Genomic DNA, 70,447 nt, shown 5'->3' on the forward strand with positions numbered 1-70,447 from the left:
CTCTCTCTCTCTCTCTCGCTCTCTCTCTCTCTCTCTCTCTCTCTCCTCTCTCTCGCTCGCTCTCTCTCCTCTCTCTCTCTCGCTCTCTCTCTCTCTCTCTCTCTCTCTCTCTCGCTCGCTCTCTCTCTCTCTCTCTCTCTCTCTCGCTCTCTCTCTCTCTCTCTCTCTCTCTCTCCTCTCTCTCTCTCTCTCTCTCTCTCTCTCGCTCTCGCTCTCTCTCTCTCTCTCTCTCTCTCTCGCTCTCTCTCTCTCTCTCTCTCTCTCTCTCTCTCTCTCGCTCTCTCTCTCTCTCTCTCTCTCTCTCTCTCTCGCTCGCTCTCTCTCTCGCTCGCTCTCGCTCTCTCTCTCTCTCTCAGTAACTATCATCACAGTATAATTTATAATTTGGGCTTTTTAAAAATAATTTTTGTTCAATTCATTTTCGCGAGCTTTTTCATAATTTAAAGAAACATTCTGCCAAGGCAAAGGGTATGACGTACTTATTAACTGTCGACAACAAGCATGTTTATAGCTTTTGTATTAATTTTTACAATACATGTACCATCAAAATATACAATGCTCTCAAAAATACCATATTTTCTCAAAGTTTGCAGAACCCTGTAACCTAACACGCCTTCCCCAGATTCACACCCATCCTATCCTCACAGACTGCTCATCCTGCACAGAACAGGGTAACACAGATCCAGCAGGTGAAACTGTCCAGCCAGGCTGATAGGGATACAGATCACATTGCACTTCTGCCTGGTGTACCCATTAGAGCGCTTAATGGGTCTTTAAAAGCTACAAAATAGTAATATTCAGCAGTACGCTTGTAAAAGTGATACTTGTACTACTTAAAAAGATTTATTTTGTAGAACCGGATAATAATTTTAAAATTTAGCAGTCATTGCTATATTTTATGTACCCAGTCCTGAGATATATTATTTACATCTATTTGTTGCTCTACCATTTCCGCAGCTGTTGATGGTAATCAAAGAAACTATTACTGGCCTATTTCTTGCTGACATTTGTTGACATTTTCTGACATATAACATTTCTGAAGCACTGTAGGAAGAGGTAAAAATGCAGACTGATACAAATATACTCACTTCACCACACACACACACACACACACACACACACACACACACGTATACATATATGAAGAGCAGCACTTGTGCATGAATATTATTTTGGTATTAAATGTCTGTCATGATTATTGGCTTTTACACTATCCAAACATACATCAGTTGTTGGGTTTAAAGTGGGCTTGAGTTATATGGTGTAGTTTATGTTCTTATCATCCATAATAAACCCAGACTAAGCGTAACTTAGTCTTAAGTGTAACAGCTTGCTGAACCCAATTTTGTCCATATCAGGCACATCACTTCCTCATATGCATATTTGTTTGTATACTTACATAGCAAAATAATAAAAGATATTATTATAATAAAGGTATTAAATGTTGCATTCATCAAATGTGCACCAAAATGCGCACTATTTTATATTAAAAATTATTTCATTTATATATTATTTCACAAGAATCTTGCAATTTAATCGACTGAAGGCTCGCTGAGTTTCAAGGCTCAACCGCAGAGTAGTTTAGTCTTTAACAGTATTGTAAAAAATATGAGATTAGATTGCCACCTACTGGCCTGAAGTAAAAAGGTTCCTGCAGGAATATATAATGTCACGGGTACCCCTAATGTAGCTAAACTGGCGCCGCAGGGTATTTGTTTTATTTACCTAAGGAGGCAGCTCAACATAAATGTTAATGTCGTATAACAGAGTAATGGTTCACCACAAACATTCTAATACCACAGCATAGTTATTCATGTTGTTTTTTACAAGAAGCAAAAAAAGTAATTTGCCTATTTTATTCCTATGTTGGATATAACAATAAGTATCTATGTTAATAACCTCAGCATACAGTGTAAATGTAAACTGAATGATATCAAAACAAAATAAGGAATTTCTGATAGGTAATTTATTTGTGTGTGTGTGTGTGTGTGTGTGTGTGTGTGTGTGTGTGTGTGTGTGTGTGTGTATGTGTGTGTGTGTGTGTGTGTGAGTGTTTGTTGTGATGGGTAGAAAGCACAGAGATGGATTTGGTAGTGAGAAAATGACAGAGTCTGACAATGTCTCAGATGTTAGTGAACAACTATGAGAGGTCTCCATGGCAACGTGTTACACACTGTTAAATGCATCTGCAGAGAGCTCAAAATGATTTTGTTATTTAACTGCAATATCAAGTTCAAGAGTGGCAAATAAGTGTGTGTGTGTGTGTGTGTGTACATTGGGGGGTCTGAACTCCATTATCTCCATTTACAATGAATGTTCACTGAGGTAGTGCTGATGCATATGATTTTAAATGCACTACTTGATTATACTTAAAAAGTCTGAACAATACTACCTAAACATGAGTTTTGGCCAGATAATCAACAGACAAGGCTGGATTAAACCTAATAATACAATTCAAGAATATTCTTTTTAAATAAATCAAATTCATTACACTGTCCATTTAAATCAAAATTGGACCATCAAATCTTTACTGTTCTATAACCCTCTGTCTGCTTTAAGACAGAAGACATCAAAGACATCCCATAAACCCTCTAAGGTTTGCACTATTATTACAGTACCGCTATTAACATATTCGACGTGATGTCAATGATACGGATCAATTGTAGTAGCCCACTATGTCAGTGCAAAGGAAACATATTGCACAATACCTTGCTCACACATCCAAAGTGTGTGCAAACCGTACAGATGAACACAATGCATGCTGATGCCTGGTGAGCCTTCCTCTGCATGTGCAGCCTGTGCAGCATGACCTCCAGTGTCTCAGCACGCAGGGCCAGACTGTTCCACTGAAGTACCGCTGTACCCTGACTTTTGGAAATGAAGTTCCAAATTGGAAATGAAGTTCCAAATTGGTTCTTAATAAATGTGTGGCATTGTAGATGTCACTCTGGTTTTTTAAATTTGTTTGTTTAAAATCCAGGATTGCAGGCATATAGTGTTGGCATACATATATTTGAATTTTAGAAACTATGTTACTTGGAATAGCAGTGAAGCGCTTGCCATCGATTACTTGATTGCTGGTTGGAAGCCTGCTTCAGCAAACAAATTATGGTTTGACATGCAAATATTGGGATGCTTTCCATAAAACTCAGCAAATAAGGATATATTCTTATCTGTTCAGATTATCAGCCATGGGAAATGAGTGAACAGCAAAGTGAAAAATGGATCCTTATACAAATATTAAAACATCAGTATGCAGAGTGACCATTTGAAATATCTAGTATCTAGTACATTCAGTTCTCTTGGTCCATTTAAAAACTAATGGCAAAGAGGTAGATATCTAACTGAAAACCTAAGATTTCTGCCTGTGCCTGCACTGCATAACCAAAATGTTAGATTATATTAAAAATGCTGTTGTTTTTAGGGGTGCATGTCAGCGTAGTGGTTGTAACACACAGTTTGGTTGACTTTAACTTGTGAAAGGGTCTCAATTTGAAGGAAAATTGAAACTAAAGTTCAAACTGTGTTGCTTGGAGGATTCTGGAATACTGAGAGTGATCTTCCATGTGATGCCATTACCTTGACACCTACCCAGTCCCTAAGCTGTCATTTGAGTCTTTATGAGCAGCAGTGATTCGTTATGTGAAGGAGAGAGGAACACGATTGTCCTTTGTTCCGTGCAGTAAACAACAAGACCACCGTGTTATCGTTGTCTTCCACTGACATTCCAGAGCATGCAGGGGCAGTGTTTAAAGTTGATGGGCAGTAGAGGTGTCCTGTTATGGAAATTGCTCTTGCATATGGACATCTTGCATTAGGAGGCGTTCATATGGAGTTTTTCTTTAAAGGAATTTCAGAACAGCCGATTCCTGGTGCAGAAATCTTTGAAATATTAAAGGACTCTTAAAGGATTCTTCCTGGCTTGTGTTAATTTTCTAAAGTACCTATCCATAAGCCTGAATGTAAGAGTCAAATATTTAAAAGGCATTATATTTTAGAACTATTGATAAAATACCAGCTGTTTGATGTTTAGAAACATGGATTTTCTAATTCCTGATTATGAATTAAACAAATACAAAAGTTTCAGTTTCCATCATCATGCAATTGTTATTTAAATTACCACAAACATTCAAATCATACAGCACAACACAGGAGTTTTTTTTCTTACAAATAGTAAAAAGAGACCTGTTTTTGAAGAAGAAAAAAATTAATTTGCCTGCTATACATAGTCAATATTATAATAGACATTGTAAAGATAAGTATCTATAAGGAATATTTCATGTGTTCAAATCTTTCATAAAAAATGCTTTTAGCTATCTGTTGTTTTTAAATTAAAAAAATTCACATACAAACAAAGCTACCTAAGTGATGTATACTAAACCCATTTGAAGGAAATAAACAATTATTAAAACAAAGCAAATGAAGAAATCAGAACATTTCCATGATGATCAGATTCATAATCTGATCTGGCCAATTTAAGTAAATCCAACATAACACTGGAATATCTCAGAGAAACCATGAAATACCGCACTGAGTACACTTCTTGCCTACTGGCACTGCTGTAATTATAGGTGCTCACAATGTAATGGAAATGCATTAATGTCAGGGGCTCACAATGTGATGAAACTGCTGTAATGTCAGGGGCAGGTAATGTAATGGAACTGCTGTAATGTAGGGGCCCATGATGTAGTAGAACTGCTGTAATGTAGGGGCCCATGATCTAACAGAGCCGCTGTAATGTGAGGGGCCCACAATGTAATGGAGTTACATAATGTCAGGGGCCCACGATGCTTGTGCTGTCTCACATATACACATGCACAGTGCGGGCTCTCCCTCAACACTGTGCAGGGAGGCTTCCGCTGGGCTTGTGGTCAAACAGTGGAGGTTGTAAGCGGCAGCCGCTACACCTCAGCCCTCAGCACAAGATCTGTGTTTGTAACATCCATGTGTGTGTGTTTGTTTGTGTGTGTGTGTGTGTATGTATGTGTGTGTGGTGGGGATGGTGTGTGTGGGTGTGTTGTGGTGGGGATGGTGTGTGTGGGTGTGTGTGTGTGTGTGTGTGAGAATGGGTAGGGTCCCAGAGGAAGCGGGCAGCCATGCGGCTGGCCGGCACCACCTACAGGATGGTGCAGAAGAACTTCTTCTCCCTGAAAGGGTTCTCAGAGGCAGGCACAGGTGATAGCAACGGGTCCTCCTTAGCGTGAGCCTCGCAGTATGACATCAGGTCCGCGGCTGCCTTGGACACCTGTCGGGTCACGCACATACTCAGAGGGGTGAGTGTTGAGCTTATGTGTACCTTTATGACTGACACTTTTAGCTAGCATCATTTTAGGATGAAGTAAAATGTTTGCTCACTTTTATCCGGTCGATGTTGGCCTCCATCTTGAGCTGCTCCACCAGTTTGCGGGCCTGAGCAATGCTGGCGGTGTTGTTGCTGGCCATGAGACTGCTGGACGTGGGCCGCCTGAACACAAACACACCTGGGGACATGAGTCCTTATCATCACATGTGCTCAAGCGTGTATGCATTCCCACCACTGACTATGTCAGCAGGTATCAGTGTTCACGACAAATGCCTGTCCCTCTCCAGCACACATACACCAAATGCACATGCACGACTACATCCCTTGTTTTCTATCACGATAGTCACTGTTTTAAACGGCCTCGTGCAGCCTAGCAACATAATTAGAGAAAAAAGAGGATTTGACTATCTCTGTTCTACCTGTTACCATGATATAAAGACCTATGAGTATATCGGTATGTTTTAGATGTTGTGCAAACTATACCTTAAATCTTCAATCAGCACAGACAATACGTTGTCCTCTTGAGTCTTTAGCTCAAAGACAATACCCTGTTCCTCTGTTTAGACTCCTGGGTGAAGACAGAAAAAATTTATTTTCTTCAAAGGAAAACAAGCCAAAAATGTGCCATCTTTATATTGAGGTTTTAATCCTCAAATGTGCATACAATATAAACCACTTATTTGAAGAGCAACAATGGGCCATGAACTGAGCAGTGAACATACTAATGGGCCAGGTGGGGTGTTAGTGAAACAGACTGATCACTGCATGATACTTATGCAGTGTTATTAAGAGGACAGGATCAGGTGTGTGTGTGTGTGTGAGAATAAAAGAAAGTTTGTGTCATTCTATGTCACAGTGTATGTATTGAGGGCTATTTATCACTTTTTTGCCTATAATAAAGCGAAATGTTTAACTTAGTCAGGACAATGAGGAAAATGGTTTTTAAAAAAAACACCAAAAAAACATACATTAAAAAGCCTAAAAAAGCCAAAATATTTCCATTTGGTTACTGAGGTTAAGTTTGGGGTTAGGATTCGGTGTAGGCATATCATTATGTATTGACTGTAATAATACATATGCATATATAAATGTCAATAAAAGTATCCCACAGGGATAGTAATACAAGACTCTTTCTCTCTCTCTCTCTCTCTCTCTCTCTCTCTCTCTCGCTGTGTGTGTGTGTGTGTGTGGTGTGTGTGTATATGTGTGTGTATGCATTTAGGTCTTGTGTGGTCAATATTGATAGCAAGCTGTGAAGCACCTGTTATGTCTGTAAGCTGAAAGTATCTGTGGTGTATTAGAATTTTAAATCTCAGTGGGTCCACCTGCAGAAAGGTTAACTACAAAGGCCTACTAATGAGAGAGATCAGCAGGGGGCGCCATAGTGTCATCTGTCACAGTGACCTCATTCTTGTTAATCAGTCCAGCTTGGCCTGCTGACTTCGCTACATCCAGGAGGAGCGAGGAGCCAATAATACTGCTCTATTATTTCTTCACCATTAACGAATGCAGTCTTATTTTGCTTCTGCTGTCAATCATCTGGATGCAGCCAAATATAAAGCAGTTTGAAACTCAAAGACATGAAACAGACTGAAAGGGCCTGATTCTGTGAAAAAACAGAATGAGCAACAAATGAGAGGATTTTGCAACTTATGGGTCTGAAGTAACAAGCATTCGGTCATCCCTTTTAAAACAGAACTAATACAAGTGGCTAATGAAGTCAGTCTCCTGATGTCAGAATCCTTAATGATAACGTTCCTATTCTTACTACATTATCTCCAGTCATATTTCCTGCCTTTATTATGTTACTGCTCTGGAGTCACTGCATCACCTACTAACCCATGGATAACAACATTACTGTTATAATCAGGAAACAGCATGCCATTATGTAGAAGGCATGTCACTGGGAATTCCGCACTGAAACAGTACGTTTGCTATTCAGCAGACGCTTGAACCAAGCCAGACCAAATAATGCTGGCCCCATCACTGGCCCAGCTGGAAACAATCTTCAAAACATGATATGTTAATGGCAGGACAATTTTTGCAAATGTTTACATTTAATGATTAAATCTTTTTTTAAAAGAAAAAGGTGCTTCTAAAATCAGTAAACCCTCTTTTGCAATGGACATCTGTTGCTAGGCAACTGAGACATCCAGCAAAGGGTAATGTTCCACACTGAAATCAACAGTGCAGCCAGAGATAGGCCAAGTAATAAGGAACTCTCATTTAAAGAGATAAGAGTGGATATCACAGGCCTCTCAGACCACAGCCTCAGTAAATTAGGACTAAAAAGGCTTTTGGAAGCTCAAAATGCCAGCATGTGCCTGAGACAGTGAAGTGTTTGAGATCCCAGTTCCTGTTTGTCCTCAAACGACATTGCTCACAACCTTACCTTATAGGGGCTCGGGGAGGGGGAGAGAGAGAGCGAGAGAGAGCGAGAAGAGAGAGAGAGAGAGAGAGAGAGAGAGAGAGAGAGAGAGAGAGAGAGAGAGAGAGCAGTGCCTGTTATAGGAATAGGAACAAGGAACTGGGTACTTCAATCCCCGGGTGTTTTAGTTGACTCATTGATTTGCTGCTGTATGTAAGATGTGAGATGTAGTAATATGAACAAGCCTCAGCCACAGAGTAAATCAACCAGTGCCATATATCACAGGCATTCCAGACTACTGGATGGGATGGCCCAGCAAGGTTAAGGTCTAGATTTCTGTGTGGCATTACCAAATATCCCTACTGGGTTTTTTAAATGAAATCTTCTGTCTCAGAAAGTCCTAATCTTCACTAATCATATTCTGAGGTGTGCACTGTGAAAGACTGGGAGAGGGACGCGGATGTTTTTTGTTTAATCTGGACTCCTGGAAAGGGAGCCATATGTCTGCTCTTTACACAGTGCTACTCCTAGTGGTAGGAAGGAAGGCCAGCAGGGGACCCTGAGGGCATCAGGGAACATCTTCCTAGGATTCCTGGGAGACTTATGATTTGAAGACTCTCCGTTTGTACAGAAACCAATCTCATTGTCTGTGGTATGTTTTAATGAGCATACTTAATTCTATTGTCAAAATGTATTGCTGTTAAAAGTGATAGATGGCATCTCTCTTACAGACAAACAAACAAACACACACACACACACACACACACACACACAGTCCACTCTTATCTCTGCCATAATGCATGTGTGAGCCACTCTAAAAGCTGTGAGAGCAGCTGATTAAGCCCTGCCCTGGCCTCCCAGCTATTAAACTTTCACACAACTTTTCATTATGGCCCAGGTGACTACAGACCACAGAGCTTTATAAAGAACAGGGACTGGCTGAATGGCTAAAACGTAACAAGAAGCAGAATCTTTTGGAATGTAGGTTGTGTGTGTCCAGTGACGGGAGAAATCTTCTTACAAAAGATTTGGTTTGGGTGTATGAGGACAATGCACCCCCTTCCCTTTTTCACATCTTGCTCTCTTGTACTCATATCTCAAGCATTTCTTTCTCTTCCCCATTCCTGGAAGCTGACCTATAATGGTAAATGCGCTGTTCTCCGCTCATTCGCTTGGCTTCGCTCATTCAGTGTGGGAGTCAGCTTTGTTCTTCAGATTCTGTAAAGAAATCAAAACACCATTTGGTCAGAGATTATGCAGCAATATATCACATCAAAACACCATTTGGTCGGAGGTTATGCAGTCATATATCAAATCATGTGATCATGTGCATGTCACCACCTTAAACTCACAAGTGGGTGAGAAACCACTTAGCACTCCTGCAGTACAACATATGTAGCATCCTTGTGTTCTGTGCTTTTTGGCCATTTTAATGTAAGGCCAAAGAAAATGTGTATTGAACATATGAAGCAATTATCCATGTCTGATGTTTATTGATATGATACTGTAAAACAGTAAACAAGTATTTGTTCTAGCCGTTACAGAACTAGCAATCTTTATAGCTTAATAACTAATTTCATTGTCACTATGTGCCACAGTCAGCTCCAGCCCTATCTGATTAATATAAGGAGGCATGAGTGATGCAACCCTCACAACACTCAGACCTCCACAGAATGCTCAGAGCTGCAGGAAATGACATAAGATACAGATGTGCTATTTTTACTGTGCTGCGGTTTAAAGGGTATGGGATGAGTAAAATGTTAGGCTGAGAGGAAGCCCATTAATTATCACCCCTTCCTTTTTACTTCACCTTTAAACTTTTTAGGCTCCAAGGGTGCATGCACACCCTTGGGTTTACATGAGCAAAAAGTTTGGATTTGCCTTGATGTTGAAATACAGCAGCATTTGTTGCAATTACCTAATGAAGACATGTGATGTGAATTACAGAGAAATGCCAAACTTCCCTGTGGGACTTCATAAGGCTCATGTCCTCCTAAGGGCTTACAAATAGAGCTCAAGAGAAAGGGAAGCATATGGTTATGGTAATATTCATATTGAGCCAATATTTTTGCAAACTAAATTATAATTATAAAATACAAAAAAGGAAAGTAAACCTATCCTTCAGTTCCAAGCTCACAAGCCTCCCAAACCTGATAAATGACCCAGTTACTCTATTACTCTGCCAGAGCAACTCTTCAGCAGCAAAGAAATCCATCATCATGAATCACTTCCACACAGGGACATTCCAGCAAGAATTCAGCTCTCAAAATCTCTCCTGTGTCAATACATCCTGAAACCAATTAGATGCTAGTGGCTCTGACAACTTAAGGCAAAAAATCTGGTTCATCACTATAACATAACATCCTTAGGTCCAGTGGCTCTGACATAACTCATGGCATGCGAATGCATAACTGCCAGTTTTCCACTGGAAGCAAAAGAGTACTTCAGGAAACATATTGCTTATCCAAGTATCTGAAGCTAAAAACTAACTCATACACGAACACATTTGAGTTTGGGCCTTGTCCAGACAAACTTTTGACCAATTATTGATTAAGTTGATTAAAATGTTTATGAAATGAAATATGTAATTTAAGTGTATTTAAAAGAAAATATTTTACATATACTATATGTAATGTTTATTTATTTATATATATATATATATATATATATATATATATATATATTTATATATATATATTTATATATTTAGTTTTTTGTTTGTTTTTTTTTCTTTTTCAAAATTGTAGTAGAGTTTCCAGATGACTCTAGACTCCAGTCTGGTGAAGTATGCTCAGTTTTCATCAGTACTTTTGAAAGGTTTGTTGCCTCTAGTTTTAGGGTGGTTCAATAAAAAGATGTTACATAAAAGTTGGGATCATAACTGCACCACATCTCAGAGCAGGACTTCTATAGATCCCACTCACTGAGAACCTCAAAAACAGCTGTGCAACAGTTAACAAATCACAAGCAGCCAACTGTGGAAACTAACATGTAAGCGTGTGTGAAAGATTTTTTTTTCCTTGCCGTTTTTCATTTACACCAGAGGTTTCCAAGTAATTCCTTACATCCCTGTCTCAGTTCTTACATTTGTGTCCCTGACAAAGAGTAGACTTTGGAGTTTCACCAGAGCCTCCATGTGCAGTCACACCTCCTGCCTTACTCTATAGCCCTGTCAGCTCCTTGAGCCGCAGTAGAATGCCCTAAATGAACAACACCTGCCTGGCAGCACCTGGAAAAGAGGACATAGCAAGGGGTCTGAGCTACACTTGAAAAGTTTCCACAACCTTTGCCAGAATAATACATCAGTGCATTGTTAGCAGGGGGATGTAAGGAGAGTGAACCCAGGTTAGGCTGCCTGCAAATTTCTCATAAAAATGCTTCCTAAATGGCCTGTGACATGTTTCTTCTCTGTGTATAAAGCGCTTCAAACATGTCACCCCTCTTGACCTGGTTTTAGCTTACAGATGCATGTAATGAGGACACACCTAGCAATCCCATGACTCAACACTTCCTCTCCAGAAAACACCCAGTAAATGCCTTTAGCCATGGATTGCCCTTATGTTCATCCTCTGCTTCAGGCTGAGACTTTAACAGGGCTCAAGAGACTCACTATAAGCAGATGTTGAGTTGTTAATATTACAAACACAGCTTCTTCCATGGTATCTGTGGTTATGTTTGTTCTGCTGGAATATAAGGTTCACTGCCACATGTGAACCTTTTAACAGCATTTATTTCATTTCAATTTTATAGAATTTTTTTTTTTTTTTAGACCTTATATGAAACAATTTAATGTATAACTCAAAACAATATCCGAGAATAACATGCTCAAAGGAAATACCATGCTCTATAATAAACTCCTCATTATTCGTAATGCTATGTCTTTATTTTTATGTTGGTAGCTCTTTCACCTGACTGAGGGGTTGAAAAGAAAAGGCTTTAATGATACCACTTCCATAAAACATTTTGTTTCCAGGGAAACAGGAAACTGTGTGTGCGTGTTTGTGTGTGTGTGTATGCATGTATGTACGCATGTGTGTGTGTAAGAAAGAGAGCGAGAGAGAGAAAGAAAGAAAAAAAGAAAGAAAGAAAGAAAGAAAGAAAGAAAGAAAGAAAGAAAGAAAGAAAGAAAGAAAGAAAGAAAGAGAGAGAGTTGGAGGGAGAAGGGGAAAGTGTGTATGTTTGATGATGTTTGAGTGTAAATTGGTTCACTCCATACATTACAATGTATGGACCATACATTACAATGTATGGACCATACATTACAATGTATGGACCATACATTACTCACACTACTCTGCTAATAACTTTGAAAACTACTAATACTTGTGAACACTGCTAATAACTGTGGAAATTGACATGACTTTGACGTTTGCTCCAGGGCACTCAAAGAACATGTATGCCCATGTGCTTTTTCCACACTCATAATATCAAATTATAATCAATCTTTACCATCTCCTCGAAATAGGTGTTTTTCAAACTACTGACACACCAGTTTTAGATGAGGTTTAATAGTGACTGCACCTTAGTTAGAAACAAATTACATTCTCACTGCAGTATATTTAAAATGGCTTTAAGTGGTTACATGAGATTTTACAGCTAAATTTTAGTGAAACAGTCAACCAGATTAGAACAAACTATTGATTAAATAATATATTTTGTCCATTTAGTAAATGGTAAATGTGACACATTAGAGAACCTCAAACTGAAATCATATACAAATCTTATTCCACAGAGAAATTCTATTCAAAATAATTTGACAACATATGATGGAAAATCAACAGAGTAGGTTTATGTAGACATTTACGTAGCGACATTTGTATCCCTATTAAATACGTGCTCTCTCACTGAACAGAATGGTCAGAACAGACAGACGCAGTATATATTAAGAGAGTTTACATTATGCACCATTCTGAACTCAAAGCATTGTCAGACCAACTTTGCTACAAGTTCATTATGAAACAAATATAACATACTGTGTGTGGTCAGGGGATTAAACAGATGGGAGGCAGTGCCTCATTAATAACTGTGATTTTAAATGAGGTTACTGATCTGACACTTAGGCCTACTGATCTGATACATGGCCTAAACATGGTTCTGTACTGAAGTATAAAGGCCATTGCTCATGTTTATGTCACATTTAATTGTAAATGTTGTCTTTTCTTTCTGTTTTGGCTTTTCTTCCTTTAGCAGAGCTTGTGATGGTTTGATGTTAATGGGCATGTCATGTCATTCCAGCGGTAATGTATCCTGCCTGTTTAAACATAACAAAAGAAAAACATACCAACTGTCTGTCTCTACAGAGAATGTGTGTCTGTGTGTTTAGCTAAAAAACAGTGTATATGCACACACAAACACATACACAAAAGTACACATATTTGATCTCTTTCAAGTGCTCTTCTGTTCTATGGCATATTTATTAATTTACTACACAGTTCCTTTAGAGGTTTCTGAGAACGACACACACACACACACACACAAAATGGGATGTCAAAACGTGAGCTACTGCATAAAGTTATACAGGCGTGCGCGAATGTCACCATGCATGTCTGTAATCAGACTCATACTGTTATATAACGTAGCACAGAGCTGTGATTATCGCAGGCGTCACAGAAATACATACAGCATGGCAGCTCAAAGACTCACGCAAGATGCACTAAAGACCAGAAGACACTGAACTATATCACATCAGTGTTTAGTGCATTGAAGATCAGCTTTGAACCATATCCCATCAGTGTTTAGTGCACTGAAGACCATCTCTGGACCATATAACATCGGTGTTTAGTGCGTTGAAGACCAGCTCTGGACCATATCACATCAGTGATTAGTGCATTGAAGACCAGCTCTGGACCATATCACATCAGTGATTAGTGCATTGCCAGCAGGAGCACAGGCCCCACTCAGGGCTTTTATAAGCTTTGAGTGATGAGCTACATGTTATGTGTATACTAAAGGCACACAGAGCCTTCAGCTTGGATCCACACGGCCAAACATGCCTTCCAGAGAGGAAAACTGCTCCACACGCAGGAGAATTCAATGGGAACTCCTTGGGGATTCCTCTCATATATTCCGTCTTTTTCCCCCACCCTTTCCATCTCTTGTTCTCCAGTGTGTTCTTTATCCCCTTCCTCTCCTTCCTATCACACCTTTCTCAAATGACAAAAAATCTTCCCAAACAGAAACAAACACAAAAAAAGAAAATCCAAAAAATAACCAAAAAATCTGACTAGCTGCATTTTACACATTATGCAAGGTGCAGATATATACTTCCCTCATTCTCTCTTGGATAAAAATGCAATGTGCTTCTAGAGCAGTCTCCAGTCTATTTTCCTCAGCCCTTTTTAAAGCTGATTTTCACTGACATGCATGCCACTGCTATGGGCGAGTGGTGTCTCCACACATCGCTGCCCAGATGGAACATTCTACAAACAATTACACACCCACTCACATGCATAGAGGAAGGCATCATCACAAAGCGTATTAATGAAACACAGATATTGAACAAACACAGGTGTGCCGACTAGTGAAGAGGCATCCTGCAATTTCAGAGAACACGTTTGGAGGGCTTTTGCTGTAAGATGTTCTATCTTGCAGAAAAATCTCCTTTAACGCTTGCATGAACAAGCACACATCCGTGCGTTATCATGATCTTCCTTGCCCACGGTGACACGATGCAAAAGTCTGTGGCTTACCTTCTTCGTGACACTTTGTGCGTTTATGTTTATGTCCTCCTGGAGATCCCAAAACAAAACTAGCCAGGTTTCTGTAACAGCAGCCAAAGGTTCTCACACACTGTTCTGCTTCCTCACGCTTCCTCAGAGCAACACATGCGCACGCGCGCGCGCGCGCGCACACACACACACACACACACACACTGTCTGGTACACCTCTCTAGCTGACAGCCCTTCGCTTGCTCCGCCCATGAGCCAGCAGGAAGCAAACTTAAACCCACTTCCCCCCCCCCCCCCTTTCTTTGAGCACACACACACACCCCCGCAAAAAAACACTTGCACGCGATCCAGTAGGGAATGTAGAGCCTTGTACCTGCTTTTCCTACAGCTGCTTCATTACGCAGTCATGTCCCTTCCCCTCTTTTTGACAAGCACGTTTTATGTCGCTGCACCTGTGACACTAATTCTAGTGTTTCTGATGTTGTGCAGATGCACGTCTGCTCTGTGTAATTTCCTCTCACCCCACTCACTCCGTTTCGCAGCATGCACTGCTCAGCCAGTCCTTTGCTGTGACTCTGGCACAGTGCTGACAAGCAGAGCAGATAAATGTGCCCCTCCTCCAAACAGTGTGCGACTGGTAGAGAAAGAGAGCGAGCGAGGGAGAGAAAGAGAGTGTCATTTTTTTCTTCTTTGCTGTATGTCCAGCACTTGTATGTACATACATAGACACTCACTCTCTCTGTCTCTCTCTCTCTCTTTCTTTCTTTCTCTCTCTGTCTCACACACACACAGCTTGGACCAGCTCAAGGTAGTAATCAAAATTAAAGCAAAAGATTAAAAAAGTAATTCCATACATCCTCCCCACAGATAAACACGCACACACACACACACACACACACACAATGAGGTTTCACATTATAGCCCATATATAGGATTATGGAATATGTATGTTCACATGGAAAGGTGAAAAGCACGAGTATCCAATATATATGCATGTATATGTATGGATGGATGGACAATAATTATAGTTATTAGGAGAGATGTGTGAGGAGGGAGTTGAAGTGAGAAGCTGCGAGAGGTAAAGCACTGGTTAAGTGTGACAGCTTTGAATGACTGTAATGTAACCAGTTAACCAGTGATCTCATTACTGAGATTCATCAGAAAGCAAGTAGAATGATCCTAAAGACCCAGCTGCACTGACTACTCACTAAAGTATAGCTAGAGAAATATACATACAGTACACAGTTACACACCCATTCATAATAGGGCAGATACTACAAAGGACTGCAATTAGACAAACCATGTGTGTGTGTGTGTGTGTGTGTGTGTGTGTGTGTGTGTGTGTGTGTGTGTGTGTGTGTGTGTGTGTGTGCGTGTGTGTGTTTGTATGGATATGTGTGTGCATGGGGTGGGGGGGTGATGGGTGGGTGTAATAAAGCGAGAAAGTGATATAGAGCTTGTGTGGAAAATGTTTGTGTGTGTGTATTTTAATTCTAATTGTTGGCCATCTGGTACCTCCAGCCTGCCTTATTGCCCCGTGGGATAACCACAAGCAGAAGGTCATCATTGAAAGCATTGTCACCCAGACCTTCACGCGTGCTAAAGGAACAAAGGGTCCATCTCTGACACAACCGCATGTTTGCATATAGGCACTCGGTTTGTGTTCTTTCGCACTGTGCAAAGGCCTTTGTATCCAATGCCACAGTTTCAGAAAGAGCTTCTTCCTCAGCTTAGCAATAGATAAGTTAAAAGTATACAAACGCACGCTCAAGTGAGTGTGCCAGTCAATGGACCACAAAAAACAACAGCCGTTCCTGTATGAAAATCTGAAAAGGAAATGCCACGGCTTGAGGAAGGGGTTGTACTGGTGATTAAGGACAAGTTGCTGCTTTTTCAGCCCAGAACTTAAAAGTTTCCATTTATAATTAAAAACCTTCATTCACAGAGGCTCCTGTTTGCAAAAAAATAGGGTTTTTGTGAGTTCATGAAATCTTAAATTATCAACCTACTGGACTGTGCTCAGCTCAGTGGAGCTTTCAGAGGAGTGCTAGGCTTTTCTATACTAAAGCTCAGTGGCATGGTTGCAAATGATAGGAAACCATAATTGAATAAGTCCTGGGTTGAGAAACTGCAAAGCTACCCTTTAAGTCATGAGGCCTTGTCCTCTGTCCCATTTCAAAAGCAAGTGAATCAGAGGGTGACTGAGACAGAGAGTTAAAACGGAGGTGGGAGAATATGAAGAAAAATAAGGATGGAAGGAGGGGAGAGAGTATGACGAAGATCCTGATGAAATGGATTTCCCCCTAGTTGCCATGGCAACAGTAGTGGAGGGTAAATAATTTCCTGTACAAATGGGCGGTTGTGAGAAATAGAATGAGAGCTGTATTGGCTCAGACTATATATGAGATTTAATGCATTAATGTTAGTTCCAGATAGCCACCCATTAACATGTTTGTGTCACTGTAAATTTGATCACAAGGCCATCCTTCACCTGTAACTGTGGGACAGTTAATAACCCTGCCAGTCTCCTTAACTGAGCCACCTGTCCCACCGTTTTGGTCACTGGTCATTGTTAACTTTTATTTTTGTGCAAGTGTATGCTAGTATATACACACACACACACACACACACACACACACACACACTTTGAGTACACTAAGATGCATATTAAATTTTGCTATGACCCCTCCTATGGTATTGAGTATTATTGCCAGTAAAATGTATATAAAGCTGAGAGAACGAGAGCAAGAGAGAGGGCGAGAGAAAAAGAGATTGCTGATTGGCTAGCATCACTTTTGCAGAATATATGAAAAAACAAGCTACACCTACTGTTCCTCAGACAGGAAGACGAACAACAGTTATACAGCAAGTCAGAGAAGCAAACATAAAAAAATATATTGCATCGCATGATTCATATGCCTGTTATGGGCCGTGATAAGCAGATTTGGGGTAGATCTATTTCTATAGCTTCTTGAAACATATCCTTATTGTCGTTTTTTAAATGATTATTTGTTAGACATATTTAAAAGCCATTGAACAAAACTGAACTGAGCATGGCGTTTCTAACATTTATATAACATTATCATGTTTTCTTTGGAACACCTGTTTTAAATGTTTACAGAGTTGCATTTAAGGATTTCTTAAACCTTGCAACGCTACTACTAAATTTGCAGCTACAACATCTTGCCACTGAGTACAACTTCTAAAACGTAATATAAATATAATGAAGAACTAAAAACAGACATGAAAAAATATGTTAGCTTACTTCATGAGTTGCCTTGTCTATTTCCACATTAGCCATATATTATTAAAAGTATCCAAATTTGCAATTCTGAACAGAGGGTTCATAGCATAACAAAGTATAATCTATTATCAGTCTTTTGGTGCAGGTTCAATTAATTTTTTCCACATCCTCATCTCTATACAAGACTCTAAGGTTTCAAGGTAAACACAATATACGAGCTGCCTGAAATCACATACTCAACCACAAATTGTAACAAACACTTGATCATAGGCATGTGATGATGGAGACATATCATTCAATTACTTCATAGTTTTTAAGATATGTGTAGATGTGTAAGGATTAGAAATTGACAGTGAGTGCAGCATTTTACTAACAATCCTTGTATTGTCATAAACCCCCTCCAAACCCATCCAACACCGCCACCTTGTGGCTATATTTGTAAATCGACTCATTCTAAAATCACGTTTATGAACCCTTGAGCACTACCGGGATTTCAGTCTGGGTGATGTAGTAAACAAATACTCATAAGAGCTTTATATGTCAGACTGATAGCAAATAGATGATTTAATTGCAGTAATGAAACATAAAGAAATAAGATGTGAACTATCTTATGCTAGGAAACAATAATAAAATATATCATCTACTCAAGAAGTGACTGTATTTTTCACATATTGTTTAATCTCTAACATCTTATCTTCTGGATGTTTGTCAAAGTTTTCTTTCAAAAAGTTCAAATACTGATTAACAGTAAAAAAAAAAAAAAAAAAAAAAAATTAACTCTAGCCTAGTCATTTCTTGGGGTTTATATTAATGCTGCTGAGTGAAAATATAGCCTAGCCTAGTTCTTTTATGTTTTGATTGTGGGCCTAGATTTGGCCTATACCAAGAATAACCTACTTAATTTTGGTGTTGGAAGGGACACTTTGATGAACTCCTTAACATGAGAAACATTCCTCATGTCCAGGAGGTAGGGCCAGATTCCATCTCCCTGGCTGAAGTCAGTTCAGTTGTTGGAAAGCTCCTTAATGGCAAGACACCAGGCATGGATGAGATCCACCAAGAATTGCTGAGTGCTCTGGATGTTGGGAGTTTGTTTGGGTGGCATGTCTCTACAATATCTTGTGGACCTTTGGATTAGCAAACTGGGGTGAGAGTCAAGAATTTTTTTGTTTAAAGAAAATTGACTGGAGAGTGGTGTGCAACAATAGAGGGCTCATACTTCTCAGCCTATCAGATATAGATGGATCACACTTCTCAGCCTATCAGCTATAGATGGATCACACTTCTCAGCCTATCAAGTATAGACGGATCACACTTCTCTCGACCAGATCACACGCCTATCTGGGAAAGTCCACGCCAGGGTACTGGAAAGGAGATTTCTCCTGGTTGACACCTGATTCTGGCAGGGGGACTGGGAAGTTGCATCAGTGCTATTTGCGGTCGTTTTCTCTCAGCATGTACTTCAGCGGTTTGCAGCTGAGTATGAAGCAGTGGGTACGCAGATCATTTATTTGTTTATTTTTATTTTTTTACGGGGATAGATAGATAAATAGACAGACAGATATGATATAGTAACGGATTATTTATTTTGACTAGATCTAAGACACACTTTACTACATGGGGTGGACAAGTACATTTAACACCTTGATTACTGAAGACATTTTTTTTTTACCTTCGTGTCTTTCAGTGTTTAAATCGCGGGCGCTATTTGGGGGTGGAGCTAAATTTCTGTGTCGTTTTGCCGGGAATGCAAATACCACGTGTCTCCAAGCCGGCTGGAAGTCACTGCAGTTTGATTCACATTTTTACAGAGAGGACTTGTAAGATGGCGGCACGGTGGGGAACGGGCGAGGAGATATTAAACGCCTGTAATATGGAGTATTTTTCAACGTCGAATATTGACGAGGTAAGGCTCACTTAGATTACATCGTTGTTAATTCTGCATAACCTTAGAAATGTTGTCATTCTTTGTTTCACTCATAGTTCAGAGTAAGTAAGTAGATGAAGCTGCATGGGAAACTGACACGTGGGTTATGATGGCAAGATGGTTCTTGCTGTACTCGATTCCAGATGTTCTCAGATGATCATGGTGTTATTTAAAGTAAAGGCTTTTGACTCCGGATTAAAGTTATTTATAAACGACCTCTTTTAGCTGGTTGCCACTAGCCCACTAACGTTATAGAGGGTTATAGCGTTTGGAAACGTTAGCCACATGTAACGTAGCTACCATGCTAGCTACATTCAGTTATTGAAACATCTTTACCAATTACTGTCAAGTTACTTTGTTTGCATGCTTTTTAACTTGCTTATCCTGATGGTATTGTCCAGTGATGTATTCATTTGTTCGATGGTTTACTCTAATAACACGTCAGGCTATAAATTAAGTATTGATTTGGAGTGGGGCAGTGTTTGCTGGATGTTTGCATAAGTAGCATGACTGGCTAGCAAAGCATACGAGATAAGGCCTGTTGGGCTGATGCATTATTACTATGCCTTTATGTTCATTTTGTATTAGTGCGACTAAACGTTCTCCCCCCCCCCCCCCCCCCCCCGTATTAGTAGCTAGCTAGATAACTATTTGTTCATGTTTTTTTAGGGCTGACCTTTAAAGTTTCTTTACGATTTTAAATCACCCACTCCCACGTGGGTTTTAGAATGAAACACACTAGCGTTATGTGGTTTGTTTTTACTGTATATCTGCCTGATCGTTAAAGTTTTGAGTGAGACTTGATGTACAGTGTACCTGATATAATTTTAAGTTATGCATATAATGCATAGGACTGCATATTTTGAATATCATGACCAGTGATGTAGTTGATGCCAAGTGTTGATCTATAACGCGTGACGCCGCAGTGGCACTTACGAGCTTGCCAGTGCAGTACTTTCGTTTTGGTATGGTTACGTATGCTATGTGGAGGAATTATACATTTTGTTTATTTATACCAAGTTTCTTTCAATTCACAAGTCCGTCGCATGGCGCTTGAATTGGTCAGTGCTGCTAGGCTATTTTATTTTTTATTTTATTTTTTTAACGCAGCTATTGATGTAGATGTTGTTTTTGAATTTGGAATTAAAAATAGTATACCTAGATTAAGTGTTCCTGTGCTGCACGAGACGCAGATCGTGTTAGTATCGTTTATAATGGACCCAACAACTCCTCTAGTGAGGGTGTTGTACGGAACACGTGTCTGTGGGTCCGGCCGGCGAGCTCCCCGTACTTTGCCCAGTAATGCAGTGCGGCAGAATGACGCGAGGTAGTGTGCACGTGGATGAAATGGAGGTTCCTCTCCTTTGCTAACGCGCGAGGCCACTTGGCACTTTCACAAGTACCGCCGTGCACAATGCGTGCAGATTCCAAGCTATGAGTCCGGGGCTTATTCCGGTTTGGGGTGTGTCCTTTTTTTTCTTGCCTTAAGAATAAACATTAGAACGTATTCAAGGCTACACATGTTTTAGGGATTGTCATGTAAAGTTCACAAACTATGGCGTTATGGTTTTGATGCTAAGATTAATCATTTAACGATTTGGGTTTGTGGGTTGTTGGGGTTTTTTTTTTATAACGACGCCTGTGGCAGCCATAGAATTGGCATGAATCACAATTGTTCATTCGAGCCAGATGATCAAAGGGTGGTTTAGCACTTGGTTTCAGCAGTGATGGCTTCATATGCAAGTTAAGACTGAGGTGACAAATTTGCAAGTATAGAGAGCGATCAGCTGCTTGCTACCCAGCGATTAGCTGCTACCCAGCTTGCTCATGTCCATCCTTTCAGAGAAAGCACTTGCAATGCCACACCTGAAAATACTGCTGAAATGTAAAATAATAATAATAATAATAGCTAAAATGCTGGCTTGTGACTCAAGTCTCTATTGCTTCTATTATCAATACCTTCATTTATGTTTGTTTTTCTTGTAGATAATCAAGAATACTGCAGACACTAACACATTACAGACTGTTATATATATATAGCATAGTTATAATCAAGTTGTTTTACATATTTTATTTCTTTTTTAAGTAATTGTTTTTGGCTGCAGTTGGTCATCTCCTTTTGAAATGATCCTTGTGTGAGGGCTTGATTATTGGTCTTAAATTAAATTAAACCTGTCTCTCCTCTTCCACCAGGGTGAAATACTCCAGAATGGTCTATGCAACCTGCAGCACCATGGTCTGGACAATGCATTTGAGGCCTGTTTGGATTCATGCATTCTTTCCATTTTTGACTCCCCAAATGAAACGGTAATTACATGTTTCAGGTTGTTTGGGGGTTTTTTTGGGAGGGGGGTGTAAACATGCCACAACTGAATTTATAGTGTGTGTGTAAAGTTTAGTTGTTCATCAAAACAGCCTCTGTTTGAAGATGATATTTGAGCCAAATCCTTTTTTAAAACTTGGTTTTTATTCTCTTTCTCAGGGTAACTGTGATATTGAAGAAAGTGAGGCAACACTACTCATGGCTCTCACTGAAACGCTTGACAGTGTAGATGACGAGAACCTTTCTCCTTTTGACACTCTACCCGACAGTGAGATTTTCCAAAGCCAGAAGGCCCATGAGCACTTCTTGGTATGCAGCTCTACCTGACCTGTCTGAATTCTTTCTGTCCCTTGCTGTTTACGCTTACTTTTCATAGTTAGTCTACTCGTGTGTAAAAACCTTCTAAGCAGCTGAAATGCAAAAAATAAGAAATAATCATAACCCTATACCATATTTATATTATTTTAGATAAATCTTCTCATACCATTTACACCCACTGACAATAAATTGCAAATGCACTTGCCTGCTAGCTTATGTTGTCCACCATCTACAACACAACAAATTGCGGTGTCTGTTATTTTTTTCATGTTAGTCATTAGCCAATGCTTAGCACTTAAGTGGTTGGTGTTTTTGTACCTTGCAGATAAGTGACAGTGCAGAAGATGATGCTACTTTTTCCAAGCACACACAAGATTTGGGTACAACATCTCTGGATGAATTGGACTGGTGCCTTCCAATATCCTTGGAGAAGGATGGGGAGAACATGTCTGTAACTCTCGGTGACTTGGTCAAGCACATGCACCCATACTCCATGACTTTGTGTTTGGAGGGAGAGGATCAGCTTCTGGCCAGGGAAGGAATTGTGCTTGAGGTGGTGGATGGGGGAGAACATGGGGAGCCCATTCTGGCCATCCCTGACCTGAGCTTCCCATTCCCTCTGCTTAGTGGAGACATTGCAGATGGAGAACAAGGGGTCCCAGGGAGCAGTTTGCAAAGTGCTGAGTTTAAACCAGATGACATCCCAGCAGAGGTGGCCTCCTCCAAAGATTCGGTAGTCAAGACTGACAAACCTGAGATTGAGGGAGTTACAAAGCAGGAAAAATCTTTTCAAAAATGTCAGTTGAACAGGAAAAAGAAACTGAAAGCCAAAGAAGCCCAACCTGTTGACAGAAGAGTTTTGAGGAGTGCATCATCTAAAAAGGTAGTAGAGGAACCCATTAAGGCATCTACAGAAGAGCAAAAGAAGAAGAAAAGGGTGACATTTGCACCTGTTCTCACTGAGCTGTGTAAAGCTGAAGGTTCATCAGCGGCGAAAAAACCCGAGGCACATGCTACAGAGGGGAGCCCTTCCTCCACTTCAGTAACCCCCACACCCACGTATATTACCCAAGCCAGTCGCGAATGTGACCTGCTCATTCAGGATGAAATCACAGAATCAAAGAATTTAGATGTAACAAAACCCATACTAGCTGCAGAACCTCTTGAAAAAGAGCAGGGTTGGGCAGAGGTACAGTCAAATGAAGCCAAACCAAAAACGCTAAGTTTAGAGCAGTATCGCCTTCTTCGTCAGCAGAAGAAACTGTGTTCTCTGGAGAAAACTAGGGACCACAGCACTAAATGGCCCACATTGGCAGAAGCACCTAGAGAGCTCCCTCTAATTCCCTGCTTATCTGTCCCAAGCCCCCGAGACCCACGTTGCACTGCTCCCACTCCTGTGAAGAAGGAGCCTGCCCCTGAAATTATGACAACCTGGCAGCCAAGAGGCCCAGCGGTCCCCCCAACTCCTGAGGCTTTACTGATCCCACCAGCTTCAATACTGTCTTCCTCTAGAAAACCAGCACCTCCTAAATCGGCCCCTCAGTCTCCCTCTAAACCTACACACAATTCGGCCCCGAGCCCTTCAATACAGCTTAACCCCCAGAAACTACCTGTTCTAACATGTGTGTCAAACAACACTATTAATAATAAAGTCTCCCAGACTGCTAAGCGGATCCCAGCTGAAAATGCTGTGTGTCTACCAGTGGCCTCTGCAACTGGAGCTCCTCAGAGTATGCATACAGCCAGGCATGCAGAGTGTTTACAAGATGCCACTTCATTTGGTCAGGTCAGCATAGCGACTCCACCGGAAGCTCCATTTAGGATTCAGGATATACCCGGGCCAGAAGCTGAGACTGCAATGACCACTAGAGACACTACAAACATTCATATCTCCAAGGATGCGAGCATTGGGCCAGAAGAAGCTGTCTGCCTAAAGAAAGTAGCGGTGCATGATGTAGAAGCTCCTGTGCCTGAATCAGCGAAGCCCAGCCTGCTGGTCAGATGTGCCAGGCCTGCTGCAGACTCCCAGCACCATGTTGCCCCCGTAGCTGCTCAGTCTTTCATCGCATCAGGTCCTGTTCAGGCCAGAATTGTGAAGCTGGCGGAGCAGATGAGGATGGCCTCTGCTCCAGTTCCCAAAACGCAGAGTCCTGTCGCAAAGCTAGTGAAGTCCTTAGCCCCTGAAATTGGTAGGTGTGACTCCTGCGTGTAGGGAGGGGAGGGATGTTATTCCCTCTGCTGTGATGCTGACTGAGAGATGATCCCTGTCTTCCGCTTTCAGGTATTGAAGCCACTGACCTCGCCAGCCTCTTGGAACAATTTGAGGAGACTCAGCGTAAGTGATATTTGGTGTTTCACTTTTTTCCCCGTTTTTCTCCCAACTTTGGTGGGTCTGCATGCCAGTTTCCACCCACCAGCTAGCAAGATCTCCTGTCATATGACAACTGCCAGTTGTGGAGGGTGTGGCAAGCAGGTGCTGACTGTTGAGCGCAAGTGCACACGGGGTGTAGTTATTTATACATGTATACATGGAGAAGGAGCGACCATTTTCAGGTTTTGTGCCCCTGAGAGAAGGCGTGGTGTGGCTGTGAGATGGGGGATAGGCCTCTTTAAGAGAACCTCCTGAATGGCTGGAACAGCTGTTATGTAATTATGCTCGCTGTGCAGCTGGAATTCTGCCCCGTTAGCAAATCCATTTTAACTCTGCGTGTGCTGCTTTTGTCTGGGTGAGGGTGCCAGCAGAGATTGTGTTTCTGTGTGTGTCCACTTGCGTCCACGTGCATACATGGTTGCTTGTGCTTTTTTTGTTGTTGTTGTTGCCATCAAAGTGTCTGCATCTAGCAGCTCCAAGGAGAATTATGACAGTGCAACATACAGTGCAGCTTGCCTTTTAGTGAAAATCAATAATACCATGTTCTTTAAGAAGCCTCGTTTACACAGGATTGGCAGTGTTCCAGCAGGTTACTGAGTCTGATTACAGCATTCATGGCGAGTCCATTTATTTTACTTAAAAATGACTCTGCTTTAACGTACTGGTGGTGTTAAGTCATCACTCAGAAGGAAGAGAGCAGGTCACCTTGTGTAGATCATCCTGCTCTGATCCTGGTCATTCATCAGCTTCCATTTCCTTTCCAGCCAAAGAGGAGCACACTGTGTCGGAGGTCTGTGGTAGAGTAGCTGCTGTAGGAAACTCCAGGTGAGCACACGAGTTACCCTACAGCCCCAGCGCTGCTCTCACACCAGGCATCCTCTGGGTGACGTTTTTGGTTTTTTTTGTTTTTTTTTTACCAAGACCTACCGAGAAAGGAGTAGCCAAAATGCCTTCGAGCTCCAGAGGTGGACGACACTGACTAATTCAGTCTATCCAACATTTTGCAAGTGGAATCGTTTCATGCCATTGTCAGATAGTTATGTACTGCTTTTTAATACCATATCTGTGGCTTACTTTGCAGTACAGAGGAGCAGGCTGAGTCCAAGGCCCTCAAGAAAGCTTACAGTCCTGACCTGGGCAGCACTGCAGGTATACACAATCAGCATGCACAATCAGCTGGCTGGAACATCTGTGATCAGAAACTCAGATCGAGGTTTTCTGTCCCATTTGTTTTTGCTATGGCAAATTTTAGGTATAGGCATTTTTGTAGAATCATGTTGACCTTTGCTGGAGGTTTACTTGCTTCACTTGCATGATTGTGATCTTTGGCAATTTTGCTATGATACAGAAAATATAAACAAGCAATAGTAGGTGCCAGTGTGATTTTTGAATAGCTCTTCTTCCATCAAGTTTAGCTTAAATAAATATAATAAATACATTAAGAAAATATTATATTTATTTATTAAAGAAACACAACCACATACACGTTTATGCTACATAAACTGTCCCTAAAGCAAACATTTCCCCCCCTTGTACTTAATAGGTCTTACTCCACCAGCCACACCTCCTCATCAGATGTGGAAGCCATTGGCCCCAGTTGCATTATTAGGAAAACCAAAGAAATCTGAAGTGCCCAAATTAACTCCAGGCAAGGTCATTACAATAGAGCCTCGGCCCTTACCTGCAAGCAAGCTGCAGAACAGGGCTCCCACTTCCTCTGTTACCCTGGGGCGAACCCAGCCATTTTCTCTAGACCACGACTACTGCCTCCTTCCTAAGGAATCCCCCAAGAATGAGCTGAGCAGTCGCTGGAGCATCAAACAACAACCTAGCGCCATCATCAAGGCTGTTGTGCTGCCCTCTACCAACAAGACACCTCAGCAGAGTGCCTCCAAGCTCCCTCCAACCCCTGCCACTGCAGGAAGCCTGGAGAAAAACCCCAAGCCCAGTCATCCTCTTGAACCTAGGAGTCAGTGTGAGCAGAAACCCTTGACGACAAGAACAATCACACTGACTCCAGATGCTTCACCAGACCGGCTGGATTCTGAGGGTTCTTTGCAGGATGAGGGCAGCGGCATACACCAGAGATTCCAAAGATACTCCGAACGCTCCCCCAGCCCATGCTGCCACAAGAGAGGCCGCTCCCAGAGAACATACAGGAAACGTGTGTGTAGCAGCTCTGGGTCCAGATCCAGCAGCTCTGGATCCTCCAGGTCCAGGTCACGCTCCCCCTCACCATCCAGGAAAAGGTTGGCTACATTTGAACTGTGTGGCAAATAAGCTGTTTCACTACCAGTTATTTCGAATTGATTATGCTTTTAGCTTTACATGCAAAGTCTTTGAGCTCTTGTCTCTTTTTTGTAGTCAAGAGTTTTTCCTGTTCTCACAGGTGTAGGTCTGGTCACTCAGGCAGCAGTTCCACGTCACCTTCTAGATATCGCTCCTGCTCCCCGTTGCCTTCCCCTCCGCGCCAGCGCAGGTCATCATATTCCAGCTCTGGGTCCTGGAGTCGTAGCCGATCCAGGTCCCGGTCCCGGTCCAGATCCCGGTCTCGATCTCCTGCACACAGACCTCGACAATGGAACATGCATTGCAGGTTAAAAACAAAACAAACCACAACATTATTATACAGCGCATGCATGTATCATTACTCATTGCTTTTAAGCTGCAGAGGGAATAGTTATCAAAATGCCCTTGCAGTCAGCCAAGGAGGAAATGGTACAAAACTTGCACTTATATTTGCACTATGCAAGCTACATTGCTGCATGTCTATTCTGAAGTATAATTGGTTCTATTCAAATAAAGCATGAAGTAGCAGCCCAGTAATCATAAAATGATTTTTTTTTTTTATGCTGAGATTGCAAAGGTGATTTGACCTTCTATAATCTCAGTGAACTGAAATGACACCATAGCACACATTTACTAATTTGCTTTTTCTATAATAGCCCTAGCCATAGGTCGTATTACCACTATGATTCAAGAGATCATAATGAGGATATCAGACGACGCAAGGAGAAGGCTATCGTGAGTAGATGTTCAATTCTAATCATAGCAGGAGGACAATATATACTGTCGTGTCTCGGTTAAAAATATCGGCTATGGCGCAACCTTCGGAGTCTCTAATAAGAACATTGATTTCAGGAGGAGCGAAGAGTCGTTTATGTCGGACGCGTTCACGGAGGCATGACCCGTAAGGAGCTGAGGGAACGCTTCTCCTTCTTCGGAGAGATTGAGGAATGTACTGTGCACTTCAGAGAGCATGGGTAAGGACACTAAGCACTCACTGCCTTCCATCCTGCTTTCTACAACAAATTCATCTGCTTGCCTTTGCTAACACTTGGAAGTTGAACTCGGGTGTCAAACCTTCTGCTGTAGTGACAACTATGGCTTCGTCACGTACTACAACAAAAAGAATGCATTTGACGCCATTGAGAATGGGGGCAAGCTGCGGCAGCCGAACGAGCTCCCGTTCGACCTGTGCTTTGGGGGCAGAAGGCAGTTTTGCAGGACCAGTTATGCTGATCTAGGTGAGTTGGGCTTTATAGTGTGACTGTCAGTGGACAGTTTAGTTTATGAAAAACTTGATAATGGAATAGTGTCAAGTTATGAATTTGTACCTGAGATTGCCCTTTTTTTTTTTTTTTTTGACTGCAAAAGATAGAGCTTGCATTTATTTATTTATAAGCTGATCTTATTTTGTAAACTATACAAGAAGTCCCTTTTAAAAAAATCTTTTTTTTTTTACTTTTTTTTTTACTTTTACCCATTTTTCACTTAAACTATGCCTTTTATATGCGGCTATAGTCTTTGGAAGCAATATCCTCTGTTTTCTTTCAGATTCAAATCGAGATTTTGATCCAGTCACTGCAAAGGGCAGGTTTGATGCACTAGACTTTGACACTTTACTTAAGCAGGCTCAGAGGAGCCTTAAAAGGTAACAATGAGGAACAGGGACATGGAGAATGGATGCGGAACAGGGATACGGAGGACGGATGAATTACCTCAGTGCTACAGGATGACGCACACTCCTTCCGATGCTGCCATTCAATTAATGTCTTTTGGTTGTTTTTTGGGGGGGAGGGGTTTCCATTAGTGGTTTTGTTTCTGCAAGCTTACACCTTCAATTGAATGAAGATTTGTATTAAAAATTAAAAGAGGAAAAAAATAATACAGTAAAGCAATGTATTGAAAAGTAAGTTTTTAAAGGGAGGTTTATTTAAATGTTTAACTTTAAAATGTTGTATACATTTTAAGAACTAAAAAAAGTAAGTTGAACAACCTCAGTGTTCTGAGAATAGATTTACATTACTGCAAATGTATTTCAACCTAAATAAACCTTTAATGTATTTTACTGGTGTTGCTATATTTTCCTATCAGTCTATACTATGTCTATTAATATATGTCTTGTGCCTAGATGTTGGGTAGTTCTCAAGGAACCTACTTGGAGAAATAAGATTAGATTATAACTGACCATAACTCACAGTTTATCATATGCACAAAATATTCAGTGAAGTCATATATTGAAATGCTTTGGTGAGGGGATTTTCTGTAATTTGTCTATGGCTGTGCTACACAAGAATGATGGGCTCTGTACATATTACTATATATACAGAATTTCAGATATATTGCTATATACAATTAAATATGACCACTATAATATGAATAAAAAATAAATGCAGGACCATGGCATCAATAACAATGTGTAAACAAATTCCATAAGGTGATGGGTATTGTAGCACTGACAGTAATGTAGCTACAGTGTAGAAGCGTAAATACTGGGAACAAGACTGAGTAGCTGGCAGTACCAAAGTTACAGTGGGGATTAGGGAACGACCTACAGCTGTTTGAGTGATAGGCTCTAGATAGAAACTTACCAAGTCTGCTAGACCTGGATGCTGTGGTACTGCCTACTAGAATACAGCCTCGTGAACACATCATTAGAAGGTGCATGCAGTCCGATTTTGTGAGGCTTCATAACTGATAACGGGACTTCGCTGCCTTTGAGGTGATCAGTTCTCACTACTCTTTCAAGGTCCAAGAGTCCCATGGTGCCTTACCGCACAGTTATACAGCCAGTCAGGATACTCTCTATGGATACATGTAGCTATAAGCTGATGAGGGTGTGCTAACCGGCGAATTCTGCAGTGATATAACACCAGCTTTAAGGCAAATGTCCACCGGTTTGCGGTGTGTATCGGGGTGATTGTAATCTTCATATTTATTTATGGTACACCGTGGACCATGATTGTCGAGGTGAATTTTGGAAACCCAGGGTACGTTTAAAAAAAGCACAACATATTTTTTATAAGTAGGACTTACAAATAAGGCCACTGTACCATGTTTTCTATAATTATGAGCTTTGCCAATTTTATCCAAATATCCTGATGGAGACCTTTAAATAAACGTAATAGCGCAGAGATATTAAATAGGGAAGACATCATTCACACGTGATATCCGGTGTGAGAAAATGATCAACTCTATGAGTATATTATGTAATTAAAAATAAAGCAATTTCTTTAGAAAACAATTTCTGTCTAAAAATGTAATATAAACAACAGTGCAGATTTAATGAAATCGTACATTCTCGGACTTCTTAGCATATGCACTGAGCGTGAATTCCCGCAGCTTTTAAGTAGTCTTTACTAAAGATTTGTTTTTTTTACGCTTTCAAACCGGTCGAGACTGGTTTAAACCGGTTCTGTGAGTCTGCGCAGTAAGTGTAAACAGGAAGAGAAAAATTAGTAGCTATATGTTCATGAACGCGACGTGAAACGTTATAGCTAGGTTGCAGCAGTCATTTGTGATTAACGCGTGATATTCTGTAAACGAGTTGGGTTCCGCACAGGAATGTGTTAGTGCAACCAAATTTGCTGCTTTCAAAGGAAAACCGACAAGTGCATCTGCTGGAGAAAAGAGCCCAGTTAATGCTAATTTCGTTTGGCTAGCTAGCCGCTTTGACAGGCTTGACGTTATAGAATAGTTTAGTTGGGTTATCTAACACTAGTTGCATAAAATATTCGGGTGACTCGAGTCATTGTCCTTGACATTATAGGTATTAAAATAATTTTATGTCGCATTATTAAAACGGCCCTCTTTAAAGGAGGCCAGTTTGCCATAGCTGGCTAGCTAAATAGCTACAACCGATATCCAGCTAAGGTTTAAAACCGTTGCCTGCAATTCGTGATGGCCTGTTAAACTAACTGGCTAATGCAATAGCTAGCTGTCGAGCTAGTCAAGTTAGCTTTTTCGCGCGACACAGAAATATTTAACATTGGGTTAATTGCCTTAATTAAAGTACAATTGGAAAGTTTTGAAAATAACGTCTAAAAATGGTTCAGAAAGACAAAATAGTCGAATCGTCTCAGCCAGAAAGTGACCTTAGCCCCGAAGGAACGGACGCTGGTGGTGTGGATGTGCAGGGTTCTGTTGACCAGCACAATATTGTGGTTGAGAGAACAGGCCGAAGAAAATTCATCAGCGGTGTTGTTGAGGGTGAGTTTTTTGTGACAATTGCACACATCGTTTATATTGTGATATTTATTGTGTTTCCAGTATCTTCCACAATTTTCAAATTAGCTATTTTGTGAATGTAGGTTAGACAATTTTCTCACATGAAGAATACAAGTAGGTATTATTTTTAAAGGTTACAGTATTCACCGCCCCACCTGAAGTGCACAGTAATCATTCGGGTTGTACATCCACAATGCTGTTATTCTTCTGGAATTCATCTCGTGGGACCAATTTCTGCTGACTCTAAACTATTTTTTAAGATTACACTGATATTTCAGTGTTCGGGTCCCAGTGTCTTCACAGATATCAAAAAATGGCTTGAAATATCCCTATTATATCTGAGTCCCAATTATCCTGGGCACAGATTGCACAATATTATAGTAAGTAGCACAGTTATAAAATGATAGGCTGGAGCATTTTACATTAACTTTACTCAGTTGGAAGTTGTGGGCTTGCATAATTCACAAAGTTCAAGGAGGAACATTAAAAACAAGAGGTCCTGTCTTTCATGTAGCCAAGCACAAAGTGACTGGCATACATGACTTTGTCATTTCAGCTTTCTTCAAGAATCTATCTACTTAATTTCAGTCCAAAAGCTATAAATATTGACATCATAGTAGCAGAAGAAAGGGCATGGCTGCAACAACAGAATCCAGTATCAGTGAATACTTAAAAGCTCACTACTTCACATTCAGGTGTGGTACAATTATTGTGTGCCAGTGCTAAAGCACTTGGCACAACCCCTATATCCACGTCTCTGTTGTAGGTCTCACGTTAACATGGTTGCATAACAGCGATTTCAGTCTTTTGTAAATTCTGTTTCCTGCCTGTGAAGAGGTAGTACTGCAACTATCTTCAAGAAAATCACCCATAAAAGATCATTTCACAGAGAAGCTCACCAAAGTGCTACAACATTACAAACCTCAATGCCCGAAATCATCACTGTTAATAGTCATGTCATTAGCAATTGAAAATCATTTTTTGGGGCGTGCTTTCACCAGGTCTATATCACTTATGTCTTGATTGCACAAGAGTGTACATTGCCACTTTAACAAGTTTTATCGAATGGCCCTTTCTTCCTTTAGTGTTTTAGTTTATCATTTGTATTGAGCATTTATATTAATTTATATTGAGCGTTATATTCTGGTCTGTTTAATTTATTTGTTTGTTTATTACAGGCTTTTACGGCCGACCATGGACAATGGAACAAAGGAAAGAGCTTTTTCGGAGGTACCTTATTGAATATTATTTTGCTTACTACACTAGAATTTTATGTTAATGACATTGATGTACCTGATCATGTTTGTATTTTTCTTATTCTTGATTTGTGATTTTCTAGGCAACACAAATGGGGACTGAACACATATCTGTATGCACCAAAAGATGACTACAAACATAGAATGTTTTGGAGAGAGATGTACTCAGTTGAAGAAGCAGGTGAAAAACTATTGTCAGGCTATAAAGTGTAAACCAGTTATGTGTCTTAAAGGATAGGTTTCATGCTGCTGAATATAATTATAAGGTGGTTGTAATTTTACTTTCTTTCCTTTTAAAGAACAACTTATGACATTGATAAGTGCTGCAAAAGAGCAAGGAATTGAGTTCATTTATGCTATCTCCCCTGGACTGGATATAACATTCTCAAATCAGAAGGAGGTCTCTACACTGAAAAGGAAGCTAGATCAAGTAAAAATGCAACTCTGCTACATGTCTGAAATCTTCCCATAATTGTTATAGTGCAGAATTACTTTTATATGTCTGTGACATGTTATTTTCAATTGCAGGTGTCTCATTTTGGGTGCAAGTCCTTTGCTTTACTATTTGATGACATTGATCACAACATGTGTCCAGCTGACAAAGAGGTTTTCAGCTCATTTGCACATGCTCAAGTGTCTATTACTAATGAGATCTTCCAGTATTTGGGTGAACCTGAAACCTTTTTGTTTTGCCCCACAGGTAACACGAAGGAGTTATTATATTCTTATTCTGTAAATGAGGCTCTGTTGTAATGTGTTGTTTGATGAACATTAACCCGCTCTTTTCAGAGTACTGTGGAACATTTTGTTACCCCAGCGTGGCCCAGTCACCTTACCTTCGTACCATTGGCGAAAAGCTACTTCCTGGTATTGAAATTCTGTGGACAGGTAAGGTTCCTTCAGTGAGCACTGTGTCTATGTCCGAATACTTCGACATAATGTTTCCTTATGGTCTGTATTGTGAGTGTGATTTTTTTTTTTTTTTTTTTTCCCTTTAGGTCCAAAAGTAGTTTCTAAAGATATTACAGTAGAATCTATTGAAGAGGTAACAAAGATTCTCAGGAGGCCTCCAGTTATCTGGGATAATATTCATGCTAATGACTATGATCAGAAGCGACTGTTCCTGGGTCCCTACAAAGGCAGGTCCACGGAACTCATCCCTCGTCTAAAAGGAGTCCTCACAAACCCCAACTGTGAATTTGAGTCAAACTTTGTGGCCATTCACACACTAGCTACATGGTACAAATCAAACATGAATGGAGTGAGAAAAGACGTTGTCATGAGTAAGAAGATATATAATTTTATCTCTTTTATCCTTTTTATTTTCGGCCCATTATTTTTTGTCATAATTTAATAAATTGTTACTTTAAATTTTCATATTTGCATATGCACTGATTTTGCTGCTAAATGGGGGAAAAATGCTTCTGTTTTTAACATGTTTTTCTCAGCGGATAGTGAAGACAGCACAGTGTCCATTCAGATAAAGCTAGAGAATGAGGGTAGCGATGAGGAACTGGAGACAGACATCCTCTACAGTCCACAGATCGCCCTCAAGTTGGCTCTTACTGAGTGGCTCACTGAGTTTGGAGTCCCTCATCAATACAACAGTAATCGCTTTTTTGTCCAAGAAGTTGTCAATACAGTATCTACTATGTGTAGTAGCTATTATTTATCATATGCAACCAGATTGTTACTCAAGTGTTCTTATTTTGGCAGGTCGTCAGATAGCTCATAGTGGAGTGAAGAGTTCCTCTGTTGATGTTCCCTTACTGTCTGCTCCATCTCTGGGCTCCTCCACCACGGTTACCACAGTCTTCCAGCAGCCCATCATGAGCCCAGCTGCTCCTCTTAGCGAGGAGACGCATGCACTTCCCAAAGAGGAGGACGAGGAGGTGGTGGAGGTGGAGAAGAAGGACTCAGATGAGGAGCCCATGGAGATGGTGCTGGAAAAACAAGATGAGGTGGAGGATGCGAAGAATGTCAACCAGATCCTCACAAAAATCGTAAAAGCAACAATGACTGAGGACCTCAAACCCATGGACACAGATAAGGAAAGCTTAACAGAGTCAAAGTCTCCAGAGATGTCCCTTCAGGAAGATTCAGGCAGTGATGTGGCACCCATGCAGACTGATGAGCTAAATAAAGAGGTGTATGTTCCAGGACCCAATGAAAAGCCACTGTACATAGCTGAAGCGCTCACTCTGGAGGACTTGACTCTGCTGGCGGAGCTCTTCTACTTGCCGTATGAACACGGCCCCAAGGCAGTTCAAATGCTCAAAGAGTTCAACTGGCTCAGGGCCAACAGCAGCATCGTCAGTGTAAACTCCAAATGCAAAGACCCAGAGAAGGTCAGTGGTATAGTCCAAGCCACTCTGTTAATGTCAAAGCCTTTGTTCATTGGTTTATTTAACATAATACAATACTTCTAATATATTAGCACTTTATAATATATAGACATGTATTGGCATATTCAGGGATACAGTGCATATCATTATACAGCTTTACGACAGATAATCTTGCAATACATTTTCACCCATTTTTTTTGGAATATTATGGAAAGGATGTCTCCTTTGCTGTAAAACATTTTATTCATTGACCATAAACAAACTATAACTGAAATACAAGTAAGCATATAAATAAAACATGTGTTAATATGAATAGACTAAATAAAAGGTGTGATATGCAATGTCATTTATTAACTGTCACTTATGAACTGTTGCTGATCATATTGATGTTATGTCTGTGTTACTAAATTGCACTACTCTGTAGTGCGAACGGGGACATTTTTAACGGAACTTATTTGACGTAAACAAAATGTAGCAGAATCAACTTAATTTATTTTTATTAAAACAGTAATTTCAGCTAGTATTAAAACAATTCTAATTTTCTGCCATTTTGGCCAAACAAATTGCAAATTGTCATAGTTCATTCTGAAAAATGTATTTCTAAGGTCAATAGTTTAAGTTGTTTGTCACGTGGGCACATCTCACAGCATTAATTTTAGCTAAAGTATCAAACTGGACTAATGTAACGGCTTTTATAAATGCGTTATAGAAGTGTGAGGGATCATCAAGGAGGGCATGTGAAATTAAATGAAACTGCCAAAGGAAAAAAGTGGCTGTGGTGCAACAAAATGGAGGAAATGCAGTTTCTCTCAGCACCACTTGGTGGTGCTTATAAAGCAAGAAATGGGGATTATCTACTCGCTGCTTCGTTTGCTATTTCTGCTGCCATATAAGAAACGTTTTATTTGTATTGATTTGAGGGTTTTGTGTGTCTGTCAGGTGGCTGAATGGCACTCCAGAGCTGAGAATTTTGAGGAGATGTGTTGCTCCGTCATGCAGATGTTCACCAGGCTCTCCAATTCGGCCAACAGGACCATTCTGTATGACCTGTATCCCTATATCTGGGATATAAAGAGTATCATCTCTATGGTGAAATCATTTGTCCTGTGGTTAGGTACGTATGCCTTTGGTACTCAGTGTTGCTTTTCAGAATTTTTGTTGTTTTTTGTTTGTTTGTTTGTTTTGTTTTGCTTTTTGTTTTTTCCATTTTTGTCTGTACCACCCATTAAATATTAAATGCACACTTAGGTAAATCCTAAAATAGCATGGTATAATGCCCATAGTGAAGCAGTCCTTTCCCAACAAGATAAAATACACTTACAGCCGTTTATTCAGAGCGTTATGTCAAGCATCTCATGTATCTTACCAAGTGTTATAGCAACATCTGTAGGAATTCTGCCCCTACCCTGCGTTCTTCAAACAGATGGCAACGCATATTTTTAGACTTGATAATTTACCCCATCACTTCTTGCTTTACGCCTTTTCATAGGACAGGAATATATTCATTCTGTTTTCTCACATTATGCAAGTTTGCGCATCTCTTTGTTGTGGGAGGCTGTTTACAAAGACTATGACAGGTTTATGCAGTCACGTACTTCTTTATTTGTTTTACTATTGTTTGCATAAATACTATTCTCCTCCTGAATGCTAAATGACTGAATGCTGTCTCCATTGCTCGACTGTTCACCACCTCTTTGCCAGTATGATAAAGTAGTGACAAACAGGTGAACCTCAATGGGAGTACCTGAATAAACGCAAGGAATATGTTATGATTGTAAGACCTTGGTTTAAGTTGCCAGTGTGGTTCCTGCTGCTTGCTGTGTGTCCAGTATCATTGTGCGTTAACTCAGCAACACCTGCTGCCATCTCTCTCGATCAAGGGCCTGATCGTGATGGAAAGTTGATCCCTTACGCTCTAGCGCGCCGCGCATGCGAGCTTGGAAAGCGAGGCGGCTGTATAAGGCTATTCTGGTGCGTTATGAAAGACTTTACCTAATTATACCTGCAATCCATTGCAAACTGTTACCAGTCGCTGGTGGGATTATTTTGACTCTAAATGGTCCTTCTAGTGTATCTGCAATTGAACACAATATGTTACTCCACACAAAACCTGAATGGATGCGTTACTCTAACTGTACTGGTTTGGGCTGGGACAGTACCCCTCACTGAATGTGTACTATATCAGAGTGTCCCCATACACATAAGTAATGCTTTGTGTAGAGATTTTCATGGGAGTTTGAACAACGCTTACACTATATGAACAAAGCTTACATTCTATTAGAAAATAAATGAAGCCTCATCCAGTATTGCTTTATCTAGTCATCCAATTTATTAAATGTCTTCACTTTTAAAGTACTTAAGATTCTGTGCAGAAACATATTGCTTAGTAGGAATTATCATATGCATTTTTATCAATATGACATCTGGGGATTATTGTTGTATGGTTAGAGTACTGTATTCTGTTCTTAAATGGGTATGTGTTGGAAGTTGATTGAGTAATTATAGCACCAGCATGGCCTGGGTTACCTTAGTAACCACATTTCATTCACAGGTTTCTGTCCAGCTATATGAAAAAGCAACACAGCAGGCAGCAACCTAAGCTGGTCAAGCCATCTCAGTTTTGGCATACAATTAAGTGGTGGTGGTGAGGGGGTAATACAGGTTAGAATAAAACACACTTTTGACATATTTACTACAAAATAACATTGTCTTTCTGAATAAAAGCAGCCTCTTGCAAAGAAGAAGCTGTGTTTCTCTGAGATATCTAGGAGACCTCTTGAGAGTGTGCCCCTTTTAGTTGCCTGTAAGCCTCTGTGTCAGCACAGCCAGGCAAAGGTGGCACAGCTAAATTTGTCCAGTTCCTCTGGTCCTTGGTCCAAAGCATTGCAGATGGCAGTCAGTCAGCGCCTCACTGCTGTTGTGCTGCAACCACTTACTAACGAGCTCTTCTATTGTCTTCTCCCTTCATTATGTACAGATGGAAGAATCCTCAGCACAAGTTTCTGCTGCTATTGGATCGACAGTGGCCGATGTATGCACAGTGCTGGCGTTATCAGTTTTCTTTTGGGGGTTTAGTTTTCAGGGTTGTTGTTTTTTTTGTTTTTTTGTTTTTTTGGTTTTTTTCCCCCATCTTTCTTTTTTCTGAATAGTTACATTTTTCAAGATTAAGTAATATGTTTGGAAAGGAAGGATTTTGGATGAAGTCACATTTGCGCAGCGATAGTTGAAGGAATAAGTGTTAACCCACAGATTTTTTTCTCTGGCAGCTCTAACGTGGTTTTTGTTTCTATCAGTAGGCCTAACTGAGATGGTTCCGACCAGCCATGAAGCACCACCTTATGGGAGTCATATTGAGTCTTTGCTTTCACTGGCCTTATCTCTTTTTAAAGTAGTATTCCAAAGATGCTGTTTTCTAGTTATGATGTGCATAATGAAGAGCAGTTTGTGAATTCCCCTCAGATGGTGCACATGTGTGCTGTGTCTTGCCATTTCATCACAGGATGTTCGCTTAGGTATCCCATATGAAATCCAGTGTAAATGAGAGTACTTTGACTCCTGTCTCTGCGCTGCATTTGTCTTGTTACATGACTTTGAGTTCCTTCCGGCGTTGTTTAAGATCGAGATATTTTTTTTTAAATACAATTTTATGTTTGTTTATCTCTGCAACATGCGTGGTTACTGAACATTCTCATTTTGGCTAACTATACAAGTGTTGAGTGAAAGTTAAATCTAATGCAAAATACTCACCTGAAAAGGGGGTTTACTCCACCAGTAGGCGTTTCTTGCTCAAAGAAGGGCTCTCATCTGCCCTGTATAATATCCTGGGCTCGCTATCTAAATCTCTTGGGCTGATGAACTGTGCTCATTAGTCATGTGACAAGGCAGATAGATGTAAATGTGACTTCAGATGAGGTGTTGAACTCAAAGGGGCTTCAACAGCTGAAGCTTAATTACCAGCAAGTCGGTGATGTCGAACCAACAAAATTTCTAAATAGACTGCCATTAATTCAAGAGGAACAGTTTATTAGAAACTGCATAATTTTCAACATTTATTCTAGCATTATGTAAATAAGCAATGTTTGCCAAATGGTGAAAGATTAGTATTAGATCTTAAATCAAAGACTTCTGTAATTCTGCAAAAGCCAGTAATTTTAGGGACTGTCCTAGAGCCCAGGCCCTGATCCCTTTGATCCCAGTAATTTGGTCTTGCATGTTCTGTTCACATCCAAGATTGCCCTGTGTAAATCTAAGCTTTAGCTGATTAAGCCCAGACGACCTAGCTTTAAAGCATTTTTCTTTTGTTCTAATTGAGATATTCTATAACTTTAGTGTATAGAAGCATTTATTTTTTCAATCGATTGAATTGGAAATGGACACCACTACCCTATACCCCCTTCTTCCTCATTTTGGCTGAAAGCCCCTCACATAACATTCTCCGCTTGGATCTGATCTCAACAGGGTGTCGTAGTCAGTCCTCAGCACAGTTCTTAAGTGGAGACCAAGAGCCCTGGGCCTTTAGGGGCGGTCTAGCAGGAGAGTTCCAGGTATCCAATATTGAATTCACAGCAAAATGTTAAAATGAAGTTTCTGCTTTTAAAATGTTGCCTCTGGTGTGGTTGCATAATGCTAAGGGTTGGTCTGTTTAAGGTGAGCTGATTGCTTCAGCAAATAGTTAATGGGTTTGACAACTTATACTTTATCAGCTGATGTTCATGCAGAAGTGCACGATGAAATGGGTCACATGACATGTCAAAACCAGTGTTTGGAAGATGGTGCATACTGACTCAGCCTAAATTAGAGTTTCTTTCAGCAACTGCCCAAAAGAGATGCTGCTTTTCCCCAGGCGCATGCGACTGCGCAGCTTGGATAGGGTTTATTTTCATGACACCTTATTCCTTTGCAGGAAGCGCAAAATTATCCCCTGCGCACGCCTTTGCACTGCAGCGCTCACGTGTGCGCCTGCGAGCTCGCCTGCTGAAAGCTCCATGAACAAATGAGTTCTTTCAGTTCAGATTAAATTGCATATGTTATACATAAGCATAATTAAATGCCAAGAATAAATGATCATTCAACTTTTGTTATTTGGTCATGGAGTTTTGCTCACTGTGTGCCAGCATCACTCCTTTTCTCTACAGGAAGTGCGCAGCGAAAACTTGCGATGCCTTACAGTGGGAAAGGGGCATCTCCTTTAGCCAGTTAAGCCTTTCTCAGACCAAGCCTGCAGCCATATATTTGCCTCTTCTGTATGGTTTCTTTTGAAAACAAAAGAGGAAAAAAGCACAAAAAAAGGGTTTTAACTTTTATGCTGTTTACCTGCTCTTGCTGAATGCTGCCAGCCAGAAGAGCCATTAAAACCCCTTTTGTTAAGGTTTTCCTATAATGCCAGCATTTGGTTGAGTGTAGAGCTCTTGGGTGTCAGGTTGGTTCAGCAAGGGCAGAGGAACTCATAAGTGTCAGTGTGTATGAAGAGCTGCTCAGTCATGAATCCCCACATTGGGCGACTGCTGAACGTTTCTGTGTTGGTCTCCACAGCGACTGTTGCCAATAGATGGGGCAAACGATCTTTTCTACCAGCCACCACCCTCAATGCCGACCTCCAAGATCTATTCGATAAGGCCCTACTTTCCTAAAGATGAGGTAATTATTGAGCAGATGTTATTCTTTTTCTCTCACCTTTTTTAAAAGCACATTTTAAATGGAAACCTCTGCAAAATCTGAGTTTAGGTACTTTACTATGAAACTTTGATGTTTTCAGCTCTTTGTTACTTGATTCAATGCCAGTAACATAGTGCTGCTTTGTAAGTGACTGTTTATGTAGCAGTCAGAGTGCTTTTGTTGTAAGAGCAGATTCGTGTTGAATGATCACACAGAATTAAACATTACTAAAGCACCATGTTTCAGTTTCTCTTAAGGTCTTAAATTGGTGAGTCATGCCTACAGAAAACTTTTAACATACTCTGTGGACAGATTACCTCTGAAGGTGTTAAAGTTGTTAAAGTTGCTAGTATTCCCAGCTGAAGTGTCCCAGTTTAATCAGTGCTTTTGAGTTTGCAGCTCTACTGCGCAATTCTGCTGAACAAGCAGTCTAGTCCACCTGTTGGCCTTCAGAGGGCTGCAAATGGTCTAGAGTTAGAACCATCGGGACCTCTCATACACTCCCTTTTTTCTCCCTCTCTTACTCTGTGGTTTATTTGTGTGTGTGCAAATGCATGCATGAATTCCCAGTCTGCTGTCTATAAGATCTGCAAGGAAATATACACAGAGGGATGTGATGGAATTCCTGTCTCTGAGCAGGAGCCAGACCTAATTGGAGACAGGTACAACCAATTATTTATTTATTGCTCCTGTTGATATTTGGATTTGGTATTGTATAAAGCATAAGGTTGACATTTAACATGTTACAAAATACAGGACTGACCGTCTGTACAGTTATTTACTATGTATAGATTTTGTTATATACTTTGTGTAGGTTGTTTGGTGGCTTGCATACAGTTGCTGTGTCTCGTGCAGGTTGGTAGGAGGATTTCTGACCCTCAGCCCAGACTACGGCTTTGTCCTGGAGGACGAGGAGGGGATCTGTGGCTATGCCTTGGGCACTGTGGATGTTAAGCCTTTTGTGAAGAAATGCAAGATGAGCTGGATTCCATTCATGCAGGAAAAGTATAGCAAACCTGACTCAGAGAAGGACCTCTCTGAGGCCGAGGCAAGACCTGCTTTTCTCTCATTTAACCAGCTTTCCTTAATGCAGAACACTTGAACCAGATTTGTTTTATTTCTTCTTTTTTTTTTTTTGCCTACAGAAAATGATGCTAAGCTTCCATGAGGAGGAGGAAGGTTTACCAGAGTCATTCCTCAGTAATTTCCCCTCCCTCATAAAGGTGGACATTCATGCTAAAGTCACTGACCCAAGCGTAGCTAAAAGCATGATGGGCTGTCTCCTGTCATCGTTGAAAGCCAATGGTAAACATTTAATATCTTTGTCTCAGTTGTACATTTAAGAAGGGTTTGGATGTTGTTTCTCGGGGTGTTGTCTGTAGTCACCATGAACTTGGATGCAGCCTCACTCTGAAAATAATGTTCCTTTGTTGAAAAGGGTGGGGTTGAACATTGAACTAGTAAAATAATGCTGAGGTTCGGTTCTTCTTTAGATCTATCTGTGTGTTTGTATCTGGCTTAGGGAAGAAAGTGTTTGAGGTTCTTGCATTTCAAATGTAACTGTAAGGAAAGGGAGACGGCCTCACAACTGTTAGTTATAGAAAGTTAAAAGCTGTAGTGACCTATTTCACTGCTTTCATTTTACTGATGGTACCTTCTCTACACTTCCCTCTGTCAGGCTCCCTTGGTGCCTTCTGTGAGGTCCGGCAGATGGACAAACGGATGTTGGACTTTTATAGCAAACTTGGCTGCTTTGAAGTGGCCAAAATGGAGGGCTTTCCAAAAGATGTCATCATCATGGGAAGGACCTTGTGAAAAGGAACCATTTAACCATTTAAACTGTTAACCTTGGAAGGTCTTGTACAAATCTACAGTGGTCTGCATAGAAGGTTCAGAGTGGCTCACTTCCTGTTATTGTAAAATTTAGTGGCACATTTGTAATTGTTCCACCCATTGCAGGCTGTCATTGTAGCTTTTCTTCAAACAGTGCACTTGCTTAATTTAAGGTACTTCTCATAGTTACTATACTTTGCAATTCAGAGGTGGTGCGAGGTTTTGAGAGTATGTGTGACTGCATGTGTTGCCTTGTTGACTCTCGTCTGGTCTGACGAGACTGCTTGAGGTGGCCAGGTGTCATTTAGTCTTTTACACCAGTCAGGTGTGGCTCGTCGGCAGCTGGCATGCATTCAGTACAGTGCAGGTTCTGGTGAGAGTACACCAGGCCCACCACAAAAGATCAGAGTGAGAGAAGAGGAAATTAGTTTCCAAACATTCGCTATCATCTGCCATAATTTACTCTCTCCTCAGCAATAATCTAAAGCAGATTTAGTTGCTGCTTTACAGTGTCTTACATATTGCAGTTGTCCATCACAAACTGAAGCGTTAAAGTGAACAAAGCAACTAACTTTAGATATGGTGAAGCAGTGTTTATAAAGGAAGTGACTCTGAATTTATTCATCTAAAAAAATTCATACTGGTGGGACCGGGGGGGAGATAATGGAACCAACAGTGGAGCCTCTCTCTCTCTCTAATATATACATTTTTTTAATTCCTTCTTTCTTTCTTTTTTTTTCTTTCTTTTTTTTTTTTACTACACACAAACTTGTAGCATAGCATGTGTATCTTGATGATACATTCGTGTTTTGTACAGCAATGACTTTTGGGCTGTTGCCTTCCACAGTGGTGTATTGCAGAAGTCCTGTCCCATGAAGCTGCACCCCTCCCTCCCACAAGGACGATCTGTTCCCACATATTGAATGGTCTAAGGTTGTGCCTATTCAACCTTATATCAACATTTTGAAAGAAGCATTTGATTAAATAAATCTCTACATTTGTGTGTTAAGTTACATTAATTATATGATTAATAATCACCAGTTTTGAGTTCAGCTAACAGTTCAGTCATTCAGTGAAATTTATTGGGAAAAGGCTTCACTAACAACAAATTGGCTAGAGGAAATGTCTTCACGCAGTTGTATTTGACACGTGTTAGTTGTTCCCTGAAATGAGATGGGTGGTTTCATTTTGTTGGTACATGTCCAGGCAATAGCATTGCATAGAAATGCAAGTGAGGTGGTGAAAGTCAAAGCTTAAGGTATCAGTCAAGCAACATTTTGGCTAGAAAATGGTCTCAGTCTTCGTTTAGATAGACGAGAATTTTTATTTTTATTTTTATTTTTTAAATGGGTTACCTAATGCATATTTGCTTTTGTTTGTTTTAAAGATCTAAGTAGTGATTACTCCATATATCTAGTAACTCATAAGTACATAGCCTGTCTAAATGCAGTTCCAGTAGAAAAGAAAAGAAAAGAAAAAAGAAAAACTTTGATTTGAGCCTTTCAGCCTAATGCCTAAACCTAGCTTTTGGCACTGAATCTAGGCACTCACTGGCATATCCAAGTTTAGTAAATGGGCACAAAAGATGTCTCAGGTAACCACTAGAATGAGGAGAAAGGCTTCTGAGTTTGGCCAATACTGTTTTGTTTGTTGGTTCTGAAAGTCAAGTTCACATACAAGTTATAAAGGAAAAAAAAAAAAAAAAGTTTAAATTTTTAGGGTATAAACATTCACAAAGTTGGGTTGGCAACATTTCAATATTTTGGGTTGTATATTATGATTATGTATGTAATGTTACATTTTCTGTAAGGTTTGTATCTAAGATGGTTAATTACAATAAAGTATGCTAAATAGAGACTTTTGTTTGTATGATTATAAATACTGAGTCATTTACCAATGGAGTGTTTTAAGAATTTTCAGTTGAAGTTCAAAGATCATTTTACCATCAAGCAGTTGCCAGCAAGCGCTAGTAGTCGAGTAACAACTTATCAGGGCAGGTAAGCCGCTACCTCACCATTGCCTGCTTCTGTACTGATGCCACCTTAGATCTGCTTGTGATCATTCACACATTTAGATATGAAAATATATGTATTGGTGTAGGATGAATTCCACTATAGTAAGCCTGTCCCTGAATGTTGCACATTATACTCTTTTATGTTGCACTTTTATAAAACGGCACTCTGGTGTGTGGTTTAGGTATAACCTAAACTATTCTGACAATGGCCAATGGTTTCAGATCTAAATAGGAGGTTGCTAATATCTCTGTTTCAGATAATAAGTAGGCCATTTTAAGGATTAGAACTATGTTGGATCAAGGTTCAGTTCCAGACCCAGATTAAATCTAAAATTAGACTAGAATTAATTTCCAGTGGTGATTCACCATGGATACTGTAATTTAGTCCAGACTAATTCATCCATATCTGGGAAACGGGCCCATATTTCTCCACTTGGGCAATAAACCTTTTTTTGACATGAATCATGCATACCATGTCTAAGAAAAAATATATAGATCTTAAAATTGTGAATGCATAAAACCGAAGCATTGAAAATTTGATCAATTTATAACAGTATCTTTTTCTGCAGTAGGGAAAGGCAGAATTGTCAAACGTAGATAGATGGATTGTTTGCTTATTTTGTAGGAACTCCCTTTGGATGTTGTCAACATCTTCCCCGTTAGAAATATTAGGGCATTGTATGTATTTTTATGGAAACAGGTAAAGGGGATAAAAGCAATATTTTTTCTGTTGTGGTGTGTACACACATCTAGCCACCATTGGCCTGGGTGCTGATTAAAAATGATAGATTAATTAGGTCTAAGCACTGAAAAACATTTCCAGCTAACAAATGAGTTATCCTTGACACTTAAGTCTGTAGATCTAACAACTACAATAATAAAAAAAAAAAAGGGGTTCAGAATCATACAAAGGACATGACCAAAAAAGAAAAAAAACATTTTTTAATGATTTCAGTGGGACATGTAAATTATACACATGACCAATACCAGAACAAGCCAAATGTATGAACAAAAAATAACTATAGCTAACTTTAAAATCAAGTTTCGTGTTGATGATGTCATGACTCCTGCGACGAGATGAGTGTACTCGTCATGTTTGGAAGACCTTGTCTGTATTGTGCATAATTAAGGCTCAATTCAACAATTTTATTTTAGATTTTGACAATTATGTCGTTTTTAGAAGACGAAACTTCAGAGGGCGAAACAGGTGCTTGTTCACGACTGGAAAGCTACGTTTTTAGTAAGCCGAGTTTTCATATATGCATTTCTTAAATGTTAGCTTGGTAGCTAACACACGTGTACTGCTGCGGCACTTATAAACGCAGCTGGGGCTAAATTACATTCGTTAGAACTAACAAAAAATAAACTCGTATATAAAATGTTTGCAAATATCTTTATTAGCAATGGCTAGTTAGCAACAGTTGGTTAAAGTTAAGTTGCCTGTAATCTATCGCTATAGTTCACTAATCGAAGGAGCTGTAAGAATACACAGATGCATTTCCTCTAGCTACAATACAATGATAGCGTATTCTTTTCTTGAAATCCTAAAGGCTGTGAGTTGTCCTCCGAAGTGCCCTTCTTTACCTTTCAAGGGGATGAAGAAGAGGATTTGGAGCATTTTCTTGAACTCCGAACAGTGCGTAGAACTTGGCTTGTGTTTTTGATCTCAGAATAAGAGGAAGACTGCTATATCCAAATTTAAAAAGTAGATTTGTACTTAAGTGTCACCCCCACCTAACCTGTAGATCTGCCTCGGCAATGGAGCTAAGGAGGAGAACAATGTGGTGGAGGTGACCGCTATGAACCACCAAGGAAAGAAAATATCCGTGCCTGTAGCGAATCTTCACATATCCTGTCTTCCTATGGTAATGTTACATTTAATATTTATATTTATTTACACAAGATTACTCGATAGCTAGGTGCAAATCCAAGGTTGTCTCCAAGGTAACCTTCAGGACATTATTGTTTTGCCTACTGCTTGGTTAATTGTTATCTTACTTTTGCTTATTGTAACACAATTCCACAAAAGCCTGCAGAGTAAGGCAGTAAATGTTTAAGTATGAGTAAATTAATAATTTTGTAATTCATAAGGATTTCTCCAATGTATTGTGGGCACTTGGTATATCGGTCAGCTTTGCAAGTTACGAGCAGTACACAAATACGGTTCAAACTAAACCTTTGGTCAGGAATTGTTAATCCAGCAGTGTGGCTTCTTCACAAGCTCAATGTAGTTAAAAGAGATTAACTTAAAAACTGAACATTTTCACAGATTCTTTCCCTGTTATTATGGTACCAAAGTCCTTAAACATATGGAATACTGGTGGAGTTTCATGGTCTTGTTTTCTGTTTCAGGTAAGCCTGGGGGAATTTGAGTTGATGGCACCTGTGACACTTCGCCTGAAATCTGGAAGTGGACCAGTGACTGTTAGCGGATTGCATTTAGTTGGTGAGAGGAACGAAAAAGAAACACTACCTCTTTTCTTTTTGACATCTTTAAACAACATGATTGAAATGCTGCTTGCTTTAAACCATTGTCGTTGTTTAGTAAATGTGCTTTAAACCAGTGCCAATTATTATAAAATAGACAAGCATTATTTTTGCATGAACAAATAACAATGTAATTTCTCAAATTTTTCACAGCTTCAGAAAATGATGAGTCTGAAATGTCTGATGAAGAAGACTCAGAGGAGGAAATGCCCTCAATTAAGCCAGCCAAAAAGAAGCAAAAACTGTAATCAACCTTTTGTGAAGATTTCAATGGGTTTTATAGAACTGAACTGAAATTTGAATCTTGGATATTTTTGACAACTTTGACAAGTACTGGGTGGAGGGTCATGACTCATGTCAAGCTCCAGGTACTTTTGACTTTTGTGGTTTCTCGTGGGGGGGAAAGTATTTTTTAACAGTTAAGTAAATTCCAAAATGTTAAATAACCAGTTGTACATCCTTTGTTTTTGTTTTTAAATCAAAAAGTGAAAATTATTGTAAACCTTCAGTATACAAAAGGCATTTCTTGGTTGTCCTTTGTGGAAAGTTGCTTTGGATAAAAGTGTCACTCCAGTATGTTGCATTTTGATGAATGGATTTCTTTACTTCACTGTGTAGTTGGAATGTGTTGTTTAAATAAATTAATAAAAACATTCTGAGGGACTGCTAAGTTAAAGGTTCAGTAATACTGGATATATTACTGGATCACTACTAGTCATCAGTGGAGATGGGAAATGACCACCCTTGTACATTCTAGACATGTGGCCATTTTTGTAATTATTGATATTACTCTGAGGATTATAAAGGAAAGTTGTACTTACTGTACTTTCGCAGATAGCCACTCTGTGTTTACCTGAAGGTAGGTTACCAGCAGTGGTACATGCATGGCTTTTAAAAAAGAGTCCTTTTAAATGTATTGGGGAGGGGGGTCTGTAATAGGCCATTTCAGTGGTAGGGTTGATACTTAAAACTAAAATATTTGTTTTGTACATGTATAGATTTTATTAATAAATCATGTCTTGGTTAAAAAATCTGTAGCGAAATATTACTTTTGCCATGCTTTGCTCAACCACTGGACAGAGTTTACAAGTTCTCACTATAGTGAAACTTGGGTTCCTTAATGAGAATTGTGAGTATTCTCTGTATTCATCACATAAATGTCACAAATGTTACAGCTGTCTTTGGATTTTAGGTGGTACCTTTTTATGTTTTGGTGATTAACAGTAAATGTATAAATAATATAGTTTAAAAGGACAAACATTTTGACAGACTTTCTTATGTCAGTACATCATTTATATTCAGCAAGCATTCAAGCACTATCATAATTTGGAAATGAGGACTGCTTATATACCTACAGATAGAAATTAAAAACCAAAGCAACCTATGCGTGACATTCTGTTGTTAATGAAAAAAAGTAACTAAAAATATTTTTCAGTCAACACTGGTGCCCATTCCATCAGTACATTTGTTGCAGTGGTAGTTCACCGGCAAAACTGAGAAGGGGAAAAACTATATATACGTTGTCTCGCCTATTGCGACCTTTTGCCAGGTCGTGACGTCACTTGCCTCCCCTAGAAACCTTCCTCGGCGTCTCCGTAGGAGAAAGAATATCAAACATGGTTTGTAGTTCACCTGGTGATTGATTTATTTTTAAGCAGAATAGAGACAGTCTGTATTGGTCATATCGGTATTTACTGCCAGATACTTTATAGGAAAGTAAGGAATGATATTTTTGTCTTTTAGAGCCAACACGAAAATTGATGTCGCTAGCTAGCTAACGGATTAGCTAGCTAGCTATAGCTGGGAAGATAAGATTGTATGCATCCTCGAAATAAGACAAATCTCTAAATAAGACTATCTATACCCAACTAATATTTGTTGTTAACTGTGCATTGTCCCGTTACTTGTTGGATACTCGCTAGCTATAGCTATATGAGTATTTGAATATGTTTTCAAGTCTCTTCACGCTATCCTAAATCAGGTTTGAAAATAAGTGAATATTTTTTTTTAGCTCGTACAGCTGTTTCTAACTACAAGTTAGGAACTGATCAGACTTTAACTAGTGAACTAGCTATCGCTTAGGATCCGATTAAACAAGCAAACAAAAACACGTAGCTAGCTAGCCATTTGAGTCTATTAACTCATTATATTATATTATAATCACGTGTTTGTTACGGCATAATGTTACACCTGGTACAGCTCATCAGCAAATGATGAAGGCTTTCATATTCTCAGTTTTATTTGATGTTTGTAAAACGATAGTCTATTGTGAAAAACACCTCATTTCTAATTATGAAATATTGTATCCTTCAGTAGTTTTTGAAAACCATACTGTAGCCATTTCACTCAGCTGGAATGAAGTCAAATGTGTTTTATGTGATCTGAAAACCAATTCTGGTTCAGTCCAGGAGAATGTTAAACTTATAATTGAGATTCTGATTATTCTCCCTCATCTGTTTTTCCCCTACTTAATGCTCATTTATTCATTTTCCCAATCACATCTTAATCTGTCAAAACCTGTAATGCCCTAGAGTACCCCCTTGTTCTCAGCTGTTTAATGGCTGTAGGTCAGATGCACATGCAAGCAGATGCAGGCAAAAAAAATCTGGCTATGGAAATCAGCCTTGGGGTCTTGACTGAAAGAGAGAACAGCTTTCAGTCAAGGAAAACTTTACAGCTTTCAGCCAGTGTTTACATGTCCAAAGTTAGGTCAGCCCCTTAGAGGTTTAAGTACTTTTGATAATTTTAAGTTGTTTTGTCATTTATTTCCCATAATGATATTTTCCCTTGTTCACCTTGTTATGAGAGAGTGCTTTGATTAAGTCTTTGGGTTCCAGGGTTTGTTATCAATCCTTCGAAAACTGAAGAGTGCCCCTGACCAAGAGGTGCGCATCCTGCTTTTGGGTCTTGACAATGGAGGAAAGACAACACTACTCAAGCAACTAGCTTCTGAGGACATTAGTCATATCACTCCCACACAGGTACCCATGCACACATCCCCGAGGACATAATTTGTATCACTCCTACACAGTTACACATGCACACGCCTCTGTGGATATCAGTCCTATCACTCCTACACAGGTACACACGCACAACCTTTAAGAAGGGTACTACTGCAAGGTCGTGCATGTGCAAATTAAAACAAGCTTTATCAATACCGTGCATATATTTGTGGTTTCTCTGACTCTCTTGACTTTACTAATTAGGTAATTAAAAAACATTTATGAGCTAAGTCAGATGTATTTGAGAAGAGAAAGTACAGAACTGTGCAGTGCACAGAAGTGCAGTAGTGAAACTGAGAATCAGTCAATGCATTACCTAAATACGTGTATTAATATCAAAATGAATTTCTGTTATCAAATTGATGTAACATTGAGTTCCTTAGATACCAGTTCATTTCTAGAGTTTACAAGGTATATGTTAAAAGTTGTAATTTTTTGTTTAAAAGAAAATCCAGGGAAAGTGACATGTGCTTTACTGGTACCAGTTTCCTTATATACTGCATGTAATAAATGCGGTCAGATTTGTCCCTTCTACTGCTATATGGGTGTAAATTTTACCCCTGCAATTATGCTTCTTTCATTTTTGGCAGGGCTTCAATATTAAGAGTGTCCAGTCACAGGGATTCAAGCTGAATGTGTGGGATATAGGTGGGCAGAGGAAGATCAGACCATACTGGAGAAACTACTTTGAAAACACTGATATACTTGTAAGTGTTTCCAGACATCTGCTTTTGATGTTCTTGTAGTCAATGGAGGTAGGGAGCAGTAAAACCTGAGTAGTTTTTATTTCAGTTTGCCCTTGTGCTAGTATCTATAATGAAGATGAGCATTTTAATCAGTTCTCTATGATGTGCTGACCTGCTTAGAAAGTTCATTGTGATATTTGCATTTGCCCTTGTTTTGTATTTCTGACCAATTTCTTAAAAGAAAAGTTTCCTTTCCCCAGATTTACGTCATAGACAGTGCAGATCGAAAGAGGTTTGAAGAAACAGGGCAGGTAAGTTTGTGACCCTACCCATGACACTACCCATTTGCAGAAAATCCTTTAAGCCCTTTCATATCTATACGATGACTTTACTTTTAGTAGTCCTTTTACCAGAATGGAAAAATCACAGTGTATATACAGTGTAGGTTTGGGGGAAAAAATTATAAAATTAGTAAATCTAGCACTGGCACTCTTGCTAGTGAAAGTTCTCCCAGTTTGTAGAAAGACAATGGGTACTTGGGTACTAGAAAACATTAATAATGCAGTGTACAAACCAGTAAAAACAAGATTCACAAATCCTGCTAGAAGGAAGTGATTGTGTGGTTTTCTTCACAGGAGCTGGCTGAGTTGCTGGATGAAGAGAAACTTAGTGGCGTCCCTGTTCTCGTCTTTGCCAACAAGCAGGACCTGCTCACTGCAGCTCCTGCCTCGGAGATCGCCGAGGGCCTAAACCTGCACACCATCCGAGACCGCATATGGCAGATCCAGTCCTGCTCTGCTCTTACGGGAGAGGGAGTCCAGGTGAGCTTTACCATACAGACCCTCTGGACTTTGTGTAAGACTAGGTGTTCTTTTCTTTATATAGACAGCAGTACTTCTTTGGCAGTTTGAGCAGTTTGTTTTCCATCAGTATGCTGTTTTCTTGTGTTGACCACTTGGACTCCTTTTTATTTCTCTAGAAATACTGACTTGCATTTTTTCTGCCCATTTAGGATGGCATGAACTGGGTTTGCAAGAATGTCACAGCAAAGAAGAAGTAGGAGCATTAGTACATTAAAGCTTCTCCGGGCATTGTGTGGAAAAACAAAACGCTGTGCACTATGTGGATTGTTCACCAGCTGGTCCAGGTTACAGGGGAATGACCTCTTCTGACAGCAGCTGGGGAGGCCTAGGACAAGTCATCCATGATACTCCCCAGTTGTCCACTGCAACTGCACTGCAAGTCCCCTGCAACATTCCTCTGGGACCCACCATGTGATGTCATGAGTTCCCCTCTCACTTTACTATTCCTTTGTAAAACTTGCTCTGAAAATTCAATGCTACATCTAGTCAAGTACCACAGCCGTTAACCCCTAACACTAGGCTTACCTTACCAGTGCTAGCCATGCTTGGGTCTTACGGATGCTTACTATATTTACTATATGTATTTCAAGACTAAACTTCTCTTCTTGGCCAAGTCTGTTTGTCATCTGTCTGCAAAGGCTTGTTACTTCATGAGTAGCAGTTTTACAGTGTGTGGTCATCCATGGAAAACATTTTTGAGAGTGCTGCTTTTATGAGTGGAAACTGAAGGTTTTGTGTCATTTCTGGATGTGTGTGTGTGTGTGTGAGAGAGAGAGAGTGTCTCAGATTAGTGTACCAATTTTAGAAAGATGTGGTTTGACATTACACACTTATTGGAGGTGTCGGTATATGCAGATGCAATGCTGAGTGTTTTTCTCTGTGTATATTATTGAACACTTCTTTTACATCTGAGAGTTTAGTTCTTGAAGGGACCTTTGTGTAACTTGCTTCAAAAGAGCATTCTGCTGGCTGAGACTGGAATTGTTGACGGGTGTGCTGGTGACTGGTTTAGCAGGCTTAAGCATCTGGTTGTAGCAGTGGAAATGTGTTGTGTGTTTTTTTTGTGAGACAGTATGTGTGCTACAGGTTGGCCTGGGTCACCACTAACTAGAGCAGGTGTGTGTGTGTTTTGGGGAGGTAACTTTAATTTCTGCATTGGGTTTCATTCATTGGGTTCCAGTGCACCACAATACAATAGGGATTTATGTTGGTACCTCTAGTCTTACCACCCACTTTATTTATTTTTATTTTTTTTAAGAAACTTATTTATTTGGCATACCTTGTAAGTGTACATTCAGAGGATATAGCCCATCTGTTCATATGCATACTTTAGGCTAGTCATCACTGGTCAGTTTCTGACTACATGACCCCCTTTTGGGCTCTGCCGGATGCTCCTAGTAGCATAGCGGTCTCCTCACTGATGCCACTCCAACATCACAGTCAAATTGCATAGAGAATTGTTCACTGTCATAATATCCGCTCAGCAATGGTCCTCTGGTCTGGAACTATCTAGTGATGAATGGGGTGGAGGGTGGCAGAAAAATATGTGCATGACAACAAATTATAATTATACCCAGATTACAGTTTGTAATTATACACCTATAAAATGTACCTGTAAGATTTGTGTACCTAATAAAGTAACCAGTAGGTATAGATGCAAGGTGTTTCTGATATAGAGGGTGGTGAGTGTATATGCTGTTGTTTTACTATTTTATTGTTGTTTTTCTTGTTTGTTTGTTTTTTGTTTCTTTGTTTAGTTTTTCCCTCATTCATTTGATTGTCTGAGTAAAACATTTGAAATGAATATTACAATGACTGATGTTCAGCATTTTGAAAGATACAAAAAAAATGTTTGAATTTATACAAAAATCATCTTCCATCTAACTGTTTCTATGGAATCTCCAACATCATATATGAGAAGGAGATGCTGCTGGCACAGTAACAGACCAAGAAATATTGGTGTCCTACATACTGGGTTCTTTTGGTGTCTTCCTGTAGGCAGCCGGGTTTTTTGTTGAATGCAGGAAATTATTGTAAAGTAGAATGTCTGCTGTCCTATTTGGTCATAGTTCAGCGTGACTTAATGTATGACTCTCTTTTGTAGATTGTTTTCTTTTTTGTGTCTTGTTTGCTTATATTTTTCATATTTAGTGATTAAAACACCATGCTGTCTGTAACATTTCACATTGTTTTTATGACTGATTCTTTCGTATGATACCCACCATGCTCAAACTAAGATGAGAATGTAGCTCTCATGTCTTATGACTTGTTACGTTTTGAGTTATCTCAAACTCGGGCGTGCGTTTTAGGAAGGTGGGGGAGGCTGTTAAAATGGAATGCAACCCACATGCTGCATATATGGCATGCCTGTCATGATAAAGCAGCTTCATGATGTTGAAGGAACTATTCTGAACAAAAGACACCAAGTTGAAATTACAGTAAACTATTGTAGTCATTGGTTCAATCAGGCTGATTTATCTTTTCTTTTTATTTAATTCCTCAGAAATGTACGTCTCATTCATTGCTTTAAAACATTTTCTAGTCTGTCTTCTTTAAAACTGGAAGCTGTGTTTTTCTTTGTTTTAAATCTTAAAGGAGTTCTTTTTTCCAGTACGTTCTCTAAGGTGATATGTGAATAAAGAGGCCTTTTCCCTCTCTATACCCTGGGTGAATGTGCCAGTGTGACAAGTCAGGCAGCACTCACTATGTTCAGCCAAAGTTCCCCTCCCCCTACAGAGGGCAGGCCTAATTTCATGATGCCATCAGGCCTTATGTTACTATGGAAACCTCCCCAGCTGCTGCAATGCTCAGGTGGGAGGATAGAGACCTGCTGCTCCTTAAGGCTCTGTATGCCCTCCTCAGGTTTTCCTAGTGTGTCTTACCTTGTGTTGGTGAATTTATTTATTTATTTAGAAAATGGACCAAAGAATCTTGAAAGAAATGATCAATTGTGCCAAAAGTGAAAATAAATTAAAGTTTTCTTTTGTATTTTACAATCCCCCTGTTTAATACCACGTTTTGTTCAACTGCTGAAAGGGTTTGATTCTCAAGCCGAGCAGTCTGCATTGTTCGATCTCTCTACAACAAAGTGTCATTTTCAGTTTACAGTGTACTTCCTTCATTCATTCACTCTCCCCTCCCCCCTGATGTCAGCTTCTAACTGTCTCCCAGCCCTCACTGGACATTATAGACAGCTTCAGGCCTGTCAGCACCATTAATGTTCTGCTGCGTTGTCCAAGCGCAGGTCAGAGAATCTTTGAGTTTGAGTTTTGGGCCAGACCTCCGGAGGAATCCCGTGGGTCAGGGAGGGCATGGCGAGGAGGTATTACTTCCTAAGAGAAGGCCCTTCAGAAGAGTTGCTGGGCTGTAACTGGATCTTCACACACAGGAAGGGTGATGATGGAAAAACTCCCTGTCTCATTTAGACTGAGCCAACGTGGGTGCCTCTGCTAACAACATTTTGCTGTGTGAACTGATTAATCATTTGACTTCATCAATTCATTCATTCATCTATTCATTTAATTTTTGTTTGTCAATGGTCTAGCATTATAATTCCAAACAAAATATTTTCAAAAAGAAACTAAAGAGAAACAAATCAAATTAAATTTGAAAGAGTTTGGAAATTACCAGTAAAACCATTTCAGAAATTAGCATAGGCTTTCCCCCCACCAGGTAAAGGAAAAAAGCCACAGATTTAAGTACTTTTCCACACATAGCCTTAGTCTGAATAATGAGTCTCATATGGTGGTCAGTATGGCACCTGCTGGCTGCCACTTCATTCCAAGCTCTGTATCATGGGCATGGCTTGCTTTTATGTATCCAAGGAAACCTATGCTCACTTTCCAGAGTTGGGAATGGGAAAGGTAATTAACCTATGGAGGCACTTTGGCATGAAATCCTGCTCCAGATTCAGCCTATGACTTCAGTACCTTTATCGCTGTAACAAATACTTTGAATAAAACAAAGGGAGAAATCTCTCTCTCTCTCTCTCTCTCTCTCTCTCTCTCTCTATATATATATATATATATATATATATATATATTACATTTGATCAGTTCAATATTTCTCTTACATCTTTATCACATGGTAATTTGTGATGTTAATTGGTTTTGGTGTGAGGTATACTAATCAGTATGTGTAGTCATGTGTAATGTTAACTCACTGGGCTGAGTCATGATGACACATACCCAGGAAACACAGTTTTATATATATATATATATATATATTATATATATATATATATATATATATATATATATATAATATTTTTGCCCCGTGCCACACTCACACACACACACACACACACACACATATATATATTATATATATTATATATATATATATATATATTTGACATTTTGAGTCTTTTGACTTATTTCCAACTGGGAATTTACTGCAAGTGCAATTATGTCCTGTATACTCTGTGAATTCACTCTGAAGTCAACCTGTGCACACGTAGCAACACTGGTGTGTGTTTGCTTTTGTTCATGGGCGCGGCCACATGCACTTGACAGCTGTGTGTTTCTATGACAGCCGTATGTGTGCACATGCCCCAGCTGAGGGGCCTCGGTGAAGGTGCGTGTTTTACTGCCACCGCTGTGCTCAGAGGCCGACTCTCAGCTGTTGTGCAGCTGCTGTTTGCAATAACTGCCCCCGAGCCTTACTCATTTACCCGCTTCACCCGATGACACATCACACTTCTGTTTCTAAAAGCCCCCTGCCTAATCAAAGACATCCACACACAGTGTGGGATGAGTCAGGCCCACAAGTACTGCAGAGAGCCACTGGTTTCATATTTCTGTAATGAGTAACCAGAGACTGGGGAAATCTGCTGCTCTGGCTGCCATCTTTGTTACCTGAGTGCCCCCCAAATTATTAACCTATGGGCCAGGGAATTCAGGCCATAATGCTCCTGCTTCAGCACAGTCATGCGATGCTTCCTGCAAGCCTTGCCACCCCTGTAGATGCAAAACAGAGCCCATATTTTTGTGTGCAGTAATATCACTCTATTTAACCAATGTATTACCAGCACAACTAAAACTACCATTACATTTTTCATCAGTGTCTTTATGTGCCAAATTTATTTCAAAGCCCACAAAACAGAGATTATAATACATTATGTTGGCCGTTAGTTTCAGGTATCTGGTATGGTATATTTTACAATGGACTTGAAACCATCAGGCGGGTTGTTTCAGGACTGTATTTGAACACTGCCTACTAATAGATTGTGCTCTTAGAACAGAGAATAGCTCTCATGTTGAAAATTACCCACAATGCCCCTGCAGCTGCCCTGGCTGTGTGGCTCTAGGCTCTAAAGAGGGATTTCAGATTATCCTCATGGATTTAGGGATTGGAGTCACAATGTGCTGGATGGCAGAAATCTTAATTCTGCATGGTAAATAGATTATTGGGCATGCGAAGGACCGAAAACACTCTCAGGCTGGGATGGGAGGGTGTGGTCTTCACACAACTGAGTGTCGCATTTTTTAACCCTCCCCCCAACGAGGCCAAGAGGAGGAAGGAGAGAAGACAGAACGTCATTAGCCTGTGTGCTGGCTTTATTGCACTGTAACGTTTGGCTGCTGTGAGAGGCCAGTGGCTTTGGCCTCCTGCACTTCAAACTGGTCCCTGCTGCGGTTTCCTAGGGTTCATACTCTCCTGCAGAGCACATTTGCTCTCATTCCTGTTAGCATGAAATCTGCGGACAGCACAATGTCCTTTTGGTACCAAAAGAAAGGGCTTTTTGTTGTTGTTTTTTTACCTGGAGCATGCAGAGTACGGGCAATAACAGGTATTTTTAAGGGCCTTAGGAAAAATTGTTTGCATTATGAATCTTGGGTATGTTATGTGTTTGCTTGCATTAATCAACAAAATTAATCAACAAAGATGAACCTCAGTAATCGTCCCTGAGCTGTGGCTATTAAGGATATGTCATGGTATGCATGAGCTGCCCGTGGTGAAATATGTATGCAATGACATCGGCCCTTCTGGAACGCTGATCTGTGGTGAGGACTGCAGAATCATCAGAACTGTCACTGAGCCATCACTACAAAGGGAATTAAAACGAGACCAATGCTACAGAGGAAGGTTCTATAGAGCAGCACACGTGGTTTAATAATGCATGTTAAAAGAAAATAGAGCTCATAGCAAATTCTCTTTAATCTGATTAGCTGTCACATGTGACACTTCAACCAATGCATAGTAAGACTTGCCGACCGTGTAATTGGGAGCCGCAACGCCCTGGACACCAAAGAACCAGCCCCGGCCTGCAATAGCCTCAAAGGCAGAAAGCACTGTGAAGGATTCTGCAGCTTTTGCACCATGTCTACACCCTTATCTTGCTCTCCCTCTCTTCCCCTCTCTCACGCTCTCTCGCAACCACCTACACCCTGAACTCAGCAAGAGGAGAAAAAAAAAAAGGAACAAATCATTGTCTGATGTGGACTCGGTCCAGGGGAGGTTTTAGGAGTCCTAGTTGGTGTTATCTGTCCTCTCGGGGCCTTGTGAAATATGACCAAGGCAGTCATGATCAAGGGCGGAGAGGGGGCCGAGGCTGAGCGGCGGCTGTGCGTTGCGCAATCGCCGCTTCCGGCAGGCCTGAGTCCTCCCCCGGGCTGCAGCAGTCTGCATGAGCAGCCAGCATGACCAGCATCATGGGACAGCACAGCTCTGAAAAACAAACCCATTGTGGAGTGCTCCGAGCATATGGTGCGTCCACCCACGGCGAGACGGGGGGGGGTTCGGAGCAGAAGAAGAAGATGGATTCTATTCAAGTCTCTAATTGGTCACAAAGTGTTGATGGCGCCCTGTGTGGGTGTGTGTGTGTGTGTGTGTGTGTGTGTGTGTGTGTGTGTGTGTGTGGATGCGAGGGGCTTTGGGAGGAGAGGGGCAGGAATGTTACACTCCATAAATAAATGATGAGCTTCTCTTGGAGACTGATGACTTTCCCCTTCTCCTCCTTTGCCCATCCCCCGCCTGCAGCTGCCCCCCCCCCCCACCCGCCCCATCCTGCTCCTGAATTCCACTGCGCTTTAATGGGGCTGCGTGTGACGTAGCGCAGGGTGACCCCCAAGAGTCGCCACTACCTCTGCCATTCACCATTTCTCTCCAAGTCTGCAATGCGGGGGAACTTTATCAGATCTTCTGGGATTATGATGACTCGCTGCTGTTATTCCGGTGCCTGCCTTGCCACTGAGGCATGCCTTCCAGCCTGCCGTAGGTGATGAGTCAGGCAAGAACTGTGTAGTTTTTACAGGAAGGCCAGATATTCAAGTCACGCCACATAAAGCTCAGTAAACAGTAACAACATATTCCTAGAGCCATAAACCAATGATTAAACTGCCTGACAAATGATTAACTTTCTCTTAAGCAAAATCCCCCAGACCTGTCACGATAAACAGAGACAGCAGTGAGAAGAGTGATCAAAAGACAACATCCTGTAATCATCTATTGACCGAGTGCAGGTTATGATTTGTCCTTTTTTGTTGTTTCGGTGATGTGAAATACCGAAAACCTGCTCACCTTAAAATGTAACATGCAGGCATTTTGCCAGACATTACAGTGGATGCCTCCTCTTGTGATCAATCCAGGCTTCATCATCAATCAGTTCAAAGAGGATTTATATGATTAGGAACACAAACTAACTGGCACTGGTGATTCTTGGGCTGTGCTCTGCTAGGAAAACAAGAGGTTTCATCTCAAGGGCAAATTGTCAAGGAGATAGCTGAAGACTGAGGCCCAAGAATAAGTCTGAAGTGCAGCTAAGGATTTACATGTGTGCAGTCACATTATTCCTGGAAAAGACATATCTGAGTGAGACAATGACTATGTGATGGGCAGTTTTGTGGAATTAAAAAATGTAACTGTACACAGGGACCTATACATGGAGTTCAAATGATGACCCCTGGTAACCTTTAAATAATATAAATAATAATATAAAAAGAAGTTGTAGAATAACATCTGTGTTTAGAATTTGATTCATTCAAGTGTCAAGACCAGACGTCAGACCCATGAACAGCACCACACAGGTCTGGCTCCAGTAACTGCTGTTTATTTTTTAGGTTAGGGGCACACCTTTGTGTTGCACAAAATATGTACAAAAAGACTGTACTGTATACACTTGTTTTTCAACCGACATTTAATACTCTTTTGAAGCACAATGAACTGATTTTCAGAACTTCAGAGGTTCATTCTGTCTTCTTGTATAAAATACATGAAAAAATGTCAACTGCCATTTTCTACTGAGACCCAGTTTAGCCTCTTGGAGTTCTGGGTGCGTGGAAAAGCTTTTTGGATTGCTTAAAGTCACAAACAGGAAGTCAACAGATTTTCAGCATGTTCCTGACAATCAGCGTTGCACAGTGACACACAGACCCAGCAGACTCTATTGCCCAAAAGGTTTTACAGAGGAAGGATACCGTATCTACGCAATTTTATGATCACAGAGTGAGTGCACTGGCTGATCCTCTGGAACATGCCTTGCATGTGCTTGGATGCAGGAAGTAACCATACCCAACCGGAAGAAGAGTCCAGACATAATGTTTCAGGTGCAGTGGTTTCAGAAACGTCTATGGAAAGCTTGTGCCCTCTGTGAGTGGTCTATCAAGAGCCTTCCAGGATTAGAAACTGTATTTGAGTGTCAAACTGTGCAATTTGATTCCTTCTGGGTGTTCTCTCCTGAACAGAATTAAGATCAAACCTTTTTTCCTACTTCCTGTCAAATCATAAAAATATTAATGTCATTGTAAACATGTGAGAAAAAGAGAGCCTCTTGCCTTTTAGGTGTTTTTGTAAGAGGACAATCCCAACTCAGCCCCCCGTGAACGGAGTTAAGTTACATATGGTTTGGGCCTGGAGCAGCCAGCTACACATTAACCCAAGCTGCTGTAGGAGTGAGTAAGTTAGGAAAACAACTGTATCCCTCACCTTTTTATCTCTCGTCTCTCCCACAACTAACAACTTGTCACGAGGTGGGCATTCTCGCTAACAGAAATAAAGAGGTTTGAAACCATGTAAAAATAGTAAATGAGGTGTGTTTCCCACAGTTACATCTTGAATTACAGACCGAATTTATGACAAAAAGAAGCTTCCTCCTCCCCTGGCACCCTAAAGGCAGGAAGAGGGGGTGGAGAGAAGACTCCAGACTGGCCCCATTTACAGGCTAACATTATCTGCTCTGGGTCAGCTGCATCTACAATTATCCAAGATCTGTTCGTAATTTTAAAAGCACAACTGCCATAAGTCCTTACAAAGACTTAAAAAAAAAAAAACGCACAGGGGCAGGCAGGGATTTGAGAAGCTTTTTGAGGCTTAAGATGGAAGCTAATGAGATACATGTTCAGGGAGGAAAAAAGACAAAGTGCCAAAATTCAAGCTGAAATATTCTGTATTTCTCGTTTCCTTTAAATAATCGGAGATAAAGCAAGGGTGAAAATATCGGTGAAAGAAAGTTAGAATAAAAGAAACGGAAAGTCAAAGAAACCCAAAGCACACTCCTGATGCTCGCAGAAGGTTAACTGGTGACGTAGTGTTTAGCTGAAGACTGGCCGTATAGCCCATAGAAGTCAGGATGCCTGTGGCTCTGGGAGGCGTCGATCCAGTCACGCATTGAGAGACCCTGCAGGGGCTGGGATATGGAGGGCGTGGAGGGCAGGGGGTGCGAGTACTCCTGCGTCCAAGGAAAAGAGCCTGAACGTGGGTTAGGCCTGGTGACCGCGGGTGGCTGGACACAGAGGGCACACTCGAGCAGTAGCAATTGTCCACCGTGCACATGAGGATCTTGCGGCCACTGTACTGCGGCAGCACAGCCTGCTGGGAGGAGCCGGCGTTGGGGTAGTGGGCAGGGCCGAACACCGAGCTGGAGTGATGGACGGGCTGAGCGCCGGCACCGCTGCTGCCGAGGCCCACAACGTGCTGGGTGGAGCTGCAAGGGGCCAGGGGTGGCTGGGCAGATGTTCCGTCAGCCGAGCTCGAGCTCGGACCCAAGAACTGCTGCTTGGCCACGGGACCCGAGGAGGAGGACTCCAGGAAGCTGGTGGCACTCTCAGGGAAGGCAGCAGAGTGCTTGCGCTTCTCAGGGGTTGAGCCGCTCATGCTGCAGGGGTAGACAGGAACGCTCTGGAGGAAGTGCGCAGGTGCAGCCAAGGGCACTGGACACACAGGAGCAGAGACACAGAACAACAGCGACATGAGAGGAGAACAATAGCCAAAGATCAAAGTGGTTTCTATAGAACCAAATTCCAGGCTTGATGTACCTTCAAGCATTTTCCGGAGGCTCTTTTCCTTTTTGGAAATCTCGGAGAGAAAGACTTTGGAGTTAAGGTGGCCTACTTGTAAGGAGGTAGCACCACTGCCTGTACATGTCTGTGATCTGCAAGAAAATAGAAAGATGTTTTGATATTATATAATAACAAATTATATCTGGAAATAAACATAAATAAATAAAAATACCTTTTAGCATTCTGTAATCATTATTATTAAGTGAATAACTTACCTATCCATGAGTATCTTCACAGATTTTGTGTTCTGGAAAATAAATGAAACAGGAAGAGGAATTACAAGAAAGTAGACTACAAGCTACTGCATGACTGCCTCTTTGTCTGTGGGCATGGAAAATTCTGGAAGCTCTGATCTTGTGACAAACACACGCTGTGTTGAAGTATTTCTCACAGGTATGGCCACATTCACACTGCGCATTTGTGCGAGTGAATGCGAGCATGTGGGTGTTGGCGTGTGTGGGGGAGATTTACAGCAGAAGGCAGTATGAGGGAGAGAAAAAGGAAGAAGGGGAACGAAAGGGGGGAGGGACATCTCACCTTCATGAAGTTGATATCATCGGCTTTGTCGAACAGCACCTGGACAGAGCTTAGCATTTTTTTGGCCTCTTGGCGTCTCTCGTTGAGCTGCAGGGCCTGGCTTTGAGTTCTCCTGGCAAAACTTTGAGCGAGCCTCTCCAGCACCTCCAGAGTCTTCCCCAGGTCCTCCTCGAGGAGCTGCTGCATCTTCTGATACTGCATGCGAACCTCCTCCTTCAACTGCTCTACCTTATCCTTCGCACAGGCACACACACAGACACGAAATGTAGACATGCACATATGGACACAACGACCAAACTGTACAAACATCAACATACAAAACGTTGAAGTAATTTGCTCAAGATCTGTTTTGGACGACAATATGCCATTTATAGTGAGTGTCCAAGTACTTTTAAAATTAGTCCATGACTAAGCTTAAGATGCTGCCTAAAATAAGCCCACAATGTTTTACACAAATATACCCACAATCCCATATTATTCGCAGACCCAAATTGAAAATAAAGAGTCAAGTAGTTATAAAGTGTCAAGTAGGCCTAAATTAATAATCTCTAAAAGAGCAATAGTGCAAAAAAGCAATTAAACTGCTATTTTCATGAAAATGAAATCAGTAGATTTAATACACTATAGACAGATGACAAACAATGATGTGCTTTTGACAGCAGAAAAACGTATTTATTGGGCTGGCAACTGAACAAAGCTTTGATGGTTCAAAGGATTTGTCTAAGCCCAGTGTACAACAGAATTTCAGGAGATCTCTGCTTGATGCATCTGTACTTTGTATTATAACTTGTTTAATTTAAAACAAGAAAAAATAAATACAGAGATTTAGTATTTTCCAAGATAAGTGCAAGTAAATATGACAACAGTGGATTGGGAAAAAGCCCAAACGGGGCTTTACCAATATGGAGTCTAAGTGTGTGTGTGTGTGTGTGTGTGTGTGTGTGTGTGTGTGTGTACGTAGTGCACGCACTTTGCACTTTGCTTACACAGTGGATGAAAGACCTCAGTTCAAAATGTCCTGTTTCTCTGCAAACCTTGTGCATGCACTCACATACGTATGCACACGCGCACGCGCGCACACACACACACACACACACACACACACACACACACTCTCACACACTCTCACACACACACACACACACACACACACACACTCACAAACACTCACTGGCCAGAATTAGGTACACCTGTTCAACTGCGTGTTAATGCAAATATCTAACCAGCCAGTCACTTGGCATGAAGTCACAGCCAACAAGAGCTGTTGAGTTCAAACTGAGCATCAAAATGGGGAAGAAAGCAATTTAATGTGAGCCGTGAACATGGTGTAGTTGCTGGTGCTAGACGGACTGGTCTCAGTATTTCAGAAACTGCTGATCTACTGAGATTTTCATGCACAACCATCTTTAAGGTTTTATAGAGAATGGTCAGAAAAAAAGAAAATGTCCAGTGAGTGGCAGTTCTCTGGGCGAAAATGCCTTGGTGATGCCAGAGGACAGAAGAGAAAGGCTTGCACTGGTTTGAGCTGATGGAATGGCAACAGTAACTCAAATAGCTCTAGTATCTCTGAGCATGCAACATGTCAAACCTTGAAGCAGATGGGCTACAGCAGCGGAAAACCACACTGGGTGCCACTCCTACCAACTAAGAACAGGCAACTGAATCTAGAATTCTCGTGGGCTCCCCAAAATTGAAGATCTGAAAAATGTTGCCTGGTCAGATGAGTCTTCTGGTGTGACATTCAGATGATAAGATCAGAATTTGACATAAACAACATGAAAGCATGGATACATGCAGCCTTGCAACAACAGTTCAGGCTAGTGGTGGTGGTGGTGTAATGATGTGAGGGATATTTTCTTGGCATACTCTGGAACCCTTAATACCAACTGAGAATCGTTTAAATGCCAGAGCCTACTTGAGTATTGTTGCACACCTCGTAAATACCTTTATGACCACAGTGTACCTATGTTCTGATGGTTACCTCCAGAAGGATAACACGCTAAGTCACAAAACTCAAATCACCTGAAACTGGTTTCTTGGACATGACAATGAGTTTGTTGTACTTAAATGGCCTCTACAGTCTCCAGATCTCATCATGTCCAGATCGCATCATGTACAGCCTATGAATATGCAGCACCAGCATGATGCCATCGTCAGTATCTACCAAACCTCTGAAGAATGTTTCCAGCACCTTGTTGAATCTATGCCACAAAGAATTAAGTTCTGAAGGCAAAAGAGGGTCTGGTACTAGCAAACTGGTACTATATATATTTCATATATATATGAAATAGACTTACTATATATAATAGACTGTATATATACCCAAAAAGATTCCAGGTGAGTAACTGCAGCGTACAGTGAAAGATGCAGAGATAGCCAAAACTGTAGTGACGTACACAAGGTGTCCAGAGAAACAGGACATTTTGGACAAAGGTCCTTCATCAGCTGTGCAACGTGCTTCTGTATTTACAGGAGGAACCAGTTTATATGAGAAAAACTAGATGTTTAAATCATAACATTCATTCCATGCGGTTGTAATGTTCTAACAGTGTAGATCAGTTATTTTTCTTTGCGTTTTCCTCATTTTATTGGTGCTCTAGCATTAACTGGCCATGCAAACAGATATCTCATTAATGCAGTGTCCATTAGTATTAAAATGCCTTGCCACTGTAAATGATAAATTCTTAATTCTGACTGTCTGAAGGTGTTCAACAAAATGATCAGCAAGCCCTCTCTTGGTTTCTCCCATGTAAAAGTGGCTACCCCTTCATATGTGTGTGTGTGTGTGTGTGTGTGTGTGTGTGTGTGTGTGTGTGTAGAATGTACAGACAAAAAATGTAAAAAAAGGAAAGAAAGAATCAGGCTAAAAGAATTCTGGGATTCTGGGATTTTGGCAGATTCCCCACACCCCCCACTGCACTCCGTACTTAGTGGAGTGTAGGAGTAATGGAGAACAGGTACGAGACAGGAAGGTGGTGGGCTGTAAAACTCATCACAGAGCAGTACAGGCCAGTTAGGAATATATTAACTTGGAGGGAGGAGATTAGGGCTGGTCTTTCTGCCAAACTTCAGTTATGGTCTAACTCCATATGTAATATTAATGAGCTGCATACAGCAGACATGAGAGAATAGAAGGGTGTGTGTGTGTGTGTGTGTGTGTGTTTTACCTCCACCTGCCGTTTATCTGATTTCCAGCTTGTACAGTTGCTCTTCTATGTCTTGCACTCGATCATCAATACGATCTTGCTGTTTCATCAACATTTGCTGAGAAACAGACACAAAAGGTGAAAGACAATATAACTATGTTAGCAATTCTGTATTTCTGAATCACTGTTAGTGAGCTTTCAGTACAAACATACAAACAATACATATAAAGCCAAATTGCCCATAGCATACAGTATATGATAAATTGCATATTTGGCATGAACAATACAGATGAAATAAATACATTTGAAAAAATACAGATGAAATAAATACATTTTGATTTTTTTTTTGTTGGGGGGGGGGGGCATTTTGCACTTATATAATAATAGCTTCTTTGGAAATCAGGGTTGCATAGCAAACAAGAGGTTAAAAAAAGAGGACCAAAGTGACCCTATGTAAACACAGTATTTTTCATTCACCTCTGCATAAAAACCTCTAATATCCTGCTCTGTGTTACAGCATCTCTATGGACAACCAATTCCAGCAACCGTATTACAACCAATGAGGAAAACAAAAGCTGCCAACAATGAGACTAATTAATCTGAATCACCCTCCATTTTTGAGCACACATGCACATTTGCCATCTGATTCTGCCCCCTATTAAGTGTCTGGACGGTTTTTTAAATTGGATTCGGAAGAAGGCACTAACCCCCAGCATCTCCCATCCCCCAGCTGAATCAAAGGCTGCCAAAGCCCAGCTTTTACAATCCCTTCCATTCTCTGTCTCTTCTTCGCATGGCTGAGGGGAAAACACTGTATCTAAAAGCCAAGAAAACTCTACATGCTGCTAGATAACAAGCCTATTCAGTTGTAATCTGATAAATGTTTATGCCATACATGCAAGAGTGCAATAAGCAGCCTCAGTTGGGAAAAGGGACGCCAGCTGTCATGACAACAAACCTTGTGTGCACGTATGTGTTTGCATTAATAAGCATGAACAGAGAAAAAGACGACCGAGAGAGAAAGAGAGAGAGAGAGAGAGAGAGAGAGAGAGAGAGAGAGAGAGAGAGAATGTGTGAGAACAAGGCCTGGCTATCTTGAATTCTCTCAGACCCCTTGGTTTCTCTCCATTTGACTGCACTGGTTTCAGTGTCAATGACAGATTGTCATGATTGTTGTGCACAGCGGCAGCAACTGCCCTGCAGTGCATGTGTCATGGCTGCTGGGTCACCAGGCAGCCCAAGGGAAGAGACATTCTTGAGGGCTCTAGCAGCTGTGATTCTGAAAACCTCATCATAGGTCTCCAGAAAAACTAAATTTTACCTCAAACTTGTCACAAAACAATCCAAGAATAACACAACTCCCTGTATTGTATAATGGAAAAAAGTCGTTTTGAAAATAAGCATTTTGAGGACCCATTTTGCTACAAATGACTGGGACATAAATAATGTCCATTATTTTAAAACATGTTTAATGTTGAACTATGTTTATGTTCAAGTTCTTTTGTGAAAGCCATGAACGTCTGTCTCCTTTTTTCTCACTTGCAGAGAGAGAGCCTGGTGCCAGCAGAGGTATCGGAATCAGAATTAGTCAACGGTTGCTCAACAACCGTAAACTGAGCACAGGAAATTGTATATCATGAGCTCAACAATAGCCTAGCCAAAGAACATGACAAATATGCTCTGATTGTGACAGGAAGTTACAGCAAATTACTGCTCGTCAGCTACCACGCATAGCAGCAGTTAAATGAGGTGCTTTTCTAAAAGGAGGGTGAACTTTATTCTACGATTAGAATAGACTGTGAGTGTTAGTGTTAACATGAGTGTACCCATATACCATATTCCCATCTGTGCCAGTTCTTCCCATTTCAAAACCTCACAGATGTGCAGACATGCTCTGTATATTCGTTTTTCCTACAGATTTGAAGGTAATATCTAAGGAGTATTTAACCAACCAATAGTAAATGCCTGTCTTTATGATAAATATAAGCATTTTAATTGCAGTGACGCAAATCCCCATGAAAGGCTATTGGCACCATTTTGTAGTTTTTTTTTTTTTTTTTTGTTGCTGAAGTATATGGAAGTTCAGACACAGACCAGAATAATCAGGTTTCCATGAGGCAGCGTGAGGGGTGTCTGTGAATTTCACAGTTAAATGTTGGATAGAGTTGATTTATTTCTGCAATTTGTCAGTGAGTGCCCTGTGACTCAAAACAACCCACGTATAGCCAGAGCAAAGACAAAAGGTCATGTATCACTGCAATGCAATGCTCTCAAGAACTGTGCAATGTCCTCAAGGGTGTAATCCAAACAGAGATTACAAAGGGAACAGCCACTTGTACCGTAATTATATTTGATAATATTTTCATTCTTAACGAGAAAGATAATCACCGATTTCTGAAAGCAAACGAGAGTGACTTGCTCACGTTTTTATAATGTGTCATAACCATGATTCCCTGTTCAAAACACGTCCAAAGCGCGGCACAGTACTAAAGGAAAGGTCGACACATTTCAGATGCTTCCTCCTCTCCAGCTTCTTATGGGAAGAAACGAATCCGCGAGTTCAATCTCCTGTATTCCATGACATGTGTACATGCTGCTCGCCGAAAGCTTTCAGATTCTAAATGGAAAGACCAGCTACAAAGTAAAGACATGCCCCACCTTATGAGGACAACTCAATCAGCAATGCAAAGTGGAGCAACATGCTGATAATGAGATGACGGTTGTGTGACGGTTAAGTGACACCAAGCAAGGGAGCTACCTACCATGAGAATTATAGAAAACTATAGGCCAGATTCAAAAGAAATAAAAGTTCTCCTGACATGTACAGAAAGTACTTATTCCCTCCACCACAAAAGAGTCTATTTAACAAATGTCACTATAAAGAAATTAATGTGACTGGGAACACCTGAGGACTATTCACCATTCTGTTAGGGACACACACAGAGAGTTGGACATGGCGAATGGTGCTGGTATGATATGCATGTGTGACATGCAGCCATGTGACCCGGATATAAAGCCCGGCCTGTGTCCATACGAGCCAGCCCTGCTCCCACACACTTGTGTCCAGTGCACCAGCAGCTTTGTCTGCTTTAATCCCTGCAGCACAGGCCGCAGTTTGCATGGCTGATGAGCTTCGCACGCTCAGATCTGTGTGTGTGTGTGTGTGTGTGTGCGGTTTTTTGAGATTTCCTTTGCATCTTCTTTCTTACCCCGGTCCCTGTTTTGCTGTTTAATTTTGACCTAAACAAAGACAAAACTTCCATTTTCTAGCTTTGAAAACCAGATAGAAAAGACAAGAATAGAGTAAGGAATAAGGCTTTTTTAACGCTACTTTTTAAATTCAAGATCTTCATGCCCTGAGGCAGGTTTAGGAACATAGGCAAACGGTACCACTGTCATAGACTCGATTCCAGATAGTCACGTTAGAATCTGGCAGATTTCATTGTGGCACTGAGCAAATTGAATCTGATGGATGGCATGAACCACAGGTGATGCAAGAAGACTTGACTTACAGCAGCACAGCCCGACTCATCACACTCTGTGGTGGGTATTTCACTGAAGTGAAGACACTCATCAGCTCACATTATAAAATATGCTCCACCTTCTCCAACATGCAGGGAGGTGGGGGGCTAATGGGTTACATGTTTAGGCTGTATTTTCACCTTAAAATCAACGGAGTTTCTTTCATGAATATGATTCTGAAGTTCCAAGATGGTCCAACTGTATTCAAAACTGCTTGATGCTTACTATTACAAGCCTAACACAATCTGGACTAAACACTGGACTTTATCTTAAGAAACACTGTCTGTTTTTAGATACAATTCTGTGAAATGGAGATCAATTTCTACAAAAAAGAGGTAAAACCTTTTGGAAATCTTATCCAAAAATATAATAACATTATATAATATGTATTATAATATGTGTTATATATTATATAATATGTAATAACATTATTACATTTCCTCTTCAACAATATAACACTATCCTGTACTCCAAAACATGCCTATGAAATGTACTTCATGTTGAAATGAGTAAACAGCCAACACTGTAGACAATCACAAAATGAGATTACAAAATTGAAATCCTCCTCCTAACTCGTTATGACGTCCTTCCTACCAATAACTATGCGGAACAGGTAGACTGGTGAGATGGGAGGGGTTGGGGAGGGCGGAGGGGACGGACAGAGTGGGTGAAGGCAATGGTTCAGCAACATAAACGCCACTTCCTCCAGAGGCTCTCTTATGATGTCATCCCTACCAAGGCGAGAGAAAGCACTTGTGTTTGGGGGAGGAGGAGAGAGAGGAATGGGGTCACACCCTTCCTGCCTCTGCCTGGAACTCACATCCTTTCCCCACACAAGGGGCAGATATTACTGTAGGACTGCTTGAGTCACTCTATATATATGTACTTGAAAAAGAAAGAACAGAGGGATGTGTGTGTCTTTCAACAGCAGCTGTGGCCAGAGCAAATTCACCCGCCACCCCACCCTATTTGCGGAGTCTTGGCTGCCTGAGGAGCCATGACACATCAGCCATCTGAAAAGCATTCCTCCACGCATCCAAGAGTTGGCACTGCCAAGTCCAGTAGCATCAGCTCACCTCACAACAGCTCATTATTGTTTGGGAGGCAGCTGCAGAAACACTATGCAGTCTTCCTAATACACTCCCAATGTCTTAGATACTTTTCTCATCTACATTTCTGTCATTATCACATGGCTGGATAAAAGCACGTGACTCTTACGTTTGTTGGGGATTTTCTGTGTAGCTATCTAGATACACAAGTGCAGAAAAGAGGTCTATAATAGTGTTACACATTTTTGACATTTTAGTTTAGATCATTTTCCACTGGCTCATCAGACTTAAAAAACATTGTTGGAGACGTCCGTAGCATCATATTCTGTGTTCAAAACATGTATTTTTCTTTCGTTTGTAATTTAAAGGTCATTTAGATGTTTAGATTGATTAGTTTGTTTTACCAATTAGGAATGGTTGGCCAGAGCTGCTGCGCACTACCAATTTAATTTTGCTCGGTATGCTAACTTGGTGTATCTTTTTCACTTTTTTATGAAAATAAGGTCTGTCAGTTTCAAATGCCAATTTATTTATGTAAATGTTATAGTTTAACTGCTTTTTGATTCTCTGAATTTCATCCATACGCTAAGTGAGTCGTTTACTTATTACCTAGCTAGGTTAGCTAGCCAAATGGGCCGTCACGTCATTACTAGTTAGCTAGGCTATGTACCTCGACGCAGTAGGCCAAATTTATGCAAAATAATAGTTCAGTAAACGTCAGTAAAATATAAACTTAAGCTTTTA

General features: G+C 40.6%; 6 protein-coding genes across 10 annotated transcripts in view; 4 read left to right on the forward strand and 2 right to left on the reverse strand.

Moving 5' to 3' along the window:
- Positions 1–4,081: 4,081 nt before the first annotated feature.
- On the reverse strand, positions 4,082–14,903 carry gng2 (guanine nucleotide binding protein (G protein), gamma 2). 4 transcript variants are annotated; one of them, XM_035531257.1, is made up of 5 exons: positions 14,712–14,903; positions 8,807–8,888; positions 5,786–5,870; positions 5,356–5,464; positions 4,082–5,245 (listed from the first exon to the last, which is right to left on the reverse strand). In XM_035531257.1, exons 4-5 carry the CDS (start codon positions 5,440–5,442, stop codon positions 5,117–5,119), a joined length of 216 nt encoding a protein of 71 aa, XP_035387150.1. In that variant the 5' UTR covers positions 5,443–5,464; positions 5,786–5,870; positions 8,807–8,888; positions 14,712–14,903; the 3' UTR covers positions 4,082–5,116. The 4 variants fall into 4 exon arrangements, with proteins under 4 accessions (XP_035387150.1, XP_035387149.1, XP_035387148.1 ...); XM_035531256.1 differs by lacking the exon at positions 14,712–14,903 and adding an exon at positions 14,360–14,553 and having other exon boundaries at positions 5,356–5,480; XM_035531255.1 differs by lacking the exon at positions 14,712–14,903 and adding an exon at positions 14,360–14,549.
- Positions 14,904–19,000: 4,097 nt separating this feature from the next.
- Positions 19,001–28,872, forward strand: pprc1 (PPARG related coactivator 1). 2 transcript variants are annotated; one of them, XM_027023573.2, is made up of 14 exons: positions 19,001–19,076; positions 19,394–19,488; positions 21,703–21,816; positions 21,992–22,141; positions 22,476–24,339; positions 24,432–24,485; positions 25,286–25,346; positions 25,603–25,670; positions 26,065–26,770; positions 26,911–27,117; positions 27,467–27,545; positions 27,663–27,784; positions 27,897–28,048; positions 28,359–28,872. In XM_027023573.2, the coding sequence occupies exons 2-14, from the start codon at positions 19,408–19,410 to the stop codon at positions 28,457–28,459; spliced, it is 3,759 nt and encodes a 1,252-aa protein (XP_026879374.2). In that variant the 5' UTR covers positions 19,001–19,076; positions 19,394–19,407; the 3' UTR covers positions 28,460–28,872. The 2 variants fall into 2 exon arrangements, with proteins under 2 accessions (XP_026879374.2, XP_026879373.2); XM_027023572.2 differs by lacking the exon at positions 19,001–19,076 and having other exon boundaries at positions 19,309–19,488.
- A 1,354-nt stretch (positions 28,873–30,226) lies between these two features.
- oga (O-GlcNAcase) lies at positions 30,227–43,975 on the forward strand. The gene is made up of 16 exons (XM_027023580.2): positions 30,227–31,013; positions 32,210–32,261; positions 32,371–32,468; positions 32,587–32,717; positions 32,816–32,987; positions 33,077–33,175; positions 33,286–33,570; positions 33,736–33,894; positions 34,004–34,635; positions 35,572–35,746; positions 39,091–39,176; positions 40,165–40,269; positions 40,858–40,949; positions 41,143–41,335; positions 41,433–41,592; positions 41,966–43,975. Exons 1-16 carry the CDS (start codon positions 30,851–30,853, stop codon positions 42,100–42,102), a joined length of 2,739 nt encoding a protein of 912 aa, XP_026879381.2. The 5' UTR covers positions 30,227–30,850; the 3' UTR covers positions 42,103–43,975.
- Positions 43,976–45,211: 1,236 nt separating this feature from the next.
- Positions 45,212–47,276, forward strand: npm3 (nucleophosmin/nucleoplasmin, 3). Its single transcript, XM_027023597.2, has 5 exons — positions 45,212–45,374; positions 45,685–45,770; positions 45,880–45,999; positions 46,487–46,580; positions 46,775–47,276. Exons 1-5 carry the CDS (start codon positions 45,302–45,304, stop codon positions 46,867–46,869), a joined length of 468 nt encoding a protein of 155 aa, XP_026879398.1. The 5' UTR covers positions 45,212–45,301; the 3' UTR covers positions 46,870–47,276.
- An 889-nt stretch (positions 47,277–48,165) lies between these two features.
- On the forward strand, positions 48,166–53,356 carry arl3a (ADP ribosylation factor like GTPase 3a). The gene is made up of 6 exons (XM_027023618.2): positions 48,166–48,240; positions 49,459–49,602; positions 50,214–50,330; positions 50,570–50,620; positions 50,945–51,130; positions 51,322–53,356. Exons 1-6 carry the CDS (start codon positions 48,238–48,240, stop codon positions 51,367–51,369), a joined length of 549 nt encoding a protein of 182 aa, XP_026879419.1. The 5' UTR covers positions 48,166–48,237; the 3' UTR covers positions 51,370–53,356.
- A 5,850-nt stretch (positions 53,357–59,206) lies between these two features.
- trim8a (tripartite motif containing 8a) overlaps positions 59,207–70,447 on the reverse strand; it is a 14,321-nt gene continuing 3,080 nt past the window's right edge. Inside the window, 7 exon segments of the mRNA XM_035531652.1 lie at positions 59,207–60,878; positions 60,881–61,320; positions 61,426–61,541; positions 61,665–61,696; positions 61,987–62,220; positions 65,154–65,174; positions 65,176–65,250. Coding sequence (XP_035387545.1) covers positions 60,684–60,878; positions 60,881–61,320; positions 61,426–61,541; positions 61,665–61,696; positions 61,987–62,220; positions 65,154–65,174; positions 65,176–65,250 — 1,113 coding nt within the window. The 3' untranslated portion in view covers positions 59,207–60,683.

The sequence above is a fragment of the Electrophorus electricus genome, chromosome 11 (assembly GCF_013358815.1).
Source record: "Electrophorus electricus isolate fEleEle1 chromosome 11, fEleEle1.pri, whole genome shotgun sequence".
NCBI classification, from domain to species: domain Eukaryota; kingdom Metazoa; phylum Chordata; class Actinopteri; order Gymnotiformes; family Gymnotidae; genus Electrophorus; species Electrophorus electricus.

Coding starts and splice junctions, on each gene's coding strand:
- gng2 (XM_035531257.1), bottom strand. CDS start 5,442: ATGGCCAGCAACAACACCGCCAGCATTGCTCAGGCCCGCAAACTGGTG. Junction 5,246..5,355: donor CCAACATCGACCGGATAAAA/GTGAGCAAACAT, acceptor GTGACCCGACAG/GTGTCCAAGGCAGCCGCGGA.
- pprc1 (XM_027023572.2), top strand. CDS start 19,330: ATGCAAATACCACGTGTCTCCAAGCCGGCTGGAAGTCACTGCAGTTTG. Junction 24,340..24,431: donor GTCCTTAGCCCCTGAAATTG/GTAGGTGTGACT, acceptor TTCCGCTTTCAG/GTATTGAAGCCACTGACCTC. Junction 25,671..26,064: donor TGACCTGGGCAGCACTGCAG/GTATACACAATC, acceptor TGTACTTAATAG/GTCTTACTCCACCAGCCACA.
- oga (XM_027023580.2), top strand. CDS start 30,851: ATGGTTCAGAAAGACAAAATAGTCGAATCGTCTCAGCCAGAAAGTGAC. Junction 32,718..32,815: donor TGAAAAGGAAGCTAGATCAA/GTAAAAATGCAA, acceptor TTTCAATTGCAG/GTGTCTCATTTTGGGTGCAA. Junction 41,593..41,965: donor GTCATCGTTGAAAGCCAATG/GTAAACATTTAA, acceptor TCCCTCTGTCAG/GCTCCCTTGGTGCCTTCTGT.
- npm3 (XM_027023597.2), top strand. CDS start 45,302: ATGTCGTTTTTAGAAGACGAAACTTCAGAGGGCGAAACAGGTGCTTGT. Junction 45,771..45,879: donor ATTTTCTTGAACTCCGAACA/GTGCGTAGAACT, acceptor CCTAACCTGTAG/ATCTGCCTCGGCAATGGAGC. Junction 46,581..46,774: donor TAGCGGATTGCATTTAGTTG/GTGAGAGGAACG, acceptor AATTTTTCACAG/CTTCAGAAAATGATGAGTCT.
- arl3a (XM_027023618.2), top strand. Junction 50,331..50,569: donor TTGAAAACACTGATATACTT/GTAAGTGTTTCC, acceptor TCCTTTCCCCAG/ATTTACGTCATAGACAGTGC. Junction 51,131..51,321: donor TTACGGGAGAGGGAGTCCAG/GTGAGCTTTACC, acceptor CTGCCCATTTAG/GATGGCATGAACTGGGTTTG.